This window comes from Anolis sagrei, chromosome 5 (genome assembly GCF_037176765.1).
Source record: "Anolis sagrei isolate rAnoSag1 chromosome 5, rAnoSag1.mat, whole genome shotgun sequence".
Classification (NCBI taxonomy): domain Eukaryota; kingdom Metazoa; phylum Chordata; class Lepidosauria; order Squamata; family Dactyloidae; genus Anolis; species Anolis sagrei.
This window is the reverse complement of record NC_090025.1, coordinates 112,886,044-112,955,117: the sequence shown is the minus strand read 5'-3', so window position 1 is coordinate 112,955,117 and position 69,074 is coordinate 112,886,044. Positions and strand designations below refer to the sequence as shown.

Genomic DNA, 69,074 nt, shown 5'->3' with positions numbered 1-69,074 from the left:
GTACTTCCACCCCATGCCTTTCATGTAATGTAAAAACCACATGGTCTAACATCAAAGAAAAAGTGCCAGACACCTGGTGACTATTATGATGTAGGAATTGCCCGTGGGTAACAAGTCAAGGTAACAAAAGTGGGAATGGTGAGATAGCTATCTCTAAACTTCGGTTGCTCCTATCTTTAGTATCTTTGACGATAAGCTATGAAATGGCATCAAGTAATTGAAATTGACCGTATGTGAACAATGAGTGCCCTTCATGAGAGCAAATTAGAGAATTTGGAGAAATAACAGGACTACATAATCTCCCATTTTAATGTACTTATTGTAAATACATACAACATTTGCCATATTATCAACTGCTGTTTCAATTTAAAATATTCTAAATACAACCATACGATTTCCGTGTCCTTAAGCTCACATATAGACCAATGCCAAATGGAATTAAGACTATATTTATATGAATTGCCATAATAAACACCTGCAGATGTATGGAAGTGCATTATGACAACAATGTGACGTCAAACTGCAGATACTAAGAGTGGAAATCACAGAGTCAGCAGTTTTCTGGTTGGACTAGAATAATAAAAAGAGGATAATAAGATAATCACATCAGAGCTATCACTTAAGTGCCCCTGTTTTTATTGGGTTATTGCTAAATGGATGGAGGTTGAGGCTCAAGCTCATCTCTTCTGAGCCAGAGGTTCCCAGGATTTGAAAGAGCTGGGTGTGGTTACAGGGTGGTAAAAGATAGATATTCTGAGCATCATCAGATGCAGTGTATTTTTTTCATGGCCTGCTGTAAGCTTTCCATAACATTCCATAAAGCCTGGGGAAATTGCTTATGTCTTGTTCTTAACCACATATCCAACTTCTCTCAGGGATGCTGGTTGATGAATTTGGTGCTAAAGGTAGAAACCTGGATTGGCTTCAGTTTTAATGGACAAAACCAAGGCTTATCCAATCCAGTACTGTATTCCCACAGTGACCAACCAGTTGCTTCTGGGAAGACCCTTAGAAGGACACATATGCCATATGCCATTCATTTTACCCAACAATTGAAACTCAGAATCATATTGTGTCTGATGGAGAAGGTCATCTATAGACATCACAACCAGTAGCCATTGGTAACAATATCCTCCATGAGTTCACCTACTCCTCTTTCAGAGCCATTCAACTCAGTGGCTATCACTACCTTGTATTGTGGTAGTAGATTACACACTTTGGACCTGGTCAGAAAGGCCCATGGATTTGTTATGCATCATGGCAAATCCATGGACTCCTGATGGGGGTGGGGTGGAGAACCTATCACTCCATGCTCATGTCATCCCATGGGGGTAAGGATTGCCACCTGGCTTCGCCCAGTTGCTGGTAAGGAAACAGGGGAAGGCTCCTATGTTGTCACAGCAGAGGCGTATGTTGCTTCCTCTTCTTTTTTAGCACTGAGTCTGCCAGGTAGTTCATGTGACAAAAATTTTCATCACTCTGAGACCTGCTGATTATAGCCACACTTGCTATCCCCAAATTCCCCAGAATGGCACAAGGCATTATGGTAATTTAAAGGATGTATAGTCTAAGCTGACTGGCACTACCCATTGTGCCAAAAAACACACATGTAAGACACATCCAGTCTGAATAAACAGGACAGCAAGATCACATTTCAATTCTGTTCTTTCTGTTTTTATTTTGGAGATCCATACATGTTTTGTTTTTTCCAGAATATCTTATTTCACCGTTGATAAGAGCAGAGGCTTTTTATACCAACTCTCTTGGTAGGTTTGTTTTTACCCAGGATAATATTGGAATGAATATTATGATAATATTGGAATGAACAGGAACAAAACCAGAGACTTTTCAATCAGTCAGGCTGTGCTCACTTTCCTGGGAGGAATCTATGATAGGCATTACCAATTGCTAAAGTACGTGATAGTTAGTGCCCATCCAGACAGGCCCAAAAACTGGGACCTGTCTCGGTTTTACCCGAGGCATCCAAATGACGCCTCTGGTAAATTAATGAAACACCTGGTGAGAATTAATTAAACACTTGGTAAGATCCAGATCTTATGGTAAGACTCGGGTTTTTCCAGATGTGGGCCCTGTGTGGATTGGATCCAGGGACTGCGTCACATGAATCCTGGGCCCAAGCTAAACAGCCATCTCCGTTTTTTGGGCTCCAGGAGCCCATTTGAGGAATTTCTTTTCTAAAAGTCATTGAATATGTCACTTAATTTGATTCTTGACTTTTTCATACTTCAAAACAGTATATCTTTTCAATCCATTTGACATGAGAAAAATCATAGGTGCTTTCTATGGCTGAATCCACAAAATACCCACATCTCAGTTCCAGTGTGCAGTATTCTGCCCTGGTTTGACCCTGTTGATGTTGCATTCATCTTTTTAAATTTGAACTCAGATTGGTCTTGAAAGCTACACGTTATCACATTGGCTGCCGGAATTACCACAAATCGTGATTAATTTGGTGGTGCTCAGTGTGGCGAGCCCATCACCCTAAGCGCCATATTGCCTGGCATCTCCCTTACCTGATCTCATAGGGGGAGTGTCCACCAACCAGCTTCCCCTGTTGATCCCTATGCAATGCAGGCAACCTCCTGTGCTGCCCTGGCAGCAACATACACCGGTTCCTCTCCATTTTCGCCATGGAGAGGAACCAGCATATGCCGCCAATTTTAGCCCACATGATGAGATCAATGGTTGCTCCACAGTGAAGTCACACTGGTACAAAAGGGGAATTCTACCATATTAACATGATCACTGTGTTGGATTATTTTTGGTCACATGACTGCAGCAACTACCGTTTTCCTTCCCACATGGATGCAGATATAAGGATATTTACATATTTACATAAACCACGAGCCTTTCTTGTTTTTCTATCATTCTCACCAACTGAATCCACTGCCATTGACCCTTGGCTAGACATGAATGCCTGCGACAATGAGCTTCACTTTACTCCAAATGATGAGTTTAGAAGTCTGACGTGATACAAGATGTCATTACTAGAACACAGAAATAAATTTCCTTTCGGTTTTAAAAATGCAGTGCACACATATAATCTCAGATCTTCGAATATTTGAATATGTAGTTATTTTGCAGGTCTGGATTCAGCCCACGTCAATCACCTGGGAATTGTGTCTTGTTGAAGGCATTGACACACATTTGCAAGAGAGATATCTTCAGGAACTGTAATTTCCAAGTTTCCTAGAGAAAATAAATGAATTAAATATGCCTTTTAATACCAATTTCATTGTGTCAATGTTGGCCTTTTTAGCAGATTCATAATATAAGTTCTGTGCAGGCTATCTCTGAAAAATATTCAGAATTATTGATAGAGAAGAGAAGGGGAGGAGGAATTGCTCCATATTCTGTATCAGAGGTCAATCCTTGATAGAACCAAGGGACCTTCTTTTACATAATCATTAAACGGACACACAATGGCTTTTTCTTTGCAGGTATTTATTTAGTAACACTATCAAAGTCAATATCTCAGTCTGGTCTAGGGAAGAAGAATGTCAAAACTTATGAACTTAAGTTGGAGTTGGGAGGGATATGTATGTACATTTAAGGCAGAAAAAAACGCGTGAGGATGAATCACTTTTGTTTGAAAGAATAAGCTTTTTAGGTTCAGGTGACAGACTTTCTGGGAAGACAGCTTATCTGTCATGTCATAACTTCTGAGTGGGCTGCTGATCCTGGTTTTGTTTGCTAAGACAGAGGCATCAACATTGTTGGGAATGAGAACTGTGCTATAGTCCGAGTTACAGGTTCAAGAATAATCCCTTCGGGACATTGTCAGGGAGGTTCAGTAGGATTTACGTCATCTATCCTTTGAGGCTCCAGTCAAAGGCACACATAGAATCTGTTATTGTGTAAGGCAAAGAAGGTGTTATTGTCTATTCCACATATGGAAACTTACCAGGCTAACTCTCTAACCTTATCTGAAGAAGGAATATGATAAGTTTGCCACGTTTTGAAAAGCAAAGCAAAATTTTACCAACTGAATTCTTCTACAGTCTGATGACTCTCCAGTTGCACAATCCTTTTGTATAAATCAATGGTTTCCAACCTGTGGTCCGTGGACCACCAGTGGTCTGCAGGAACTAAAATGTGGTCTGTGGCCTCGGCGTTACTACTACAGATAATAACAGAGCCCAACCAAAAAAAAAAATGTTTTAGGCCTCTTCCTGGGGTTATTTGAGGTGCTGATTCAGAAAATTGGATTGGATAGACCACATCAGCACTAGAGTATTAAATATGGTTTTCTGTAGGTGACTACTGGATGGGACATTAAATATGGTTTTCTGTAGGTGACTACTGGATGGGATATATTCTGTATCAGAAACTGGGGGTGATGTGGTCTATCCAATGCAATTTTCTGAATCAGCACCCCAAATAACCAAACTGAATCTAAAGTTGACCAAAATCTGATTGTAACCCTTTTGGCACTCATGTTGGAGAGTGGCCCCTGGTCAAGTGGTCCCTGATTCAAAAAAATAAAAGGTTGGGAATCACTGGTATAAATGTAAGTGCTACTAGATAATTTTCTTAGCCTTCATTATATTTAAATAACCACAGTATTGTTTTGCTGTCTTCCCTTCATGAGCTGCTTGACACATTCCATTGCCTCCCTCACCTGCCTTGCTCAGTGAGTTTGTCTTCCCCACCTGGGCTTCTATCACGTCTCCCCCATATTCCCAGTGATGCTACCTCTCTGAGAGCTGTTGGGACAGCTTCCATCACTTCTCCAATTGGAGATGGTTAAAAAAACTCTTGGACAGAAATTTTTGTTCTGAAAAGGAGCAAAAATCCAGAAAAAGAAAGACTTTTGGTAATCCTGGATTATAAAATAGAATATTCCACACTATTTGAGTGTAGAGTTAAGAAGTAAATGACAAAAAAACTGCATTGCCTGAGAGCTAAAATGAATATTTTGATGGTTGCAACTGTTTTCCTTGGCATCTGTAATCTAAGGCAGTTGCCTCACCTTGAAAATCTCTGGTAAATACAACCAATCATACTGCTGTTGAAACACCAGAATCCATGGTTTTAAGGGCTCCCAGAAACAGAAACTGCAAGTGACCATTCCTCCAGTTCCAGGTGACTCCCAAATGAACTCACCAAAGTTGCACAAGCACACACACCCAGGTACTATCCCATCCTTTGATCCAGGAGGGAACATAATCCCTTCACAATACCCTGGGAGTTTCAAGATGGTCTTAGGAAAAGCCATGGGGATGGGGGGTTCCCATACTATCACACCTTATCCCTGGGAACAGTCCCCAATTCCAATCTGGAATTCATCGAGGCTGTGCCAACACCCTTTCCACACATTGTTCAGCCAGTCAGAACCCATTGTCCCATTCCAGGTGGACAGGAATGGATCCCCATTAAAACACAACCCCTGCCCACATTCTGTTCCTCCAGTACCACTCCATCACTCCATGGTTGGACCAAGAAAACAGCCACAAGACTTCAAATTGAACAATGACCTTTTTTAAAAAAAATCCTGCCAAATTTGTGAGGCAATCAACAATAGATGGCACTTCTCTACCAACCAGCAAGTGGATTCTAGCTGGTTTGGTCCAATCATATGTGGCAAAGTCCTTTTGTTTGTAGTTACTTTTATGTCCCTCTTTTGAGCACAGACTCTGTTGACATTCACTTTGGCCAAGGTAAATAAACAACTGTTCCTTTTTCCTTCAACCCATCAGTGCCTTTGGAGCTTGTCACGCTGGGCCCCAAACCCATGGTTCTTGCGGAGCTGAAATTAGATAATAATACTAATGGAGGCAACCTAAGCATACTCAGGAGAAATTTCTGATGAACACTGTGGGACTAGCATTTTAGTAACTGGATTTAAGACTACACTGCACAGCCATATTTAATCTTCCCAAATGTATACATCTGGAGGATGCTCCCTTTTCTTTCTCCCTCTCTCTCTCTCTCTTCTCTGTCTGTTCATTGTTTCCCAGTATTCAGACTCAAGCTAGAGGAAAATAGCTACTCTTGTTCTCTCAAGCACTATCTGCAATGCTTGTTGTGCTGTGAGCATGATGGCTCCATTTTATACATTACTGAGTTTGATGGGCTGCAGCAGTTTTAAAGAGTGGGTTGGGGTGAGAGGGAGAAATGTTATAGTTCCATTTGGATAGAACTTTACAATTCCTCTCCCAAACTAGGATCTGAACCAATATTACACAGTTGCTATCAGAGTGGGTCCAGATGCTTGAAGGATTTTGTTTATCAGGTTCAAAATAACTTGTCTGCTTCTAGCATTCTTCCTCCTGACTTTGGGGAGGATGGAGGGTGTGCTATTTGCTTCTCTCTCTCAAGCAGTAAAGTTGTTTTGGACCATCCTTGGCCTTTTGCCTGACACAATAATTATCCCGCCCTCTATAGCCAAGTTCCTGGTTGTATATTTACAGTAGTTCATGGTTTGTTTATAGTCGGCAATAAAGGTAATTTATTGTGCCATTCGCATTTCCTCACTGATGGAACAAAAGCCAAGCAGAATCTTTTATTGGCATTCATTTACCAGCCTGGTCTCGCCTAAAGAAATTCAAATTGGGGGCAGTATACCCAGATTTGCTAGTCAGCTGAATAAGATGAAAATGTCCAGGTGCGTGCAGACAGTGTACTTCTAGCAATAATAACCAAAGCACACAGTAAAGATATTCTATATTTCCCTGCTTGAACAGAATTTTCCATGTAGAAAGAAAAAGTATGTAAGTAGAGGGAAAATATGGGATGGTTATAAAGAATCAGTCACTATTATCTTGTTGTTCATTTGTTCGCTTCCGACTCTTTGTGACCCCCATGGACCATCCCACGGCAGAGCTCCCTGTCGGCTGTCACCTCCCCCAACTCCTTCAGAGTCAAGCCAGTCACTATTATCTGGATACCACCAAATCACTCCATAAAATTCTGTGAAGGAGACAAAGTCTTGTCTGGATGCACTGCTGTTCACGACATTGGCATGAAGAAAAAATGTAAATTTATTTTAAAAATTAGTCTGTTGCATTTGGATTTGGATTTTGAGTCACATTTTCCCTTTCATGTATTTACCATTTGACTGCCAAAGTGACTTTCAAAACCAATTATCTGATTACATAATAATATCAATAAAATATTTCCCCTAAACACTTGTCTATCACCAGCGGCATCACTAGGGTTGATGTCAATGAGAGCAGTAACTTATGGTGTAATCCCTGCTGGTTGTTACTGGAGTCAAAAGTTATTTTTGCTTCAGTGTATAGTGGTGAGAGAGAAGTCAGAAAATGAAATTGAAAAGTAGATTTTTTTTGTAAATATGTGTTGTTTAAAATAAAAAGGGAGGTGTTGAGGGAGAGGAGGTGAAGCACGGAAATACGCTGTGTAAACATGTGAGGAACAGGCATGGAGCACATTTGAATACACACAAGGGAGACTGGATGAGAACAAGATAAAATCAAACTGTGAGAGAAAAACAGATATTCTTACAACAGTCAGTGAGTCAAGGGAGCTAAGATGGCCATTCATCATTAGCTGCTTTCTCTCCACTTTTTCCCAATAGTTTCACGATGGAAGTAAAAAAACAATTAAAGTCCCCTGTCCATTACAAGAACATACAATAGCAGTGGCACAAATAAGTCAAGTTATTCAATTAACAATGAAACAACAGCATTAAATCCCTGGAAGAAGCAAATTAAAGTTAGCTCTGCTGACAGCAAAAATATGTTGAAAGAACAGAGTTCTTGAAAGGTCTGAATAATACTTTGCCTACTCACACTAGACAATGTATTGTCGAAGGCTTTCATGGCCAGATTGTTGCGAGTTTTTTGGGCTGTATGGCCATGTTCTAGAAGCATTCTCTCTGATGTTTTGCCTTCATCTATGGCAGGCATCCTCAGAGACAAATTAAGGACCTCGTCAGATGGAGGTGCATAAGCTGGGGGCGAGCTGGGGAATCCATGGGGCAGTGAGGGAATCCGTGCATCAGAGGGGGAAATTGTATGGCAGCACATTGCTTCATCCCCTTACCTTCACATGTTTTCCAACTGCCCCTAGCTTCTTCCCGCACTGCCCCCAATTTAGTAAATGAGAACATGGATAGCCATGTGTGTTCTCAAGGCTGTCTCTGACAACGCTGTCAAGACGGAGCCAGCACGGAGCCCCGCTGAAAGTAGCCGTGTGTCATGTGATGGCCTCTGTCAGGGTCCGTCCTGGCTGCATCTTGGCAGCATCCTAAAATGGAGAAAAAGCCCCGTGTGATGAAGTTATAACTCTGCAAATGTATACATAACAAAAAAATAAAAACCAGCTAATCAGTGCTGGGGGGGAAAAAACACAAGTGTGAACAACCCAAGGGGAATAAATCCTAGATATGATTTTGACTACAGAACCATGTGGATTCTCTATACTTAAATAAGCTAACATGTGAGCGCAAGAGAAGACTATTATAGTACAGGGGGGAAATATCCCATGTGCAAGTATTTCACCTTCCATATTTTTTGACTTTTAACTGAAAGCTGTTGTGAAGACTTCATGAAGAACTGGGTAAGATCATCTATAATTTCGTTGAACCAGTGTTATGTAACAGTTATCATTTTGGACTAAGAGTGGGGGAGATGCAAGTTCAAAGTCTCACAGCCACGTAACTCACAAAGTAATCTTGGGATAGTGAACGATTAGCCTCATCTACGTGGTGTAGTAGTATAGGCGTTGGACCTATGTCTCTGGAGACCAGAGTTCAATTGCCCGCTCAGCCATGGAAACTCATTGAGTGACCTTGAGAGAATCACATGCTCTCAATCCCGTAAGTCTGAAATGACTTGAAGGCATACAACAACCTCACATTGAGGGCAGCATGAGGTGACTATGTAAAACATGTTGTGCTCTTGAGTGAAAAGGTGCTCTAGAAATTAAAAGAAATAGTTTTCTAAGGGTTATCCGTTTCACTCATCTGACTTTGGAATGTGGTACCTTCAGCGAAGGTGAATGACAATGAATGGACATTGTTGTAGTATAAATTTGATATTCAGAAGTAAAAGGCTAAGAGAAGTCAAGTCAGACGTGAGTTTTTCTGTGCTGGAAGTCTGTAGACATTCTGTTGCTTTCTTGGAATCTGAGACAGGACTGGTGGCCTTGTTCCAAGCAAGATGAATGGCCTGGGTAAAATTGTTAACGCCAACTTGTATAACAGCAGGTTGCTATGATGTTTAAAGTTTAATTCATTTATTCCTGCAACTTGCAAAGGTTCTCTAGGTGATCCCTTTATTTAGCTTCTTTTTCTGCTAGTCATTGTGGATGAGGGCCCATCCTTGACTCTGTGAAGCAAATTAAAAGTTGCTGTCCAGGGCTGGAATCCCCACTCAACCAGGAAACCCACTGGTCACTTTCTGCAAATCATACTCTTTCAACCTCAGAGGCAAGCCAATGGCAAGCCTCTGCTGAATAAATCTTGCCTAGAAAGTCATGTGATAGGGTCCCCATAGGTCTCACAACATTTAGAAACAATCCCTATAGCTCAGGCATGAGCAAACTAAGACGTGGGGGCTGGATGCGACCCCCTGGGTGCTTACTTCAGACCCTCCTCATTTTCTCTGTCCTCTTGGCAGGACATGGCAGCCTGCTGCATCCTTATGCCAAAAAGATGAGTAAGGCATGTAGTAGCTTAAAGCCCTTTTGAACACTCTCAGCCACCATGTGTCTCGACCACCTCCTGGCAAAAGGACGATGCGATCCTTATATGAGGGGGATGGCTCGAAGAAGGCACACAGAGGCTGAGTGCTCTCAACTACCGCCTGTCTTGCCCTCCTCCCAGCATAATGCCAAAAGGACAACCTGAGGATCGGGGGAGAGGATAGGGAGGGGGATGGGGGGGAGGATCGGGCAGTCGCTTCATGTACCATCTTCCTCCCGGCATAAGGATAGGGTGAGCAGCCCCATCCTTATGCTGGGAGGACAACCTGAGGATGACCTATGCCCTGCCCTGCCCCTTCCTGGCCCCACCCTCTCCCGGACCCTTCCCCTCGTGGGCCTGTCTCACCCAGAGTGTGCCCGGCCCCTCTCCCTCCTGGTCCGAACCTCCTGGCCAGCCCACAATACAGCCCCAAGAAAAAAAAGTTTGCCCATGCCTGTAAGGCTAATATTTAATTTTTGAACAGAAAAATGTTCAGCACATATGTGTGTTTGAATGAAAAGTTGTGAATAACTGTGCCTGGAATAGGTTTGGAGCTAGAATCCCCAGGGCCTGGGATACTTCTAAACTGGCGACACTGTTTAACCTCCTGCTTTAGGAATTTGCCTCCATTATGCTCTGCTAAAATGAAACTAATCTTACAAAACTAGAAGTCTCCAGTACTGTTTTAATGAAATCACACAAGTGCAACCTATGGATTATAGAAGAGGCAAATATTATTTTCTGCAGATGTCAAACCCCAATACAAGGATATTCCAAAGTAGTGTCCCAAAAGAATTATGCAATAATATCATACTGTAAATAGTTTCACACATATTGATGTTTTAAAAATATTTTATTTTGCATTCAATGTCTCCTTTTTAGTAAGAAAAAAAAATCCACTCTCAGATTACAAAACCAGATCATTTTTTTGCAGCTGGTCATACAGTTCATAGCAAAAAGTAAGTAGCAGATAAAAATAGTTCAACATTTAATATATTACAGACATTGTTTCATCTTCTTTTAAGGCTGTGGATTTGCTTTTAAAGCAAACCTCATTAAAACCTAAACACAGCGCTTTTTGTTACAAATTATATACAACACGCTATTTCAAAAGACGTTTTCCACCATAAATTTTCTTTTTTACATTTCATCAGGACAAGAAGTGCAACATATTACAATATGCAATAAAAACACGTATCACGAGAGGTTCTGTGAAACTTTTTTTTAAATGAAAAACTATACAATAAAAACTGTTTTAAACAGTCTATAAAGCTAAAAGGAAAGAGTAACTAAATGTCCTGCTTAAGGATTCCTGGGAATTGTAGTCCCTGAAAGTAACATTTCAAAACTTTAGTTTTAAATCAGAGGTGAGAAATATGTGGCCCTCTCTCATGTGGTTGAACTATACCTCCCAACATTCTTCACTATGGGCTAATCTAGCTGCTGGAAATTGCAATAATACATTGAGGGCCACACAATCTCCACAGATGGTGATCCATGTAAACCCCCACCTGTCCTCTCTTCAGTCCTTTCTGTTTAGTGGGTGAAAAATGGCAGAGACAAGGTCGCAAAAGATCAGATGGGACCACTTAGCATGGCTGCATTTCATCCGTCACACAACTGTGATTGCATGGGTGTTGAACACCCAAATTAACCCTATTTGGAGCTAGATGGTATGCATTGCCACAGAAGTTAAAAACAAACAAACAAACACAAAATATCCATCAGTTGTTTGGCAAGGAAGACAGAATGGAGAAGACTGGTTCATGCCTATCTACTCTTGGAATAGCTGACATTTGATTTTTAAAAACTAGTTTCCTGTTTATAGTCCCAGAAATGAGTGGCCCAACAAGGTTCAAGCTGGCAAATATGCAGAACCTTGCTCAGTGTTGTGCCTTTTGCTAGATAGGGGCACTAGCCTATGCACATGGAGTTCCTGTTATGGGCTAAGTACAAAAATGAGCTCTTGGTATTCACCTAGAATTTGTAAATCAGGCTACAAACATTGCTGTACAACTAGCTGAATATGGATCCAGGTTTGAAACAGACCTCTTCCTGACTTACCCTACTTCAGATAGAAGTTTAAGTCACATTTGTATGCTCACCCACTTGGAAAAATAGCTGTTAAGAGGGAAGGATTTATAGCCAAAGTAAGTGCAGCAATGTATAAGTCACAGATTTGCTAGTCATGTAGAAAGCATAACACGGGAAGGAGAAAAGGTCACAGTATACAAGTACAGTATCTCGCCCATCACCCACTCTTTAGACTCTATCAGCCCTCCCAATGTATTCAAGTGGAGGGAAAATTTCAAGAGGCAAACTGTGTGGAGATATGATCTACGTGTGGGGGTTGGTACTATGTTCACATGTATACCCTTTTTATGGAGCCTATATATCCACTTTCTTATAACTAACACACAATGGTATCTTTCTACCAACACAAACCCATGGAAAAGTCTGGGCACAAAACAGGATGTGTAATGAAACCCACACCTGTTACAGTGACACTGGCCTAAAGCCAATGTAATGTTAGCAGAGGGAACTGTGCACAAGAAGAATCCCGTCGGAGTTTCTCCTTTCACAAACGATAGTGTTCTTTTTAGAGTAATAGTAAACAGTCCGCCACTTTTTCAGAACTAGACAGCTATGTTTCTGGTTAAGTCTAAGCCTATGCCAAACTATGCTCTTACAAGTAGCTGCACATGAAGAAAGATCTGTGTTGGAGTCCCTTGTAGTGCATAGAACAAGGCTTCCCCTAGCAGCGTGTTACTTTTGCCATCAGTGGCTATCCATGTATTAGCTTTCAACCTCATAATTCCTGACCACTGGCCTTGCTGGCTGGGGCTGATGGGAACTGGGGCCCAATAGCCTCTACACAGATGAAAGAGAGGTGGATGAGGAGATAATGTGATCCATAACTAAGTGAAAAATGAGAGGGGAAGACTATAAAGTTTTACTTTTTTCTATCAGAACGATTCAACACCAATTAAATTCCACTGAAATGCAGTCAATTGTGTGTTGAACGAATCTGTCCCAAGAGTAAATAGAATGATTAAGTGAGGAAACAACATTTTCATGTCCACTATAAAATAAGCAACATTTCCACAAACAATCAAAGGAAGATAAGCATGATGTGGTTAAATCCCATTAAATCAATCGACTGAAATGAATGAGATTAAAAGTGCTTCATATCAGCTGTATTGTCATTCAAAGCTCTGGTTTGGGGAAGGACCGATCTAGTCAAATTGAAACACTGCTCATTTACTGTATGTATGCACTTTATTCCTCCTCTGTAAACAATGGGACTTAAAAGTGCTTAATACTGGCTGGAGCCCGATTTGTATTTTTCAAGCACATTATCTTCAGATCTTTACAGACGCTAAAATGTCTTAGATGACTTTCTTTTCTGCTCATGTGTTACAAATTGGGCACAATCTAGCCATAACTGATCCATTTGAAGTCCTATGGATTTCAACAGGAGTATGTCCCAGTGAAAGCAAAAGAATTGTGCAAACATCACTTTTCTATGTACACCCCCAAAGATTAAAATTTAGGACAATGCTCGCTCTACTGTACAGTCATACAATTTCCCAGTAATTTTAACTGACAATTAAAATATTATTGAACTATGACTATGGCACATATACAAAATAATGTCACATGCACCAACTTATGTTTTTCCGTTCTGAGTAGATGACATAACAATATGTTTCTCCCATTTCAGCTTCTTAACCCATTGTATCATCTAGGTTTTGTGTTATGAACTGCTTTGAATAAATCTATGAACACATATCAGTTTTCTCAGACTCTCACCTAGAATTTAATTTTTAAAATACGGGTTGAGTGTCCTTTTTCTGGAAATCCAAAAGGTCCAAAGATTGATTTTTTTTTTTGCTGCCCTCCACTTCTGACAGTTCATGAACTTCACCCAAAGGGAGATAAAGGGAATAGTCAGAGCCACTCGGTGCTAGCAAGAGCACACTTTTGGGAGAGGAAGATTTATCCCATCCATCTTTTGGATCATCTTTTGGATCATGAATCTTTGGGAACACCGATAATTCTGGTGATGATGAGGCGTTTAATCTTGTCTAAAGCCAAGTTTGCAACTACCAGATCTTACAACGGTTCTGGCTTTATAAATCCAGCCTGCAAACTGCCTTATTCTAGGAAAAAGGTTTTCTACAATGTATTTACTTTATGGCTCCTAGCAAGAAGACAAAAATTACAGAAACAACAGTGCTAAAAGAAATAAATCTATCCCCTGCTATTCTACTGTATTTTTGTTTAGAGATATATATACACGTGTCTGTGTGTGTTGTTATAAATCTGGCGCTACTAATCATGTAATAGATCCCTTATACGCAGATTTCACATTCATTGTCTATGTACCTGGCTTTTGAGTCCTCTAATGACAAACTCTGAGTAACAGTTGAATGGCAGACCAAAAGCAGCAAAGGAAATCAAGATTTGTAGCAGTATTGAACTGCAGTAAAAAGACTCATATGGCAAAGTGCTCAGCCCTGCTCTACTACCTACTCTGGCACAGTACTTAAGAGTCAAGACCCCATAAAGGCACCGGAGACAGCTTATGGCTCTTCACGTGAAGCTAATAGTTTAGACTTATGGCCTGTTTGACAAAACAATGAGCCACCACCAATCAGTTCTCTTCACTGTGCCCAAGAAGCTGTCCAATGTTTCCCCTCTCGGCTTCTTTGCTCTTTCTTTACATTTCCCCCTTTAGACGCTTGTCCTCAAAATCTCAGCTTCTTCTGCTAAAAGGCTGTGGTTGTCAAGTCTGTTTGCTTAGGTTTAGTTATCTGTGGTGCATTTGGAAGATTGTTTTCTTCATCGGCCAGTGAAATTGGGTTCACATAAGATTCCAGAGCTTTTGCTGGCTTTTCTTTTGCCATGTCTTCCCCTTTGTCCCTTCTACAGCATTTGCAACAGCAGCAGCAGTATCTCCCACAGGTGGAGCTGACAGAAGTCACCACGTTGTCCCAGGGCTGCAGAGAATGCATCCATTTGGGGAGGAACCCCCAGTTTTGGAGTCTATGAGGCAGCGACTGGGGCTTCTTCCTTTGCAGAACATTGATGATGACCACACAAACCAAGACAGTCAAAATGGGAACAGCAACGCCCACAAGGTACTGCCAACCAGCCATCGACAGGCCAAAGACAGCCAGTGGGATCAAGAAGAAGCAGAAGAGAAGGTAAAAAATGGCAAACCACCTGTACTTGGCCGTTACGTTCCCTAGACCCTTGGACATCCGAATTGGGATGCGCATGAATGGGATTGGATACCACAGCAGAATCCCAGAAATATTGAAAAAGAAGTGGCAGAGAGCGATCTGAAAGCAAAAAAGGGAAAAAAATCAGATCAACTGTCAAGCAATGTGTGCCTTTTGTACAACTGCATATTATTTTAGACTTGACTCATGCTTTCAGTTGATCTTTCCTTCAATGGATCCACTGTTATATTGTCCATCTATTATGAAACTCCAACCACCTGAGAATTCAACAGTTGTTTCTTATTACAGTTAACAGGAGCTGAGCAAGAGCAAATCTTCAGCTCAGTTCATTTTTCTTTCAAACCAAACTCACAACAATACACAAACCGAATCCGAATGGCATATCAGATAACATGGACATTTTCAGTAAAAAGTAGTGAATACACACACATCCCGTATATACTCGAGTAGAAGCTGACCCAAATATAAGCCGAAGCACCTAATTTTCCCACAAAAACCGGGAAAACGTATTGACTCCAGTATAAGCCGAGGGTGGGAAATGAGGCAGCTAGTGGTAAATTTCAAAACAAAAATAGATACTAATGAAATTACATTAATTGAGGTATCAGTACATTTACATAAAACTGTAATTTAAAATAAGACTCTCTAACTCTGATTAAACCATTATTCTAACCTTCTTCAATGTAAATGTGCTAACGTATCCTTCCAAAAATAATAGAGTAATATAATGTAAATGTAATAATAAATAGTTAAAAATAATAAATGTAATAAAAATAATAATAGAGTAAATGATGTAAATGTAATAATAATAATAATAATAATAATAATAATAATAATAATAATAATAGAGTAAAATAATAAAATAACTTTGACTTATAACTTTGACTCGAGGGGGGCTTTTTCAGCCCTAAAAAAAGGGCTGAAAAACTCAGCTTATACTCGAGTATATGCGGTTTTATCTACTTTAGCTATCTGAACCCTTCAATGCAATCAATTTGCTGTTTATTTCTCATCACACTGAGAGACAACCATGCTGAATAAAAACCATGGATTAAAGTGCCCTTCTTGTTTTCAGCATTTCTCTACTGAATGTGTAGTCCTGGATACAAAGGAAATCCATATTGAGTATGAACTTTCTCATTAATACTTTCGATTTACAAATAACAACAAAATAAAATCCAAAATGCTAACCTGCAAGGAATACTTGAGTCTACTTCCTGGACTAGCCAGGGCTGCAAGAATAGCCGTTGTGGTTGTACCAATGTTGGACCCAAGGGTTAAGGGGTATGCTCGTTCAATACTTATAACACCAATGCCTGAAAGGGGGAAAAGGAGGATGAATTACAGTGCTTAAAGTGCTTCTTATACATTATCTTGCACTAATACCACAAAACGAAGCAGCCCTGAAATTATAAAGCTAAGAGAGCTAATAAAGCTCATAGCTATAATTCATCAGCCCTGTAATGTTACAGAATATTCTACTGTATTATTATAAAGTACAGGCTATAACAGCCTTTAGCTACAAACTCTGATTATACATGCATATGCTATAAAGTAAATGGACAGCAGATCCTAATGGGTGGAACATAGACTAACTTTGTCAACTGCTGAGGCTCCAGGCAGTGGCTTCATTTGGATTGGTGTTGCCCAGTGTGATAACGGATTGTTTCCTCTCTTATCCAATATCAGACAATACCACAATATTGTAGCTAGAATATCAGATAAATTGGCAAAATCAATGACTATGCCATTGAATATAATGGGACTTCAGCATCCATAGATTTTAGTATCCATGGGGAAGGGGATCCTAGACTCAGATCCTAGCGGATTCTGAGACATTTTTGGTGTCACCGTCTCTGATGGTGTCAAGCGGTGTGATCTGAACCCCCAGCACCCTCTAGTGATATCTCTTGCCCAAATAGAGCTTTCTTACACATGTTTTTTAAAACATAAAATTAGTCAAGAACTGAAATTTCCCCTCTACCATTGAAAACCAACCAGCAACTGAAAGGCAGATCAATCTAGCCCCCCCCCCCCCCAACCTCATCCCGCAATCTCTAATTCAAAATACTTCTGTAGAAGACATACCAACAAGTGGAGTAATTGCGGAGGTAAACACAGAACTACTTTGAACAATGAAGGTCATGCCAGCACCCACTAGCATAGCCAGGTATCCTGTCAACCAAGAAAATGGAAAAGGGAAATCTGGTTGGGGGAAGAGAGAAGCATGAGATGCATTAGAGGTTCACAAAACATTTTAGTCTAAATAATGCATAGGGGTTTTCTTGTGTTGTTGAACATTTGCACAGTAAACAATAGTTAGAAAATTGGCAACACAAATCGTCAAACAACTGGGCACAGAATATGGGATAAGTCAATCTAATTTCAGAAAATGTGGGTACAGAGTTGCAGTGATCATTTTGTTTATCTATTCTTTACAATGAGATACTCTGCTTCCCCAGTGAGAAGGAAGAGGCAGATGTGGGATTGAGGAAAGAAATGGAAAGATATTTTGAGCAGAGAGGTCAGATTTTGCTACATGTTTTGAGGTCAGGGAATGGAAGGATAGGGCTGGACATGTATGTGAAAATTATTTGGGATGGAGCCACATGTCTTCACATTCTGAAGAGAGCTAAAATGGGTTTAACACTGGAAGCACCTGGCTCTGCTGTTGCACTTTTGGAGAGTAGCCATGCAACCTTCTGCTATTGCTCTCCTCGACGCTTTTGTCCTTGGAGTACACCTCCCCCTTGTACGAAGGCTTGTTTACTACTCTATTTCCCTATGAGTTCTCCCTTGCAAATAATCTGCTCCTTTTATCTCACCATGAGTTTTTAATCATTTTACTGTACATGCAGCCCACTAACTGTTATTGTGATTGTTCATTGCATTATGTTCTGTGTTCATTGCTTATTGTGTTCATCATGTTTTTGTATTTTACTGTGTTGTTGCTTGTGTTTCAGTTTTTATTTTATTGTATTTTACTGTATTGTAATTTTCTGTTTGGGCTTGGCTTCATATAAAACGCCTCGAGTCCCCATTGGGGGTGATAGTGGCGGGGTATAAATAAAGATTATTATTATTATTATTATCATCATCATCATCATCATCATCATCATCATCATTATTCCACACAGCTGAATAAAATCCCACATTTTCTGCTTTGAACTGGAATATATGGCAGTGTGGACTCAGATAACCCAGTTGAAAGTAGATATTGTGGGATTTTCTGCCTTGATATTCTGGGTTATATGACTGCGTGGAAGGGCCTAGGATTCAATAGGTGGGTTCTTCCCATCCAAATGTCTAGAAGTTAAGTTACTGATTCCATGGAAGGGTTGTCCTAACTATCTCCACTCGTGTCCCCATTCTCATGTGAAAAAGAACAACAGAAAACAACTTGTGTGCAATTCAGTAAGTGAATAGAGGGAAACAAATTTTAGGGCTCTGGCGCCATGTTTCTTTTCACTAATATACAACTTCAGTACAAAAAACACCTCAAAGGATGCCTCTTTTATCATATCCCATTGAAACACATTTCACTGGAGTTTTCACTGGAAAAGTACATTCTTGACTGTGCTCAATATATGTAAATATTCTATTTGTTATGTTTTAGAAAACATAAGAAATCCTTACCCGTATTTAGTGTTTTCTTGATAACACTTGCTACTTGTCCTTTAAGTACAGAATTCAGTAACTTGACTATTAGGATCAAGCAAGTGCACAGAACAAGCAAGGAAAAAGCAAGCAAGATGAGACCAATAGCAAGATCTGGGAGATCTGATCCTGCAAAAATGTGCTGACCTATAAAATAAGAAGAAATTAATACATTAGCTATTGAAGAAACTTTAATTGTTCTGAGGACTATTCAATCACACTCACATTAAGATAAATGCATCCTTCTTTCTCCATTTCCCTTGGCAGATTCTTGGAATTATAGCCCCAAATTATAGTTTCAGAACTATAACTTGGGAAACACATAATATACACTTTGAATTGTGCTAGATATACTGTGAAAGCTTTCAAAATCTTGATGTGCAGAATATTTTTTATTTATTTATTTCGTACATTTGTACCCCGTCCTTCTCACCCCAGGGGGGACTCAGGGCGGCGTCACAACAGGCACTCATTTTAGTGGTAATACAAACATAAAATACAATTAAAACAATTTATTTAAAAATACATTATATTAATAAACATATTTGTTTAAAATCACGCCAGTTTAAAATCAGTGTCTGGGTCAGTCCATTGTCCTTTATATCACATTAAATAATCCCAGTTGCTGCTTCTATTGCTCAAATGCTTGGTCCCATAACCAGATTTTAAGTTTTTTTTCTAAAAGACAGGGGGAGGGAGCTACTCTGATATCGCCGGGAAGGGAGTTCCACAGACTGAAATCCCTTATGATGCTAATTTATTGGTCATTTATGACCTACTGTAGTTCTTCTCCAACGTAACACAATACTCAGCTGGGCTCTCTTCTATGAGATTACAGATAGACTAGAGAAGCCAGAATGGCAAACAAAAGGTCATGTTGCATCCACACAGCATTCTGGGAATTTCATGGACAACTGTGCAGTCCAGGGAAATTTTTGCATAAGAAAGTCTCAGAGACTTCCTTGCCAAGATGATAGTATCTATAAATTTGCAAGTACAACTGCAGAGCCTCAACAAAATTCCATCCTTTGAAATTTATACTGGAATAGGCAAGCTATTAGAGCGTGCCTCAGATGTAGCACAATTCTTCCACTGCTGGGAAATCCCTGAGCAAAGATTATGGCAAGACACCAGCTCCATTTTTGGAGAAGCACACCCAGCTCCAGGAAGTCACCCCTGCAGCATTGTCATCTTATCCATAGCTAGGCGCCATTGCTCAAGTGTTTGGCACATGGTTAGCATTCTTACATTTCACAGGTGTGGGAAATGGTGGCAGCCTTAGACTGAAAAATCCCATAGTCTATCTGAGGCCCCTTTCACACAGCTGAATAAAATCCCACATTATCTGCTTTGAACTGGGTTATATGGCAGTGTGGACTCAGATATTCCAGTCCAAAGAAGATATTGTGGGTTATTCTGCCATGATATTCTGGATTATATGGCTGTGTGGAAGGGCCCTGAGACAGTTTTTATAGTCAAATTCAACTGCTTTTTCCAACTGCACTCATTGATGAATAAGTGGGATTTACATCCTTGATAGATTCTGTTAGCATTTGATTCAGTGGGTCTACAGCAGGCATGGGCAAGCTTCAGTTCTCCAGGTGTTTTGGACTTCAACTCCCACGACTCCCACAACAACCAGCAGGCTGTTAAGAATGGTGAGAGTTGAAGTCCAAAACACCTGAAGGGCTGAAGTTTGCCCATGCCTAGTCGACAGCAATTAGTACTAGCAACTGCACATGAGGGAAGTGTGACAGTATAACCTATATTTCACCCAGGATTTAGACAATAATATGAATTTATTGAAGCATGCAACTTTACATTTGGATTACTATGTATATGTAGGATTGCCTGTAAAATAATTTAGAAACTTTGCCATATGCACAATTCTTTACTCAGGCTGGTTATGGAGAGGATATAACTACCTTCTTGAAATATCTCCACAAGCTACCAATTCATCTCTGGACAGAATTCAAGGTACTAGTTATGACTGTGAAAGCCTTATACAAATACACAAAATCACATTATTTGTGGTTTTCTCTCATGAGTAAACCCCAGACTTGGAACATAATGATTACAAAATCCTCACAGAACTGAAACTGAAAGTTGTCCTTACATTTTTTAATATACTCTGAATCGGATACATTTTTAGTTGTCCATGTCAAGTTTCCATCTGCCCAGCAAAGGTCTGGAGATGTGCAATTTGCAGGCGATGAGACAGTAGAATTCACTGCAGTCTAGGCATTGACAAAGCAAACCAAGATAATCAATAACCTGTTCATTTATGACCTACTGTAGTTCTTCTCCAACGTAAAAGCCCTAGAACAAAGAATTCATCACAATAATGAAACTGATTGGACTGTCAACATTTGAGGCCTCTTTATGTTTCCCTCCTATTTCTATTATTTTAAACAATGTTCTGTTGCTGAAGCTAATCCTCCCCTTCCTCCAAGTGAATAAATTACATGAACCCAACTGAACACTCTAAATGATGTAAGTAGCAATGTGGTAATTTAGCATTATGGTAATACAAACAAGAGCTATGACAAAGTGGTGGACGTTCATAAGTAATACCAATTGAATTGAGGCCTTCTTCCCTTAATCACATCTACTAAAGGTCTCCAAGATATTTTTTTCAAGTCCTCTATATCAGATGTTCCCTCAGAACAGAGGGTTTTGAGGATGAGGAAATGTTTTCATATTCTGGAAGAAACAGTGGGGTTCTGCAGAGATACATCATTTGTACTTGGATAAAGAAACCCTATCACAGACTAGATTTTATTATTCTATGTTTAGTGCAAACAATGAAAACAATAAAAGGCTTTTGCTGGCAATTATTATGTATAGATGTAATCTTCAGGATGATATTCTAAATGCAACATTTACAATTTTCAACAGAAAAAAAACGCAACAATCCCTTCTCCTTTGGTTATTAGTTGTCAAAAAGAAACATAAAAGTGACTATGTGTTGTTGAAGGCTTTCATGGCTGGAATCACTTGCTTGCTGTAAGTTGCTATGAGTTTCACCCACATAGATGTGGGTGAAATGTCAGGAGATAATGTTTCTGGAACATGGTCATACAGTCCATAAAACTCACAGCAACCCATAAAAGTGACTGTTAAATGAAATTACAATTTTAACTGTTCTCACCATGCTAGTTTTGGTTTCGCACCAAATTTTCACGAGACTCTTATTTTTTGCTGCTTCATCTCCTGTAGCAATTCCATTTATCACAGATTTATCAAGCTATTAAAACAGACAAAAAAGAGAATTTGTATTATTTACTCAATAAGAATCCATCATTAAATTAATCCGTATAATCTGTGCTACTTTGCATCCCTGAAAAAACATCAAAAGGTGCCTCAAAATACGAATACAAAATTGAAATGTAAAATTGAGAGACTGGCAAAATTCAATACGAAAATCCTATCGAATCCCTTTTTTTGGTGAACTATCAATTACAGCTCTTTATTACAGTTTCTCCTATCTCTATGACATCTTGCCCTCTCACTCTGTAGTGCTTTCCCTATTTCAAGGTCATATTTACCCTATCTACCTTCGACCAGAGTTAAGTCTCAGTGCTGTATCTTTTCTCCCTCATAGGATTTTCTGAGCTGGGATTGGCTGGTACCAACTAGGCTTGCCTAGTTTCTCTTCACTGCAATTTACAACAAATTGACTGTTTTAAGGGGAGAAAGACAACTGTGTTTTTTGCTTGGTTTGCCTTTGTTGCATATTTTTAGCAACACAGATTGGTTCAACTTGCCCAGGAAAAATTCTTCCCCAAATCTTCCTGGAGATGAATGGGATTGAATCTAAGACCTTTAACGAAGTTCCTAAAGAACATAAATTATGAACGAGTCAGCAATGGAATCAATTATCTAGGACTGGTGGGCTCTTTTTTGAAGACAGTTTTCAGGAAGAGGCTGACAGGCAACTGTTGGGCATGTTGTAACTCTGAATCTTCTGCACTAAGATTGAGGTGGACTAATGACCTAGAAGCCCTCTTTCGCTCTCTGTCTTTAATACATTTTAAAACTGTATTTTTTGCTGAAATTATAATTATAATGCCAGATACATGGAATCTAAACCAATCTGCAATTGGTTAACAGATGTACAGCTTTGTAGGTTTACACATTTAGGTTTAAATCCAACTGTTAGTTCTAATTAGAACAGATCCATCAAATGTACAATCTACATTTATAGATTGTATTCATATTAATTCAGTGGTTTATTCCCATTGCCACTAATAATTGAGTGGTAGCTTGTATTTTCCATTGTCAGAATAAAATACTCCAGGCTTTAGTCCAGTAGTTCTCAACCTGTGGGTCCCCCAGGTGTTTTGGCCTACAACTCCCAGAAATCCCAGCCAGTTTACCAGAACCACTGCTTTAGTCCAACCTTTATAGCCTACCTGGATGATAAGTTTGGTAAAAGGATCAGTGATGACTTTGAGTAGGTCAGGAGCATTTTCTCCACTTTTAAGATGAAATGAATCTACAATGACGTTTGTAAGGTGATAAAGATAGCCTGAGGCAACTTCAATGGGCAACAACACGAACACTGAAAGCCAGTTGAAGAAATCATGGACTGTCGCTCCAGCAAAGGCCCTGCAGAAAAAGCAAAGCAGAGCAGATGAGTAAATTCACAATCAAAGTGGAGAAAATACAGAAATGGGATACATCAAAATGGTTTCAGGAGGAAGGATCCATGCCTTGATGCATTTCACATTGGCAAACTCTTTCTCAGGGTATATTACAGTCCATTACAGAAAGGCAGTTTCCCCCACTATTCAGATTTCTTATTGCCTCAAGTGGTGAAAGGTTCTGAGGCAACACTACTCATTATTCTTGGCTCTCCACTGAGGAAAGAGTGCTCTCTAGGGATTTTGTAATACCTGCTGCAACATCTGTATATGTATACAAACAGAACATAAACAGAGGCAAACAAAAGACATTCCTGATGAAGAGATTCTGAAATAAGCTCCTCATCTTGAGGCATTTCCAGCTAGTTTGCAGCTTGCTCTGTGTTCTTCTGTTCCATCCAAACAACAACAGGAAAGATTGCCCAGGTAGGCAGAAAGTCAATCACTCACAGACTTTCCTGCCATCATAAGATATTGGCTGTTTTGTTTTCAAGTCAGTTACGACTTATGATGAGCCTATCTCAAGGTTTTCAGGCAATTTTTTTTTTTGAAAAATGTTGTTGAGATCCCTAGGGGGAATCTGGGGCACCTCCAAACAAGGTGGAAATGTTTTCCACACACCCCTAGAGTTCATTTTAGAACATTTTGGGATGAAATATTTTTTCTTTTGTTATCTAGTCATGGTTTTGTATATCTTTGGCTGCTGTGTGCTTTTCACAATAGTATATACCTAAACAACACAGAACTAAAGTCAATCAATCTGGATCCATTTAAATTTCATTCTTTTGTATACAGTCATGTTTTTGTGTATCCTTGGCTGCTGTGTGCCTTTCACAATAGTACGCTTATAGCTACAGCAAAGGTAAAACGGCATTAAGAAGCAAAATGTATGACAGCTGTCAAGCAATTACACTATGTAGCACAGTTTTTGTTCCTGGGATGTAAATGTCATTTCCTAATTGGTTCTATAATAAAAATAGAAAATGTTTATTACACTGCAAAACCTTTGTTTTTGCGGTACATCCTGCGGCACATTTTGCTATAGTTTTTCCATGAATATCTCAGAGTCTCAAATAATTCAACATAGTTTGCAGCAGCCGTAAAGCAAAGTTTCTGAAGTATAACAACAACAATTAAACGGGAAATAACACTTTCAAACTAGGAACAGATTTTTTTTTCCAAATCTTGTTACATAGTGTTTTTCATTATGATTAAGCCCAACATTCTTCAGCTTTCTGCTAATCAAAATGAGAAGAGCTGGGATTTCACTTTTTAATCTCACCATTATTTTATTCTCATTTCATATGTGACAGATATTATATTATTGAAGGAAGTAAAAAATCATGGTTTAAGACCTATGGAATCTCAACTGGAAAAACACCAATGTACAAATAAATCTATATATGCTATCTATAACAAAATTCATTTATAACTGAAGGTTTTGGCATTGGACCTCATAAAATGCAAGGGCTTCTAAAAGGCTTGTTACTATCCAATCTTATATCAATTGTCATGTTTTTCTTCCTTGGTCTATTGTCCTGTTCTTCTAATTTATATTTAACACTGGCTCTCCTTTTTCATTTTTGCAGTTCATCCTGTGAAAGTACATCTGTTTTGCAAAATTGTGGCTTAAAATTAAAGCAGTTGTACCTTCTAAATTCATTCCTATCTCCAGCTTGCATGAGTGCTACAATGGTGTTTGTGACCGATGTACCAATATTGGCTCCCATTATGATCGGAATACCATGCCGAACGCTCAATACTGCAAAATAAGAAAGTAAGAGGGATTGAAAAATTGAAAGAACTGGAAGTGTTGGCACTTACATTACAATGAACCAATCAGAATCTGGTATCATGCCATTTAGGATCTGGACTCAGAACAGAAAGCTTAACTAGTTTAGTCTACAAAAAAGAATTAATCAGTATGATTTGTTAGCTTCCCATTGCAATATAGAGTCTTTCTTTGTTTCACTATTCTTCTGCTACTTCTCATACATTCAGCAGAAGCAGTTTGTGAGAAAAGACAACACAACACTTTGTGAAAAGAAGCATGATCAGGATATGCCTCAAAGATGATTTAAACCACAGTAATTTGTCCTAATTGTGAAAGTGTCGTGTCTATATTGAAAGTTTTCTATGTCAGTATGCAAACGCATCTTCCGTTCACATCTACTAACTTGAGATACATATATATTTCCTACAACTTTCACGGTTGATTTCAACCTGGCCAGCATTCTTCTAAAAACTGTCATTTTTATGCCTTTTTAAAAAATCTACATTTTAATGTAATACAAAGAACATATAGACCTTACTAATATTGTACACTTTTTATGCTTATAAGCAAACTTTGTAGTCAGATGTATTTCTATTAAGAGTTTCTTCCTAATTAGATGCACAGAAGGGCAAAATACAACCATGAAGGCCTTTCTATGTCAATGCAACACAATGATAAGAAAAGCCACGCCGGGCAGATTTCCTCATTTTATTCCCAATATTATATATTCCATATTATGAGACTCGTGTTCAGTGATACATCTATTATCTGTTTTTAACTCCTTCCTCATATTTGTGCATGCAACTTTGAATGTAATCTGTATAAAAACCCAAATCCTTTGCACATTTGCCAGTTAACTTACATGAAGAGGACACCATGCTGACGATGATAGATGACGAGGTGCTAGAGCTCTGCACCATGACTGTCACCAGAACACCAATCACTACGCCGGCAACAGGATTTGACAACACAGACCCGTCTTTGAAAATATCCCCTGCTGCTTTACCTGGGGGGGAAAAAGCCAATTATATATATATATATATATATATATATATATTCTTTATTTCTAGCCTGCCCTCTCTCCCTAGAGGGATTCAGGGCATCTTAACACTATGTGACATGATTTTTGTTCCTGGGTTATAAATGTCATTTCCTAATGGTTCTATCATAAAAACATTTTAGGTTCCATGGACATCCTGCAGCACATTTTGCTATAGTTTTCAATGAATATTTTGTAAAGTCTCAACAAATTCAACAGTTTGTGGCAGTTTGGAGAGATTCAACAGAATTTATTGTCTAAGGCTTTCAGGGCCGGAATCACTGGGTTTTGTAGGTTTTTTCGGGCTATATGGCCATGCTCTAGAGGCATTCTCTCCTGATGTTTTGCTTGCATCTATGGCAAGCATCCTCAGAGGTAGTGAGGACCTCACTACCTCTGAGGATTTTTGCCATAGATCCAGGCGAAATGTCAGGAGAGAATGCCTCTTCAAAACAATTATCAACATATCACAATTTACAGGGTAATTCTAAGAATCTGTGCATGTCAAAGATAATATAAATGTGTAATGTAGGCAACACCTTAAAGCATTTTCCCTCAATTATGTGATAAGTTGGCACATACTTTTTTCTAACTAAAACTGTTGGAACTTCACTCTGGAGTCTGCATGTAAAAGTTTACTTTTAACAAATGTATGGGTACAAATTACTCAGACTAGTCCATCCTGTCATTCTCCATGAGTCAGTGAGCTGGAAGTCACGCACAGAGAGATAATAAGCAGCCTCAAACATGAGCAGTTAATTCTGCTGACTCTATATCCACCCAATCTGCCCAATGCTCACGTGACATGTTTGGCCATGTGGTTCTGCCTATACTTAAGCAACTAAGGCTGATTCACAATCCCAGAAGCACCTTTACCCTTCAGTTTGCGCACTTTAACAAATTTTGACATATAGGTCTCAGCAAAAGGATAAATTAAAGTAAGGACAAAATGAAACAATGTATTCTTCTAAAATACAAACCATCAAGAGAAAAAGGATATAATATACTTAGAACGTAGATAGGTAAAACTGATATGGATCACAAACAGATTAATTCTGTCATCCTCAATAGGTACATCAGGAAACATGCAAGGACATAGTGGTGATTCATTGATAGAAGCACACTCCTTAATGAATGAGCAAATTAATTTATCCGGTAGTATGCCATGGCACATCATTTGGCAATTATTGGTCTTCCTACAGCATTTTGGAATCTCTATGGTTAATAAAGGTCTTCCAAAAGAAGATGAACTATTGCATTCACTTTTATTTGTAGGACACTGACTGCAATTTGTTAAGTGGCTGTTATGCACCCAGGAATCCAATAAATTGCTTCTCATCAGATGAGCAATTGGGCAGCTGGCATCCAGGAAGAAAACAGCCCCGAATGGAGCAGGATGTTGAATAGACTGGGTCTGGATTTGACAAGTCATTCTGTTCCCTCTGTGTCCTTTCTTATTTAGATGCATCCTTGGGGTCATGAAATGTCAAACTAAGTATTTTTAAGCCAGAATGAAGAAGGGGAGCCAGAAAGACACAGTTCCACCATGTCTCGTGGGTCATCAGTTGGGAGCCCCTCCATCCACGAACAATATGAAATATATAATACCCATATTGTGCTATGCTAATAATATAATATATTGTATGTACATATAATATTGATCATCATATTATAATACAATATACTAATATAATAATTACTGTATATATTATATATTACATGTAATATTACTAATAATATTGCAGTATAATGCTATAGTATAATATAGTAATATATAATACTAACATTGTGCTATGCTAATAAGCCACCCTGAGTCCCCTTCAGAGTGAGAAGGGCAGGATATAAATGTCATAAAGAAATAAATAAGCTGCTGTGGAATCTTTTTTACTAAAGGGCAGGGAATAAATGCTTTCAGTCAAATAAATCAAACAAGAATACAAATAAATGCTTGGAAATACAATCAGAATTAGGAATCGCCATGTAACTAAATTGGACCTAAATACCCTAAAGCCATCAGATTTGGTTTCATATTGGAGGCTAAGCAAGGCAAGCCCTAGTTAATTCTTGGATGTGTTACAGCCAATGAATGCCAGGTACTGTAGGCTATATTTCAGAGAAAGGAACTGGCAAATCCACCAGTGAATATCCCTTGTCAAAAAACCCCCATGAAATTAACCATAACTCAACAGGCAATCTGTAACTAAACTCACTTGGCTGCTACATTTATGCCACTATTTAATCTCCAGCCAAAGTAAGTCTTGCACCATCACCTATACTTGCAAATTAGAAGTTTTTTACATTTAAAATACCTGGAGATGAGGTAATAAAGCCAATCATTTTACAGCTCTTCACCTCTTGTTAATATTCCTTCATTACCAAGTTAAAGAATAACAGCATTGCCTTCTCTTTGAACAAAACAGTTGGGTTTAAAAAGTCTTTAGTTGCTTTAATGAGTAAACGGGTACAATACTTGCACAGATGGGGCAATAACTTTTCTAGTGAAGATGTATTATTCCAATGTGTATGTACCTTCAAGGCACCTGTTTAACGTATGGCAACCCCAAAGCTTTCATAGAGTTTTCTTTTTTACATAGGTACCTGAACTAGGGGACGGGTAGGAGCAGTGCTTCCTCAGACCAGCCCCAGATTCTTAGGAAATGTTTACATGCTCTGCCGTTGAACTGGGGCAGAAACGTTTGCTGGACAGTTATTCTTTCATGGTTTATGACTTGTTGCTGCAGAGCTCCAGAGAGCTCTTGCCATTTCTGCGTGCCATTGCTGACATCAGCAAAGGGGTTTGTGTGGCCTTGAGAAAGAAAGGGAGACTGCCATGGTATCAAAGAACAGTAAGTTCCTTCCTCTTTTCCTTGTGCCACAGGATACAGGAAAAAGGATATGGTGGTGCGAACCCATGTGGACAGTTATCTACACCAAACCAAAAAGTGCGGGGCTGCTCTGGAGTTTCAGGGAAGTTTCAGAGCATTCTCTAATTTCTGCTAATACAGGGTAAAATCAATATTACCCCACATTATGGGGCAGAATCCCTGGACAACAGGCAAGCCCCTAGACCAGGTATATTCGGAGGCCATTTCTCTATTTCCTTCCTCTGAAATACAACCTACAGTGCCTAGTATCCCTAGATAGTCTCCCATCCAAGTGCTCCCAAGACTCTTCCTGCTTAGTTTCCAAGATCACATCGGATGTGGTACCTTTTCCCCAAATCCTCAAAGAGGAGCAGTTAGTTATCTTAGTAAAGACTAAGGATTTCCCTTCCCCCAGGTCTCCTGAATGACAGTTGGGAATGAATCTTTTTCTTCTCTCTTCTGTCTTTCTACTCCCATTCTGATTGGTTTTTAAAATGGATACTTTTCTACTGCAAGCTTTTTGACTCTGCCTTCTGCCTTCTTACACGTTAGTATGGAGAATATGTGCTGTATGCTTTGAGATCTCTCTCTGCTTGCGTGTCAGGAGACAGGCCCGTAGCCAGGATTTCGTTTGGGGGGGGGGGGGGGGGGCTGAATTTTTTCAGGGGGGGTTCGGGCGGGGGGCTGAGTCTGAGTGAAAGAGGGTCTACCCTAGCAAACCTTTTGTATCATTACCCCAATACCCCCATGCATATGGGATATATTGAGTATGGTGATCAGATCATGATATGAATAAACAACAGTTTAAATAATGCACCAGTAAGGCCTTTTCGCGAACCACCATGAGAATTTCGGGGGGGGGGGGGCTGAAGCCCCTTAAGCCCCCCCCCCCCCCCCCCGGGCTACATGCCTGTCAGGAGAGATGTAGTAATTGGGTTTTCCCCCCTCTCTTGAAATCTTGGAAGGGATGCGTGGGTGTTAGATAACTATGGAGAAATCCAGTGCTTTATTATTGTAAATAAACCTTTTGTGATTTTTTAAAGATTGGACTCTGCATCTTTGCCTGTCGAAGCTCATAATTTTTATAGCCACAACCAACGGCACTTCACGCTCTGCTCACTAATGAGCTGACACTCAGCTTTTGTATTCTGTTTATGTTTTTGGATACTCTTGTTATATTTTAAGGTAGTTTTCCCTAACAGTAGTGTCATATCCTACATCATATCCTACATGCCCCTGGTGGCGCAGAGGATTAAACCACTGAGCTGCTAAACTTGCTGACCGAAAAGTTGATGGTTCGAATCTGAGAAGCGGGATGATCTCCTGCTGTTAGGCCCAGCTTCTGCCTACCTAGCAGTTCGAAAACATGCAAATGTGTTTAGATCAATAGGTGCCGCTTAGGCGGGAAGGGAACAGTGCTTCATGCCGACCAGATGACCTAGGAGGTGCTGTCTATGGACAACACTGGCTCTTCAGCTTAGAAATGGAGATGAGCACCACCCTCAAGAGTCGGACACAATTAGACTTAATGTTAAGGGGAAACTTTTACCTTTACTTTATCATATCCTACATAGAAGGGGGTTGGACTAGATGACCCATATAATCTCTTCCAACTCTATGATTCTATCAGTTTTGTATATGACAAACTAGAGACAAAGTAAGGGCTTCTAGCTACTAGTTATGATAGCTATATATTTACCATCAATATTACCTCTGTATATTACCAGTTTCAGGGGAACAAAACAGGAAGGTGCTGTTGCACTCATGTCCTGTTTGCAGGCTTCTCTTTGTATAATTAACCTTATGAAGATAAAAGTTCTCCTGGAGATGTGGTGTTTAAGTACTATTTACAAAATTAAATAAAGACATTTTACCAGGATGTTTAAAAAAAATGTGTCCTACCTCCTACTAACTGGAACGCTGAGCTGAGAACATCCAAGGAGCAAACAAAAAAGTACAGCAAGCCAAGCAAAAGTATAAACTTTCCAATGCTTTTAAAGACACAGAGTATTTTGCCTTTCCCATCCAGTTCTGAAAAACAGAAAACAGATGTTGATGTATGAAACAGTAACAGATCTATAGACTCATATTCAACAGTGTATATATACTAGCCGTCTTCTGCCACGTGTTGCTGTGGCCCAGTCTGTGTATATGTGTTTTGTGTGTGTATATATGTATGTATATATTTGAGTATATGCATGTTTGCGTATATATATGTAGTTTTGTGCATGCGTTGTAATGTATTATTTTATTTTTTGGCTTTTAAAGTTTTTTTTCTGCTGTGTTTTTCAGAGTTTTTGTAAGTGATGGTCACTTGTTAGCCTGATAGGTGCATTGCGTCCAAATGTGGTGTCAATTCGTCCAGTGATTTTTGAGTTATGTTTTTTGAGCATGAGATATAGATAGATAGATAGATAGATAGATAGATAGATAGATAGATAGATAGATATTTTCTGTTGGTGGAATTGAAACCATTGTGCATTTTATCAATGGATTCATAGAATCAATGTTGTAATTATGCAATTGTGTTAAAAATAAAAACATTAAGGAACAGCAGTAGTGTGGGAAGAAAGATTTACAAGTGTGTGCAGAAGTATGAGAATTGATGAATTACCACAATTGCACTAGTAAACAGAAATGTGATTCAGAACGTGCTTAATGTGACAAGTATAGGCTATCAGTGTATAGGCTGTATTGGAAATGCAGGTATGTGTGATAAAGTCCTACATCTCCTATTGACTCTGCTGGTGGAGGGAGCTTGGGAGAACTGAGAGCTTTACTGATCGTTCTCATTAATCTTAATCAGCATACCGAGGATGAATCATGCTAGGAAACCATACGTTACCCTCTCCCAATTAACTGATCATAGAAAATGGGAAACTAGAAATATTGTTCAATAGATTTAATTATGATAGAACCTTACCTGACCATTTGACTCCAGTATCCTGGAGCACTGGCATACTCCATGGGTCATCTTCTTCCTCCATTTCTCCTGTCAAGGCAATGGTGGAGTATGTAGGCAAAAATTCCAGCTGATTCCTTAAAGAAATTTCCTCACCTAATGGGACAAGTAAGCAAACCAATACCATTGTTATCATCAGTTTTTAAGTATATAACTGGCAATGTTCTGAAAATGTTTTTATCAAGTATATAAAAGAAGAAATTTTAAATCATCTTTGTTCTCACTTTCTGGATCCTTTACACCTTTCTCAGACATGACCTGGTTTTGTTTAGAAGAAGGTTCTTCGATATATTTATTCGTGTCCGTGTTCTCTAGTTCAGGCCACGGAGCCATGTCCTACAAGAGGGGAAGAAGAAGAAGGGAAGGTTTATCAGAGCATATCTTTCAAAAACTGTCCAAGGGTTCAATATATAAAATTAGGAGCCCCCGGTAGCACAATGGGTTAAACCCTTGTGCCGGCATGACTGCTGACCGAAAGGTCGGCGGTTCAAATCCGGGGAGCTGGGTGCGCTCTCATCTGTCAACTCCAGCTTCCCATACAGGGACATGAGAGAAGCCTTCCACAGGATGGTAAAAACATCCAGGCATCCTCTGGGCAACATCCTTACAGATGGCCAATTCTTTCACCCCAGAAGCAACTTGTAGTTTCTCAAGTCATTCCTGACACTCGGTAGGTAGGTAGGTAGGTAGGTAGGTACATTCTTAATATGAATCTTTATGGGAGAATGCATTCAGAAGGAGAAAATAAATTGATGATTTATAAGGAAAATACCACTCACTTACCAGAAGCATCTTTTATCTTTATTTTTTAAATAGTTTTCCCCTTGGATCAGAGATCAAAAAAAGAAAAAAAAGAAAAAGAAAAGAAAAGGTTCTTTCATTGGTTCAAATTAAGAAAAAGAAAATATGCTTCTGGCAAATGTGTGCTATTTTGCTTACTGTGTAAAGTTGTACATGTTTCAAAATCATACTACATTATGGACATTATTGCTCAAATATTTATTCAAATTGATCAACATTTTGAATAAAATGGGCTGGCTTTAGCATAGCAGGTTAAACAGCAGTTGTAGTCAATCTCGTCAGTCGAAAGTCTGCCGGTTCAAAGCTAGGTCAGGGTGAGCTCCTGGCCTTAGGCCCACTTTCACCCACCTAGTGGTTTGTAAGCAAAAATATGATTGGATAAATAGGTACTGCTCATAAAAAAGCGGGGGAGGTATTCTGAAGCACCCAGAAAGAATGCCAGCAATTCAATCCAAAGGAGGAAGTTAGAAACTAACTCCTTGACAGGGAGATGAAGCAACAGCACCCCCACCTCCATGGTTGGAATCGAGCACAACACCTTCCAAGATGCCGGAAAGATGGGGAAAGCCAATATATATACCTCTTATCTATGTATAATTGTCTATTTAGTTGTGTATAAAACGGCACTGAATGTTTGCTGCCTATGTATGTTCTGTGATGTGCCCTGAGTCCCCTTCAGGGTGAGAAGGGTGGAAAAAAATACTGTAAACAAACAAACAAACAAACAAACAAACATCTGCCTACTTTTGATCACACAAATACTAGCTCGTCTTTATCTTTTCTTCTTTATCCTTTCATTACTTTTGAAGCAAAATGATGCTGATATTGATGCTGCTTTTGTTTTCAATGTCTATACAACGTGAATAAATTATAGATTGTAAGACTTATCAAATACTGTAAGATTAGAGGAACATTTTGTGTACAGGGGTAACATTGATAATTGCCTGCTGTTTATTCAGCTGCCCACTCATGTATGTTGTTTCTAATAAGCTCTATTAGGAGTTTTTATTTTTCTTGGTACTTAATATTCCATTATTATATGAATAAGAACTGTTTTTGTAGGGAAATGATCTAACATCATCTTACTGTCCTATTGAATGTGTAAGTAACAAGATGTATTTGGTTGGCAACTCATAGAACCAGAATGTTAGATCAGCCAAGGCTTATTTTGACAGCTTTTATAACTGCTGGTTCAATTAATCATGTTGACAGTATTTGTGTGATCCATGTTTATTATTATTCCCAAGTACACTGATTTAAAAAGCAAATCAAAGGCAAGTTTAGTTTCCCTATTTAGAATGCTAGCCTGAAAGATTGTGATTCCTATCAGGCATATAACACTGGTCAACACTGGCCATATAAAGGAACTAATATTAGTGCCCTTAAAATTAAAAGTGCTCAGAATGTCTTCATAGTAAGGTCTATCCCGGGCATGTGGCCCCTTGGGCTCTTTCCTCTGGCCCTCGTCTGCCTCAGCCTTTCACTTAGCATGCAGATACAGTGGCCCACTGCATCCCCAGGATGAGAGGAGGACTGAGGCAGAGATACATGCCTGCCGATAGCTCTCCAGAGAGTTGCCAGCAGCAGCCTGTTTCCTCCTCCTCCTCTTCGAAGTCTAAGAACATGGTGGACCACTATGTCCCCAGTTGAGAGGAGAGCCAGGGGAGGACAGGCCACTGATGAGAGCTCTCAGTAGTGGCCTGTCTTTTCAGCCTTGCAAGTGAGAGGGCTGCTGGTTTCCCAGGCTAAGAGAAGGGCTTCCCTTCAGGTGCCAACCACCCTACACTCACTGCACCCCGACTGCGCCAACTGCCCTCAGCCTCCCCCACCTCACCAATGCCTGGCCTGCAATGCAGCCCCCTCACCCAAAAAAGTTTGTACATGCCTGGTCTATCCAAACTATAGCCCCCATATACCAATATCCAATTAATAGTACCATATCAGCTCCTAGAGCCAAACAATTAAGATCTTCTGCTTTTCCATGCCCCAGTAATATTCCCCACCAGTTTTCCTAATTTGAGGCAGTATTATGCTGCTCAACTGCTCAACTGTTATCTACATATGAGCAAAAATGGCTAAACCTACAAATCAGTATTTTCCTTTCTTATATGTTTCTGATGTTACCACATTATAACCACCAAATCTTACACATTTTAGAAGACTTGGATCTGGCAAGCTCCAAATCAGAAGAAAATAATGGCTTCTCCATTCATTTCTTTGAGATCCCAAGCATGAGGAATACTGGGGAATGATCCTTGTATAAGAGCTTGGTTCCTATTTCCAGTAACAAATTTTGCACATATTCACTCACTTTCTTTTCATTGTTCAGGGATGTATGCTCTGACTTGTAAATGAGAATACACATTAATTACTAAGCCAAAGTTAAGCACATTTCTTTCCCAATGGTCAATTGACTGGTTGCCCTGACACGACAAATAAATAAATAAATAAATAAATAAATTCCCAATGGTCTCAGTAGGATAAGGAACTATGCTTCGTAAGTCTTTTTCAATTATATTGATGGACTATGTGTAACTTTCTCCAAAAATACCTATTTGGAACACAAGGAATGGCCTTTCATAGCTTTAGGTGACTCACTGGCTCAATGACAGTGGCCGCGGTTAGCTTTCCCAAGGTTTTATTCTTGTATAAAAGATCCTATCTCTGCTCTGCTGGTGTAACACAAAGAAGCATATAAACTCCTCACTAGTACATTACTAGAAAGCATTGTTTGTAGCTATGCATCCATGACAGCCCCAATGAAAGGAGAAGCTGTACTTGAAGTAAGTACAGTAAAGTAACCTGATTCACAAAATTCAAAATTACAGGGAAGAAGGCAAAGTAAAATTGAAAGGAAACTGGAAATGGCTTGCCAGAACCTGAAATACATTCAACCTATTAATTCAGCAAGTTGCTAGAATGTTGCCTTTTAGGTATTAAAGGAGACAATCATGTACAAAAATTCATTGCTTACCAATTCTTTCAGAAATACCCCAAATCACAATCAGTTTATTAGTATCCTGACATATTATAGAATCTCTCTAGATATGTATATATGTGTGAATCAATACCTGGGCAGATATCTGGGGATGGAATTGGGATGAATAAGAGCCAACAAGCTGAAGCCTGTTCCAGGAAAACTAAAAGCACAATGGATATGGAAATCTGCTAATGTCAACAGAATCTTAGCTGTAATTCTGAATTGGGTAACATTTCTCTTAAAGCATAAAATACACAGTCTGAGAATGCTTAGATAGAAATACAAGCATGAGTTGCCAAGAGTTTCTGACTAATTATCTGTGTCTGTCTGTAGGTAAATATATTATTAGTGATTAGATCTAATAAAGTATGACTGTGCTTGACATATGGTTATCGTAAATTTGGGGGAGGAAAGAATTTAAAAAAATATTTAATAGAGAGCTGGTTAGTGTCGATAGTTGAGTAACTACAGTTCTATCTAAAGCAGTGGTTCTTAACCTGTGGGTCCCCAGATGTTTTGGCCTTCAACTCCTAGAAATCCTAACAACTGGTAAACTGGCTGGGATTTTTGAGAGTTGTAGGCCAAAACACCTGGGGACCCACAGGTTGAGAATCACTGATCTGAAGAAAGCTGATCAAGCTACATTGACATCCTATTCAGTTCTAGGATCAATAGAAAGCAATGGGTTTGGCCTTTATATCCCTAAATGGTTTGAAGCCCTGTCATCTAAGGGACTACCAAGTCTTGTATGCATATTAACGAAAGGGCTGTCTCACTGTGATCCTGAAGTTTTGGCTATAGGTGTCTGGGAAAATTCTCAAGACGCATTTATTGTGGTCTACATTACTTATAAAAATGCTATTTAAAACTGTATATTCATGTGTTCTATCCTTTTTTGGTGCATGACATTTCAAAGCCTGTCCTTAAGTAACCTGAGGAGGTTTTTTTTCAAGCCCACATAATAAGTGAATGACATGTCAATTTTCCATGCTTAGAAAAAACAGAGGAATATCCACTCATGCTAAATTAATGACTAACCTTACACTTACACTTGCTGACCAACATTTGTGAATTAGTAATCTTCAAACTGGAGTAATGTTAACACGATTTTCATTAGGATGTGCCTGAGAAGCATGCAACTGACCTGAAATTTGCTGCCACAAAGCATCTAGGACTTGCCAGGGCATATATATTAACCTAGTTCCAAATTATCTGATGCAAGGAACTATCAATTATTTTTATTACAGTGATTGGCACTATATTCATGGCCACTGGTTATTTTTGTTTGTTTGTTTCCTGGAAACACACTCAGGAACAGCAGCTAATGGCTCAGGGATCAGCATCAATCCAGGGATCGGCACCAGTCCAGGGATCATCACTACTGTAATTCTTCTTGATATCCTTGGTTATCTATTCATTTCTGGACTTAGTTTAAAATTTTAAATCCTATAATCTTGGGTCATAGATACTTTGAAGGTTGTTGCATCCCATATACTTGGATAAACTTCAAAACAATAACTTCCATGACAATTCCCAGATAATATGATGGCATTAAAATCTAAGTCTTCTGTGGTCAAGTCTAACTTTGGACGTCATCACATGGGCTTTCTTACCCATAGTAAGACGCTTCAAGCTCAGGTCGCCCCAGATGACACACAGCTACTTCCAGCAGGGCTCTGTCCATGAACTATGCTGGAAGCATCCTACAATGAAGCCCCAAGAACACAGGAGGATTCCCAAGTACTCATTCGATAGAACAGGAAAAGCATGGGGGGAAGCTGAGCAATGATGGGGAAGAGGGCAATGTGGGTGATGCAGGGCAATGGGTTCCCACGCTGCCCACCAGATTTGCCCCGCTGCCCACAGATGCCCCACTTTCTCCCAGATTCAGGACCTCACTGTGATGAGGTCCTTTATCCATAGTACCATTCCTCTCTGAGCGAAACAAAGGTGCTGTTCTAGCTCGGGTAAAGGACAAGATGGCACTCCCGTTCCATACAAAGAAACAGATCATATTGATATCTGTATCTTAAATGAACACTGGTGGATGTGGGTTTGCATCTTCTGTTATACCTGAGAGCAGTAGAGCAGCTTGGGAGAATAGATTAGTCCATATGGCACACACAGCTCTATTCTCCAAACTCTCACTACTCTATAACCTCTCTATTGCTGAGAAATGTTGCACTGGATCTAATAAGAGGTCCAATCCCATCTCTAATTGGAATCCCTGTCTAATGAGAAACAATTCCCAATTTATTTATTTTTTGCTCAAGCATGCAGCTTACATTGCCTCTGTGGGCAGAGATATTAAATCAACGATACTCAAAAGGGAGGCCATTTTATATGGAAGTACCACCTGTTTCGGAGGTTTATTATGTGGGCTTGGGGGAAAAAAAACTCTTTCAGCCACATCTTCTACATGGTACAATTAGTGATTTACCTCAAAATGCAAGCCTTGTGAAATGGCCTAACCATTTATTACCTGACTAAATGTGTTCCATGAAGTTTAAAGCGGTCTATGATCTATTTCCCTTGTCCATTTTATTCTTACAACAACATAAAATAGATTGTATGAGACCATGGTGGACAAAATGTGGTCCTCCGAAGGTTTATTGACCAATTCCCAGCATTCTTCATACTTAATTATGCTGATTTGGCTGCTGTATAACAAAAATAGGAGGGCAGCAGTTAACTCACTCCTGCAATAAGCTGAGATATAAGAACTATGTTTGTTCATTTACAGAATCATAATTAAGCAGGGATTTAAGCAAGGGACCCCAGATTTCAATGCCAGTCTGCTATCTAGTTGCTTAAAATAAAAACAACACAGTACTTGGGAAATTACAAGTGACAGAATATCCAAGATGCAAAGATATAACTTTGACTTAGGAAAATGCACGTGATCTGATACCTCCAAACTCACATTAAAAACAATGACTGCGGAAGTTAGAATGATTCAACAAATTGCTCCAGGGCTAGATAACTTTGTACTAAGTGACAGCATAATTCAGCGCCGTCAGTGTTGTAATAACAGATTAAAAGACTCAGATTGAAATAGAGAATTTCTCATCATTAATTAGCAGTTCACAGCATCTTCCCAGTGGCTCACTCATCCCAGCACTCTTAATGTCACTGGTGTGTTGTTAATATTTCACATGATGGGACAAGTAAAGCACTCATGTGAGCTTAAAATTGCTAAGACAAGTTTTTCTTGCTTTAGTTTGTGGCTGGGAGAGGTTGTAAAGCATTTAAATTTAGTCCTATAGTTCTGCTATGAGAGTTGGGAAACATAATACCCACATAATACCCAAAAGTTAAATATTCATCTTGAGTTCTCTAAGTATGTCACCAAATAAGATGTGATATTCAAAAGGTCACTTTCAGCCACAGCTAAGAGTCCAGTCAAAAACAGTGTGTTAGCTGCTTTTTCCACTTTTCCTATGTAACTAAACAAAGAGAATTCTGACTTTAAAAAATATGGTACCTTCAAAACTAGGTAAGGAATCCTGAACAAGAAAACACTTTGAGCAAGAAGGCACTCAAATGTAACAGGAAAAAACCATTATGAAAATCTCAGTGAAATTCTGCCTACTGATAACTTCAGGTAACAACGTTTGATTTTATCTCAGTACATCAAAACAAATTATATGCAGAAATTGCATTTCAATTTTGCTCAACAAAAGATGCAGTTAGAGATATTTTCTGGATCTATGTTTCCTAGTGATAAAGAGGAAGAAGGAGAAGAAGAAGAAATTTCAGAAAGGAAAGAATGTGAAAAAAAATTAAACCAAGCATATAAACAGCACGTTTTCCTTACTTTCAGTAATCAGAACTTGCCCTCAATTTTACTATGTTTGGTCCTTAGGTATAAAATAAGAATGTGTCCAAACATTTGTATACATATCATTTTGTATTCACAATACTCCAATTTGTGATCAAATCAGGGGTGAAATCAAAACAGGATTTTACCATACACTTTCCAGATTTCTCCTGGCTGTTATATGTCAGGTAAACTGCTGGGGAAGTACCTAGCAGGCAAATATTCATGAAAGCATAAAAAGCATACAAAGTTTGAGCAGAGCTTTCCTTTTACTCACCTATTCCTTCCCCTCCAGACAATGAAGACTTCAAAGAAGTATCCTGCTGGGAGCTACAATTTATAAAGAGAGCAGGTACTGGCCAAAGTCTCCTGTCTCACTGGTTCACATTCCTATTTATCTCAGCCTCTCAAGGCACTGCCTACCTGCAGCTTAATAATCTGATTTTTTTTCCAAGATGATGTAGAGATTTAAAAAGACAACTCAGACTATTCCACATTTAATCTGAGAAAGATTCCCATCAAAAATACTTTAGTATCTACATATTAATATTATTGGGCTTGTGATATTCAAAAGTACTAAATTACTAGCTACTTTAACTTGTCATTCTTTTTTCTCAATTTAAAATAAACTAACAATAATACTATAAAGCAGTGGTTCTCAACCTTCCTAATGCCACAACCCCTTAATACAGTTCCTCATATTGTGGTGACCCCCAACCATAAAATTATTTTTGTTGCTACTGTAATTTTCTACTATTATGAATCGTAATGTAAATATCCAATATGCAGGATGTATTTTCATTCACTGGACCAAATTTGGCACAAATACCCAAAACGCCCAAATTTGAATACCGGTGGGGTTGGTGGGACATTGATTTTGTCATTTAGGAGTTGTAGTTTCTGCGATTTATAGTTAACCTACAATCAAAGATCATTCTGAACTCCACCAATGATGGAATTGAACCAATCTTGGCACACAGAACTCCCATGACCAACAGGAAATACTGGAGGGGATTGGTGGGCATTGACCTTGAGTTTTGGAGTTGTAGTTCACCTACACCTAGAGAGCAGTGTGGACTAAAAAAAAGATGGATCTAGACCAAACTTGGCACAGATACTCAGTAGGCCCAAATGTGAACACTGATGGAGTTTGCGGGAAATAGACCTTGACATTTGGAAGTTGTATTTGGTGAGATTTATAGTTCACCCACAATCAAAGAGTATTCTGAACCCCACCAATAGAATTGAGCCAAACTTCCCACACAGAACCCTCATGACCAATAGAAAATACTGTGTTTTCTGGTGCTCTTTGGTGACTCCTCTAAAAGTCCCTCGCAACCGCCCCCCCCCAGAGGACCTGATCCCCAGGTTGAGAAACACTGCTATAAAGAGTTTTGAGAATACTCTTGTCCTGACTGAATAACATTTTGTTCATGCTAGCTTATCTCCCTAAAATATCTTCCTTTTAGGCTGATCTCCTTAAAAAGGGATAGGACCAGATTTAAAATAAAGCTAATACACCAAGGCTAATAATCAAAACTTGGGAAGGACTCATTCAGAACAAACAGGATTATTATTTATTTGTTATTTGTTTTTTTTAAAACAAAAAAACACATTATTTTTCAGTCACTGTTGCTGCACCACAAATCACCTTAGATAAGATTTTAAAAATTTATATTCACTATTGGCAGTTGCATCCTGAAAAAGCAAAAAAGCAAAAAAACAAACAAAAACAAAACCCTCTAATGACAACTATAGGCAAAGAAAATCCATAATATGTTTAATATATGAAAAAATATCAAATTCTTCGTATTTTAGCATAGTATTGGCTGAAGCAGCCCAATTCAAATGTTCTGACATCAGAGAATATATGCCTTACTTTTGAAGTATAGCTCTATGCAGGAACATTGCCCTCAGATACCATCTGATACTTCCTGTCAAGCTCCATAAACATGTTCTCTTATCACTTTTAAATCTACTAGTCTTGCAAATGTTGAACACACCTAGAATCTTCATATGCATCATGACTACATTGCTGTCACCTTAGCACAAGCTAATGGGTATCAGGGATCTCTGGACTGAGTATATTTATGTATGTGCATGAGTGACTTTGGCCACCAGGTTGAAAATCAGGGCTCAATAAACATTTGGAAGGAAGTTGCCCAACTCAATCTCAATGCCTGGTACTAAAATCACAATACATTTGTTACTGATAAAATGCAATTCTTTCTTTATCTGCTAAGATTCTTGTGATCTAGAGCAGTGGTTCTGCACTTGTGGTCCGTGGACCACCAGTGGTCCCCAAGAACTAAAATTTGGTCCACAGCCTCACAGTTACTACAAGAGTGACAGGTCTCACAAAACCCTCTTATAGTGCTGAGGCTGATTAAATATGGTTTTCTGTGTGCGAGCAAATGGTGACTACTGTTTGGTATATGTTTTGTATTAGAAACTAGATCTGATGTGGTCTATCCAATACAATTTTCTGAATCAGCACCCCAAATAACCAAACGAATCTAAAGTTGACCAAAAACTGACTTTTAACCCTTTTGGTACTAATGTTGGAGAGTGGTCTCTGGTCAAAGTGGTCCCTGATCAAATAAAAAAGGTAAGGAACCACTAATCTAGAGTGTAATCTCTTGTAGAGTGAGATTCAGCAGTACACATTGGACAGTGCCTATGCTATCACTCATCGTCAGTAAATACTCATTTCAATGTTGTGATTATAGCACCAATGAATAACTTGCAAATGAATGTACCCACATAGGTGTTTGAACCAATTAGCCAGAGGAGCTTCCAAACTCCCTTATTTATTTTTGCTCATGCATTTAAAATAGTCCCTTTTGAATATCAAAAGATCCCAGCTTCATCATCCTATTAATACATACTACAACTCTGAAAAGTAGGTGGTACTGTTATCTCCATAACATTGATGTAGGAGGTTGAGAGTGAGATACAGTGGTTTTCCTAATGAGTCAGATGTTGGCTGAAAGAAGATTTGAGCTATAGATGTCTTGGTGAGTAGGTAATAAATCAGATGCAACTGCCATTGAATTTTAAAAGAAATAAATTCATATTAAGCTATCTTTATTATTACATGGCTTTAAAATGTGATAAACATTACTAATTTTTATTTCTGTCTGATTTCTATTATTTTTTTACTTTATCTGAATCTTTTGTTCACTTTTAAAGTTTGTTCACTTTTTTTGAACGTTTGGTAGAAAAGTGTTTGTTTTGGTTGAGTTTGGTTGGTTGAAAAGGTTCTTCTAAAGTGTGTGTTGCAACACACTGATGTGGCGGCTGCAGTGTGGGTGTGTTGTGTGAACATAAAAAGAAACCTGATGTGAATATATTTTATTGTTTTTTAACTGGGAATGTTTTAACACTGCTTATATTTAATCCTTTTTTAATGTTTACATGTTTGTATATTTTAAACTATATGCTAATGTTTTTCTATTAAGCCGCTTTGAGTCTCCTTTGGGAGAGATAAAGCAGGATAGAAATACATTTAATAATAGTAATAGAAATTAATTTATTAATAAGCAATAAATCATTTTAACAATATCAATTAGAGGTTTTCATGATTTACGTTGTGTCCCCATGTATTTTGTTATTACAATTATGAGTTATGCATCTGTATTTCTTAAGAGGGGTTGGTTTAACCTCTGGCTTGGTAGTCAAACTGAATTACTGTGTCACAAAATGATGCATGTCTAAAAACGACATCACTAACATGAAATGTTTGGAAAGTTCTGGTTTGGCAGGTCATAATGGCATATCCCATAAAATTGTTCAAAATACCTCTTTCTTATAAGCCAGAACAATTTCAAAAATACCTTACCACGAAAGAACCCGAATCTGTGGTGCACTAGTCATTATACATATTTTGTTTGATTGTTGTATGTCTAGCTATATGCCAAGGTGAGATCCCAATATTTATAACCGCTTTTGGTTAGAACAACCTATTGGGATCCAATTGCCAAATTGTCTTATTTTCTTTCTGGAGAGAATCTACACAAAGGCCCTTTCCACAAAGATGCATAAATTCCACATTGAACTGGATTATATGGAAGTATCGACTCAGATAATCCAGTTCAAAGCAGATACTGTGGATTATCTGTCTTGATACTCTGGGTTATATTGCTGTGTGGAAAGGCCCTTAGTCTGCTGCATTGCCAAATTCATTATAAAAGCCGCCCCGAATTCCTTTTGGGAGATGGTGGCAGGATATAAATAAAGCTATTATTATTATTATTATTATTATTATTATTATTATTATTATCTCGCAAAATGGGGTCCCTTGTCATGGCAATCAACTCTTCTAAATTCTCCAACTGATTCATTTACACTTGTCACTCGACTCCCCCTTCCATCTTGTAATTTGACCCCATTTTACCAAACGTATTATTTGATCAAGTTGTATTGTGTTTTAATTTATTTTAGCTAACTATTAGAGGAGTTTTCAGATAGTGATGAGTATTTATTTGTCTGTGTATTCTTTGTTTTTTGTCTTTTATTGTTGATATGGTCAGTGGACTAATCAATAAACAGATCTGTCTATCTATAAGCCAGGAAGTAACATTTCAACCACAGATGTCACAATAGCAAAAAACTTTTCAAAACAGCTAGCCATAAATAAATTTTTAAAATATAATAGTTGGCATATTCCATTCTCTAAACAAAGAAAACAAAATTGGGTTGTGAAAAATGTTTTCTGCATCTTTGACAGAACTTGGAAGAAATAATAGTGATAATGCATGTATTAATAAGAAAGAAATTGAGAAAAAATTGACAATGATAATGGGGTTTTAAATACCAAAATCTCTGAATGTTCCAGTCCTGTTAAATACAATGGCGTAGCACAATGGTTCTTAACCTGTTGGCTGAGGACCACCAGTGGGCCGCGAGGATGAAAATCTGGTACGCAAGCCGCCTTCCTCTTTATTTATTTATTTTTATTTCTGCTCCTTTTGCACCGCCTGCCACTCCTTCCCTGTCACTGACCAGTCCCACCCCTTTGGATAGACCACATCAGCTCTAGATTATTAAATATGGTTTTCTGTGGGCAAGCAGATAGCGACTACTGAATGGCATATGTTCTGTATCAGAAACTCGAGCTGATGTGGTCTATCCAATGCAATTTTCTGAATCAGCACCCCAGATAACCAAACCAAATCTAATGTTGACCAAAAACTGATGCGTAACTCTTTTGGTACTAATGATGGAGAGTGGTCCCTTATCAAAGTGGTCCCTGGTGAAGTGGTCCCTGGTCAACATGGTACCTGGTCAAGTGGTCCCTGGTCTAATGGTTCTTGGTGAAGTGGTCCCTCGTCAAAGTGGTCCCTGATAAAGTGGTCCCTGGTCAAAATGGTCCATGGTCAAAGTGGCCCATGGGCAAGTGGCCCCTGGTCAAGTGATCTCTGGTCAAATTCCCCCTGGTCAAGTGGCCTCTGGTCAAAGTGGTCCCTGGTCAAAGTGGTCCCTGTTCATGTGGTCCCTTGGTCATTTGGTCCCTGGTCAAGTGGTCCCCGGTCAAAATGGTCCATGGTCAAAGTGGTCCCCAGTCAAAGTGGTCCCTGGTCAAAGTGGTCCCTGTTCATGTGGTCCCTTGGTCATTTGGTCCCTGGTCAAGTGGTCCCCGGTCAAAATGGTCCATGGTCAAAGTGGTGCCTGGTCAAGTGGTCCCTGGTCAAAAAAAGGTTGGGAACCACTGGCATAGCAAAACATTGTCCCTTATATAAAATAGTAAAGCCAAAGATTGCTTTTGGGGGGGAACTCTTTAAACTGTTGCTGTTTGAATCCATGGATTGAGGGGCTAACGGTAAATTCTTCCATTCACTACAAATTGCTCTTGTATACATTTAAATTAATTGTGCAGAAGAGGGAGTGCTGAATGTTATGGGAGTTAGGGCCCTTCCACACAGCCATACAACCCAGAATATCAAGGCAGAAAAGCACAATATCTGCAATGAACTGGGTTATCTGAATCCACAGAAAATGTGGGATTTTATTCAAAGCAGAAAATGTGGGATTTTATTCAGTTGTGTGGAAGGGACCCTAGAAAATGCTCAAAATCCCTGCTTCTGCCCAGGAATCCTGATTTTTATTCCACTTGGTCCCCTTCCCCAGCCGGGGCCTAAGGCCTAGGCAGACATGGCAGCCTCCGTTTCTATGGCAACCGGGATTCTGCTGCATAGGAAGGCAATGAGGGAAGGGAAAGGATTAAAGGGCAGTTTCGGAACAACCTCTTCTGGGATATGAGTCATGGGCCTGCCAGAAATAAGCTCAGCCTGACTTGCAATTGCCTTACGTTTCATTAAGGTCCCTCTGCATTCCCAGCATAATGCACAGAAGGGAACAGTCAGTTACATAGAAGCAGAATCCCAGCAAACAAGTGTGCAAAGTAATGGATCAGGCTGCCTGGGAAAGCAAAACACCCATCTCTAAACAATGGGTTGCTTGAGAGTCATCAAAAGCCAAGGATACGAGATCTCACCTCACTTTCTCTCCCTGTGGGAATTGGATTTTGGAAAATGTGGTGTGTTGTGGAAACGACGGTTGGAGATAAGGTTTCAGTTGAGATACCTTTTCCGCTGTGATAACTCTTTCGGGAGTGAATTTCCCTTCCTATGGGTATATTTCTCTCCTTCCTATTGTCTCACCCCCGTTCTTAATTGTGAGTCAGATGTTTGCAACTCAGGGACTGCCTATATGTATTTTATAATAATGTGTTCTAATATATGTATCTTATTTTATGTGTTTATGGTGTTTAGCTGTGTTATGCCCCATCTTGTGCCTTGAGGAGAGGCAGGTAACACATAATAATAATAATAATAATAATAATAATAATAATAATTATTATTATTATTATTATTGACACAAAAGCACAGTATGTCACAGCTAAACGAGATCTACATGGTGGATTATTATTATTATTATTATTATTATTATTGACACTAAAGCACAGTATGTCACAGCAAATGAGATCTATATGCTGGATTTCGTATCACAAATTCCCAAGTCGAACACTTCCCAAGCGTCTAGGACTGTGTGATGTATTTTCAAATGATGCACGCAGATCCAAGTAAGGTGGCCTTTTGCAGTTGACATATCGTGATTTTGTCGATGTTTATTGTTTCCAAATGCCGGCTGAGATCTTTTGGCACAGCACCCAGTATGCCAATGACCACTGGGACCACCTGTACTGGTTTATGCCAGAGCCTTTGCAGTTCAATTTTGAGGTCTTGATAGCGACTGAGTTTTTCCTGTTGTTTTTCCTCAATGCAACTGTCACCTGGTATGGCGACATCAATAATCCAGACTTTTTTCTTTTCCACAATCGTGATATCTGGTGTATTGTGTTCCAAAACTTTGTCAGTCTGGATTTGAAAGTCCCACAGTATTTTTGCATGTTCATTTTCCACGACCTTTGCAGGTTTATGATCCCACCAATTCTTTGCTGCTGGCAGGTGGTACTTGTGACATAAGTTCCAGTGAATCATCTGGGCCGCAGAGTACTTTCTTTGTTTGTAGTCCGCCTGTGCGATTTTCTTGCAACAGCTGAGGATATGATCCATGGTTTCATCAGAGTCCTTGCACAGTCTGCATTTTGGGTCATCTACTGATTTTTCAATCCTGGCCTTAATTGCATTGGTTCTGATGGCTTGCTCCTGGGCTGCAAGAATCAGGTCTTCTGTCTCCTTCTTCAGGGTTCCATTCATGAGCCATAGCCAGGTCTTCTCCTTGTCAACTTTTCCTTCAATCTTCTCAAGGAACTGCCCATGTAAGGCTTTGTTGTGCCTGCTGTCAGCTCTGGTTTGGAGTGCAGTTTTCTTGTACTGACTCTTTGTCTGCTGTGCTTTGAGAAGTTTCCGATTATTGACTTCAATTAAAGCAAGTTCTTGGCTTTCCTTGACATATTTTGCCAGGACGTGTTTTTCTTCTTTGACTGCTTGTTTGACTTGTAAAAGTCCTCTGCCCCCAGACTTTCTAGGCAGATAGAGCCAGTCAACATCACTGCAAGGATGTAATGAATTATGAATGGTCAATATTATTATTATTATTATTATTATTATTATTATTATTATTATTATTATTAGAAACACAACAAGATGAGTCCACAGCAGACAAGACCACTCTGCTGGCTGTTGTATTGGATCACACGTCGGACACTTCCCAAGTGTCTAGGACTGTGTGATGTATCGGCGAATAATGCATGCAGATCCCAGTAAGGTGGCCATCCGCAGCTGGCAGACGGTAATTTTGTCAGCGCCAATTGTGTTTAAGTGCAGGCCAAGGTCTTTAGGCACTGCACCCTGTGTGCCGATCACCACTGGAACCACCTTCACTGGCTTGTGCCAGAGTCTTTGCAGTTCAATCTTTAAATCCTCATATTGTGTCAGCTTTTCCAGTTGTTTCTCTTCAATCCTGCTGTCACCTGGGTTTGCAACATCGACTATTATTATTATCATTATTATTATTATTATGAGTTGTACCTCTGTTAACAAAGCCTGTGGAAAATAAGCTTCTTTATACAGTCTTTTCTTCACGTCATCGGTCCCACCTTTTTTTCTTGGCATCTGTCTAGCTGGAAGGTTTTTAGCAGCATTAGCACTGGAAAGATGAGGCCTGGCAAAACACAGATTTTCAGAATCAGGGTTTCAGCAGCATGTTTGCAGTATAAAAAAATGCAATAAAGCTTGAGCCAGGACAAAATAGGATTCTTTCTAGTTAACATTATTGTAGCTTTGGCCCCTTCCACACAGCTGTATAAAATTCACATTGAAATGAATTATATGGCAGTGTGGACTCAAATAACCCAAAGCAGATATTGTGGGTTTTCTCCTGCTATGAACCACCTAGGACTTTAAGATCGTCCGGGGAGGCCCTACTCGCTGTCCCCGCACCATCACAATCGCGGTTGGTGGGGACAAGAGACAGCGCCTTCTCTGTGGTGGCCCCTCAGCTATGGAATTCCCTCTCAAGTGAAATCAGATCCGCTTCTTCCCTCCTGACCTTCCAGAAAAAGGTGAAATCCTGGCTGTGGGATCAGGCCTTTGCGTACTAGACCAACGTGATGGTAGAGCTATGGTTTAATGGACTCTGGTGGACTTGAATGGACTGTGTGTAGGATGACGATTTAATTCTGGCGATTGTTCTAATGTTTTACGGTTTTTATGATGTTTTTATAATGTTTTATACTGTTTTTACCCAAGATATATATTTATACTTTTGCTGTCAGCCGCCCTGAGTCCCTCTGCGGAGGTCGAGATAGGACGGGATATAAATGTCCGAAATAAATAATAAAGAAATCATCTGCCTTGATATTCTGGGTTATATGGCTGTATGGAAGGGCCCTCAGGTCCCTTTTACACTGCCATATAAAATCCAGATGATGTGCTTTAAACAGGATTGTATGGAAATGACAGCCACTTCTACACTGCTGTATAAAATCCAGATTATCTATTTTAAACTGGATTGTATGGCAATTCCTTATTATTATTATTATTATTATTATTATTATTATTATTATTCCCTTTTCTGGAGTATGGCTGAAATATTTTCTGCAGAGTCCACTATAAGCACTGCCCATTGTTGCTAGCGGATTCATGTAAATATCTAGGTGGCATACAGAATTTTTAGGACCCCAACATTAAGCAAAGGGGGTCCCATTTGGGGTCCGAATCTACAGTTAAAGAAACAGAGGCCTAGATGAAGCCAGATACTCCGCAGCTGCCTCCAGCATTCCTTAGGCCCCTTCTACACTTCCATATAATCTAAATTTTCAAAGCAGATGATGCAGATTATCCAGTTTGAACTGGATTATGAATCCACATTGCTATATAATACAATTCAAATCAGATAATCTGGATTTTATATGGCAGTGTAGAAGCGGCCTTAATGGGCATGCATGCATGAGCATCGGAAAAGAGAAGAAGGGGAAAGCAGACAATCCACTGCGCAGAATTTTAAAGAACTATAGATCTATACATTTGTCTTTTCAAACCGAATTCATAAGGAAAATGGAGTCAGGTGGAAGAAAAGACACTATTGTGTGCAATTATTATTATTATTATGTCCCTATCACTGGGCACCATATCTACCCAACTACCAATTTGCCCTCCCCTATGATACTCCCAGCCCTAGATAAGTAAAACTCATCAATAGATGGGTAAATCCATCAATTGCTCCCTACCTTCATACACAAGGTCTTCTTTTCCATTTCCATGCCAGCATGCCAACAGTAAAAGGATGTCAAAAAAAGCCAATGGGATTTTGGCCTGCATCGATAGGAGCATAGTGTCTAGATCTAGGGAAGTCATGCTACCCCTCTATTCTGTTTTGGTTAGACCACATCTGGAATATTGTGTCCAATTCTGAGCACCACAATTCAAGAGAGATATTGACAAGCTGGAATGTGTCCAGAGGAGAGCGACTAAAATGATAAAAGGTCTGGAGAACAAGCCCTATGAGGAGCGGCTTAAGGAGCTGGGCATGTTTAGCCTGAAGAAGAAAAGGCTGAGAGGGGATATGATAGCCATGTATAAATATGTGAGAGAAAGCCACAGGGAGGAGGGAGCAAGCTTGTTTTCTGCTTCCCTGGAGACTAGGACGCGGAACAATGGCTTCAAACTACAAGAAAGGAGATTCCATCTGAACATGAGGAAGAACTTCCTGACTGTGAGAGCCATTCAGCAGTGGAACTCTCTGCCCCGGAGTGTGGTGGAGGCTCCTTCTTTGGAAGCTTTTAAACAGAGGCTGGATGGCCATCTGTCGGGGGTGATTTGAATGCAATATTCCTGCTTCTTGGCAGGGGGTTGGACTGGATGGCCCATGAGGTCTCTTCCAACTCTTTGATTCTATGGTTCAAGGGTGTGTTTCTCCTCCTCTTCCTCCTCCCACTCAATTTTCCCAAAGTGGATGTTTTTATATGTATCTTTGTCACCTTTTTAAATGCCAGGATTGTATAATTGTGCTAAACTTGTACTAAAAATCACAAGTAAATGAACTGCAAGGTATGCTGGGCTGGGAATAGTGCAAGTAGGTGGGGTCACAAACTGATGATGTGAACTTGTGCAGTTTAACCCATTGCATGGTGGCACAATGGGTTAAACCCTTGTGCTGGATGAACTGCTGATCTAAAGACATGAAGGTAGGTGGTTCGAATCCACAAGATGAGGTGAGCTACCATCTGTCAGCCCCAGCTTCCCAAGAAGGGACATGAGAGAAGCCTCCCACAAGGATGGTAACAAAATCAAACATCCGGGCGTCCCCCGGGCAATATCCTTGCAGACAGCCAATTATCTCACACCAGAAGCAACTTGCAGTATATTATTAATTTGCTTCTAACATGATAAAAAAACTACAGCAAAGAAAAAACTGCAGTGACTTGGTGTATATGGTGTTATAATAGCGGGTTGGTGTGATAAAATGTGTAGATAAAAAGTTTGCTGAATGTTCCTTTTCTTTCTTTTTGCAGTGCAGAGACCTATCCATATTCATTCCATGTGATTTCTGCTTCTGGTACAAAAGGCCCAGGAATATATGTACTTCATCATTTGAGCTATATTTATTTATTTACAGTATTTATATCCTGCCCTTCTCACCCCGCAGGGGACTCAGGGTGGATCACAATGCACACATACATGGCAAACATTCAATACCATAGACACACAACATATAGAGACAGAGACAGAGACACAGAGGCTATTTAACTTTCTAGCTTCATTTTTTAAATTCCGGCCACCAGGGGAGCTGTCGCTTCACCATCCACTTGTGACACCAATGGAGTACTTCCTCATTCTTTTGCATGCTGCTGGAGGATAAATTAGTTCAATTAGCCTCCCTGCATAAGTGGTACCTAAATTTCCTACTTGACAGATGCAACTGGCTTTCGGGCTGCAAAGGTTGACAGCAAGCTAGACAAATGGCCGGAAGCTCATGCCGACCCGGGCTGGCTTCAACTCATCACCTCTCAGTCAGTAGTGATTTGAATGCAGCTGACACCCAAGCAGCTGCACCACAACCCAGTCCCGCATTACCAGTACTGCTTTAGGGAAAGTCGGACACAGATGCATTCGCGAAAGTCAGACACACATAAATGACACAGATGAGGCAACTGGAGAGAACAAAACTCTATCTTCTCTTTTTCTAGCTGAGTTAACTGAGCAAATTATATTTTTGTACTTTGAATTTGGTTTGCAGCAACTGAGCTAAAATGAGGACAGAGACGGAGTAGAGAGAAACCAGGATATTGTAAAAGTTCACAATTCCAAGTTGTAAAGTACACAATTCCAAGTCACATGTAATCATCAGTTTCTTGAACAGTAGCAGGGATTCAAAATTGGAGTTTAGATTTGTTTGCCACTTTTTTCAAAGACTTCTAAATGGTCCTGGATTTGCTTTCCTCTTTCCCCTTTGTCTTCAGCTTACTTCAATGACAGAAAATTGCATTCAAATAGTTTGCACTCAATTAACACAGAAGGAAGAAAAGCAACAGAATCTTACCCTTCCCAGAAGACATAGGCCCCTTCTACACTGCCATATAATCCAGATTACAAAAGCGGATAATCCACATTATCTGTTTTGAACTGGATTATAATCCAGTTCAAAGCAGATCATTTGGATTTTTATAGCAGTGTAGAAGGAGACTCAGATCGCTTCCACGCTGCTCTTTATCCCAAGATGTGATCTCTGATTATCTGTTTATCCCAGATTATCTGATTGTGTAGAATCTTAAAATCCAGTTCAATGCAGATAATCTAGTATCAGATCCTGGGATCAGATCTTGGGATATAGGACAGTGTAGAAGGGGCCTCAGGCAAAAGCAAACAACCTCTTGCATGTTCTTCCTCAAGAATACTGCTTTCATTTTGACTATTCTGACATCTTGCTTGACCATCTGTGAAATCGTGGATGGTATGGTGAATGTCAAGAGCAGAGCACCTTTTCCTGTGTTTTCCCACCACTTCTTCAATTCATTTTCTTTTGAGAAGAAGATCAGAAAAATAGCCCAAAATATTTTATATAATAGTGTTAGGATCCTGAACTCTGCTGTTAAAAATAAATGCTAAGTAAACCAACGTAAAGGGGAAGAACGCTATGTGTGAATATTTACATGCTCTAGGAAATGCTTTCTCCAGAGAACCTCTCTCCCTGGAGAGCCCATGTAGGAAAGTCGATTTGGTTCCTTGCTGGAGTGTTTAATCTTTTTGCCTCCCAGTCATTATACCTGTATTTTTTATAAATAAATGTCAGTATTATCAAATGTCACAGGTCTCCCTCTAATAACAGTATTTCAAAAGGAAATCAAATATAATCGGGATATAAGCACTGTGCACCATTGGGATTTCTCACTTTGAGAAATAGAGTGGGCATAATAATGTGGATAAAAGCTTAAAGAATTTAACAAAAATTGCGTTCAATAATATTTAGTCAAAATTGGCAACAAGGAGCATTATGAATTAGTCCATTTCTCTGTGGCTTTTGATGTTGGCCCAGTAGAATTCCATTCTGATGGCAATGGTGTCTTCTCTTTTCTTAAACATTCAAGATGAGCATGAAAACTCAGACTCATTCTGAATTGAATCCTGGTTGTCCTCATGATGTTTTAATGTTTCTGATTAATATGGTGGGTTATCCTAGGTTAAACCAATTTCTCCCCTCTACAGGAAAAATCAACAGAATAAATTAAGAAGAAAAAGTTGGTTGGACATTGATCCATAGTCATTTTATACAAGTGTAATGATTCTACTATATGTATCACAGTTGTGTGCCTTCACAGTTGTGTTTCTGATTTATAGTGACCCTGGGGTGACCGGATTACAAGGGTATCTAGAGCTGAGAGTATGTGACTTTCCCCAAGTCAGCCAGTTGTTTCAAGGACTGCACTGGGAATCAAAACTTGGTCTCCAAAGTCATAGTCCAATGCTCAGATCTTGGCCGTAAACACTAAAAACAGTGAACAAGAACTGGTGTTGAAGAAGTGGAAGAAGTGAATCAATCGTTACACGGATGAGAGGGGAAAGTAAAAAATAATTAGAAAGCAAAAGGTTATGATAAATCACACTTTCTTAGCCTCAACAGAAGGCAACTGTAAACCCCCTCTGAAAAAATTGCCAAGAAAATTCTCAGATAGGGTTGTCATAAGTTGAAAATAACATGAAGGCACGCAACTACTACAAAAGGCAGGTATGAATATTGTTTGTGATTTAGAACTCCTTCTCATACCCAAGATGGACTCAGCGAGGAGAAAACATTTATATAATTGTTCAAAACTTGCACAGTGCTTTATTACTAAATACTAGGTTATTATTTTGAAGCTTTTAAACATAACAGATAGGCTATTATTACAAGGCATTTACTCATTTCTGTCTTTTTGCTGCATAAGGCATTTCAGAATGAATTAGTAGGGTGTCTCAAATAGAGAAAATGTCTCAAAGCAAAAGAAAAAGGGAAAAGAAATGGGTAAATCATCTCTTATCAGGGCTGGTAGAGGAGGAGGGAGGAACCTTGAGCTCTGTCCCCCTTACATACTTATCTATATAGATATAAAAGTCTGGAACAAGGTCCTATCTGCTCCCTGGAGTAATCTTACATGCTCCAATTCCATGAAGAGTTTTCCGACAGAAAGATTTTCCTCAACGTTAGCATAATAGAATTATCAGGACAATCTGAAAGTACTTCCGTTCTTTCTTTTTTCATGTGCAGAGAAAACATTTAATGGTGTAAGTTAAATACTCGTTACTTCAAGGTACAGGCAGCCCCTGTGTTACAAACATCCAACTTACAAATGACTCATAGATCAGAATGAGGGTGAGGCAATAGAAATTGAGAGGTATCTACTCCTCGGAAGGGAAATTCATCCCTGAATGAGTTATCACGAGGAAAATGTGTTTCTACTAAGGCTTCCTCACCAATCCTTGTTTCCAAAAGAAGCCTTTTTTTTTTCAAAATCGTACCTGTCATAGGAACAGAAAGTGAGGTGAAATCTTCTGAATGGGGGCATATTTGTTTACTTGACAAAAAAGAGAAAAGTGTGGTGAAATAAATAAGCTTTTGCTTCCCTCCTAAAACTCATAAGATGGAGAAGAGCACCTCTTTAGGAGGATGTTCCTTAATGTGGGTATACCCAACAAGGAAGACATTCCCTGTTTCCATCTGATGTGTATCCAAAAGTAACAGAGCACGGGGATGAGCCTCAGGTGTTGGACCTAGTCCACAGGTGGGTTCATGTAAGAAGAGGTGGTCTTCCAGACAACTTACTGTGGATAGTCATAGAAATTTTAGTCAATAAATTCGGCCCCAAAACTCTGTACGCTTATTAACAGTCCAGTATAAGATATAGGCAACCAGACTGATTGATAACTGGCAAATAGAGGGAGAAAACATGGAGGCAGTGACAGACTTTGCATTTCTAGGAGCAAAAATTACTGCAGGTGCAAACTGCAGCCAGGAAATCAGAAGACGTTTACTTCTTCGGAGGAGAGCAATGACCAATCTTGATAAAATAGTAAAGAGTAGAGACATCACACTGGCAACGAATATCCGCATAGTTAAAGCAATGGTAAGATCATCTGGGGAGGCTCTGCTCTCGGTCCCGCCTTCGTCACAAGCACGGTTGGCGGGGACGAGAGACAGGACCTTCTCAGTGGTGGCCCCTTGGCTATGGAATGCCCTCCCTAAGGACATCAGATCGGCCCCCTCCCTTTTAACATTTCGGAAGAGAGTTAAAACTTGGCTCTTTGAGCAGGCATTTGCAAATACAGGGTAACAGACATAGGAAAATGTAATGGTTGACAATGTGACTGGACTATGTTTTTAATGAGGAGACTCTAATGATACATGTTTTTATTGATTATATTGATTTTATTGATTCTGTTATGGTTTTATTATTCAATTGTTGTATTATATTGAAATTGTATTTTATGGTCTTGGTACCAACTGTAAACCGTCCCGAGTCACCTGCGGGCTGAGAGGGACGGTATATAAATATAGTAAGTAAATAAATAAATAAATAATATTCCCCATAGTAACCTATGGATGCAAGAGCTGGACCATAAGGAAGGCTGGGTGAAGGAAGATATACTCTTTTGAACTGTGGTGTTGGAGGAAAATTCTGAGAGTGCCTTGGACTGCAAGAAGATCAAACCAGTTCATACTCCAGGAAATAGAACCCGACTGCGCTCTGTAGGGAAGGATATTAGAGACAAAGACGAAGTACTTTGGTCACATAATGAGAAGACAGGAAAGCTTGGAGAAGATAATGACGCTGGGGAAAATGGAAGGAAAAAGACCAAGGGCAAGATGGGTGGATGGTATCCTTGAAGTGATTAGCCTGACTCTGAAGCTCTGGCATGGGCTGGTCCATGAGGTCACAAAGAGATGGAAGCGAATAAACAACAACACTAAGTCCTGTACCTTCTCTTATCAAAAGTAATGATCCCTTTACCTGAGTAGAGTTACAAAAGGCAAAAGTTTAGTCCATCCCGAGAAAACCTAAAGAAGCCCTGAAATTTCACAGCAACTCAACCTAATGAAACATCAAACTTTTCTACTCTTTTGTCCACAGTGCAACTTTTTTAATGCCTAGGAGAGAAAATGGCAGTGGCCAATTTTAAATGGCCCCAAGACAGCATTGATGTTGGGTCATATTAAATAATATGGGTCATATTAAAATCCATAATTTTGGAAACAAAAACCTGCCCTCAATTTACACATGAGGTCAACGTATTCATGAGTATCTACAAAAGTCTTGAAACTGTTTCTTCAAATTTCTGCAGTGCATTGATTTATACTGAATCCACAGTACTGTGGGATGTTCCTAAAACTTTCCCTGTTTTCTTAATGAAAAGCACTATTATTATTGTGTTTGTTGTGTTTATTTATACCCCGCTTTTTCTCTCCACAAGGAGAGTCAAAGCACTACTTCCCAAATGGCACTGCCAATGCGTGCAAAGAGCCAGGATGGATATCTTTTCACAGATCTTTATTATTTTTCTTGTTATCAAGATGCAATAAAACGTAAGATATCTTCACCTCCAAGCATCAAAAACAGAGATTGCTTAACTTTGATCCTCCATTCAGTTTTCCTGTTACTAAAGTAGATGGAGTTTTGGGCATTAGTTCTTCAATAGAAAATTTGTTTACAGAGAAAGGCCATGGAAAGAAAATGGATAGATTTCTACATCCCCCCCCCCCCCCAAAAAAAAGAAGACAAATTGAACATGTTTCAACAAACATTTTATTCAAAATAAGAAATATAACATATGAAATGAATCACGAAGGCCAAGAAAACACTGTGTAAGTAAAAAAAAAAACACACATTTTGAAAGTGTTGAAGATTTCTTACAAAATGCATCCTGGCATGATTTTTTTATTTCATAAGCCAGCAATTTTCTTATGATTTCCTTTTCTGTATCCAAACTTACACATCAATGCTTTTTAACAGATTGATGGTAGCTGGTGAAGCAGGCTTCTGTTGTTTGCTTTTTCTCTGTTTTCATCTATGCTGAGAAAGGGATTCTTGAGGCAGTTGCTGTAAACCTTTCCTTTTGTAGACAGGCACACATGTAGACAGCTACAATAAAATCCTGCTCTGGACTTTATTGAATAGAGATGGTGAACTGGCATAATAGCAGGAGTGTCACTTTTGCTTATGGTACCTATCACACAATGTTTATTTATTATTTATTTACTGTATTTATACTCCATCCTTCTCAACCCTGTAGGGGACTCATGGCGGCTTACATATATTGGCAACAATTAGATGCCAAAAACACATATAATAAAACATAAGCATTAAAACAGTCAATTAAAACACATAAAACCTTAAAACCAATTATTTAAAATCACGCAATCCAATATAGTGGCCCACAGCCATTCCATTATGTTGTTGCACTATTTCAACTTTCCTTATTGTGGTGATAAGATTACTCCAGGGGTCCTCAAACTAAGGCCCGGGGCCCGGATATGGCCCTACAAGGTCATTTACCCGACCCTCATTCAAGGTCAACCTAAGTCTGAAACAACTTGAAAGCACACAACAACAACGACAATCCTATCTCATCAGCCAAAAACAGACCCACACTTCCCATTGAAATACTTTTGAATAAGTTTATATTTGTTAAAATTGTTCTTCATTTTAATTGTTTTTAAGTGTTTTTTTCACTACAAATAAGATATGTTCAGTGTCCATAGCAATTCATTCATGCTTTTTTCAAATTATAATCCGGCCCTCCAACAGTTTGAGGGACTGTGACCTGGCCCTCTGTTTAAGAAGTTTGAGGACCCCTGGATTACTCAATTGAATGCTTGGTTTAACATCCATGTTTTTAGACCCTTCCTAAAAGACAGAAGGGAGGGGGCTAATCTAATTTCAGTTGGGAGGGAGTTCCATAGCCGAGGGGCCACCACTGAGAAGGCCCTATCTTTTGTTCCCACCAAAACAAGGAGGGGGTGTAATCCCATCCAGCACAGGCTGTAACCCTATGCCCTGTTCGGCCTTACGACTGACCAGGAGGATCTCTGTCTTGTCTGGATTAAATATCTATTTGTTTGCCTTCATCCAGATGGTCACAGCTGCCAAGCATTGGTTCAGGACTTGAACAGCCTCTTTCGCAGTAGGTGGAAAGGAGTGATAGAGTTGAACATCATCTGCATACACATGCATTGAACTCCAAAGCTTATCTGTTGTTATTACTCATCTGCTACCTCCCCATGATGAAACCACAGTGCCAGGCCATACTTTGTACAATGAGGTCCCCCAGTTTCTGATGCAACATTTGCTACATTCTGCAGCAAAAGTTTTTTTTTTTTAAAAAAAACTAAGCAAGCACTTCGTAATTAAAATAAAAATGGGGGGGGTAGTGGTATGGTATTAAATACTAAGCTAATAAATGGGGAAAATATATTTATCAAGGTATTCTTTTCACTTATTTTAATGACTAGAAAGGTAAGACCAAATCCTGCGATTTTCAAACATTTTAGATTTATTTTATTCTTTTTTTCTTTGTTTTTTCTGTTTTGGCATTTGAGTTTAAATCCAGTTTGCTTTAGCATGCTAGAAAAACAAATTCTTGTGACTTCCACATTCGAAAAGATAGCTATAAAGACCTGAGTGTGTGGTTTCTAAGAACCCAGTAACCTGTTCAAAAGTTGGTCTCCAGCCTTATTCCTGAACAAAGTTATGCACATGTAAGCCCTGATGTGGACAAAAATGTCTTGCTATGTAACCTCATGTAGATTGCTGCATGAAGTCAAGCTATGTTTTCCTTCTGAAATGAATGGTTATTTGATGAAATAGTAATTTGTGAATAAAATTGTGCATCCACTCAGTTTGAATGACCATAGTCTCACTAACCTAAATACGGATTAATTTTTAGCATCATAAGAGGAGGGAAATTATTGTTCATCACATTTAGGGATCCAAATAATGTTTTTTTTTAATAAACAAATATGTAATTGCTGACTCCCACTGAAATGAATTGGGAGGTTTTTAGCCTGAAGGCAACAAGTGTCATATGCAATCTAAGATCATATATCTCTTATTCCAGATATGTAATGAACCATCTACACCAGTGATGGCAAACCTATGGCACACTTGCCAGAAGGAGCACACAGCACCCTCTCTCCTGGCATACGTGCCATCACCCACACACCGCTTGCTTGCCCATCCCTTTGCTGACTTGCTTCCCCATCCTCGCTTACCCCCTGAGTGCACTCCTTCTCTAAAAGGTTCTCCATCATTGACATACACAATATGAAGACTGTTACTTTTTTATTGCCTATAAAGCTGTCCTTGAGCCTCAAACCTGAAATAATTATGTTGCTATTTCTGGGTACTTTAAATGATCTTTCAAAAAGAAAATCTGGATTGTTTCTAAATATGGAAAATTATTGGACTTCTTATCAAGTTTTTCTCCGATACCATCTTCAAGGTTATCCATATATCACAGGCATAGTCCACATTATATTGCTTCACCACATATACTGCATTTTTTAAATTTGAGGAATATAAATTCACCCTTAAGGAGAGCATGGTTCTCTTCATGTTTACTCAGAACAAAGTCCCACCAAGTTCAATGCAACTTATTCTTAGATATGCATGTGCAGAATTGTAATCTCAGAGCTTTTTCAAAAACTCCATAAATGCACAGCAGAACGTTTTAACCACCTGATTGGAAACAGGCTTGCGGATCGCTATCAATTTCTGCTTGCCCAATACTGGAAGCCCCCCATATCCATTTTTGCGTGCCTCCCTAAAACGGGCATGCTGCTGAATGGGTGTTTTTGTTCTGCATCCGAAAAAAGTGGCTCTTTTCATCCCATTGGTGGCAATGGGGAACTTAAGAGGCTCCCCTTTCCCCTGGGAGCCTTTCCTTTCTTCCCTTCAAGGGAGCATGGGCTCCAGCAACAGGGTTAAGGAAGCACCCTTCCTGGGAGCCTTTCCTTTCTTCCTTTCAAGAGAGTCTGGGCTTCATCAATGAGGTTAAGGAAGCACCCTATCTAGTCCATTATGGGGGGGGGGGGGGGGACAACTTCCCAAAGACATCCTTCATTAAGACCAGGATTATAAAAAGCATCAGAGTTAAGATACCACTCTTTCTGCACCCTTTCCCTTCTGTTTGTAGAGGAGACTGTGTTTAATGCTTCTTAAAGCTGTTTGCTCTAGAGGAGAGGTACTGCAGGCATGTGTGCTTTCCCTCCCAGCACCAGCAGCACACAGCTTTCCAAAGCATTTTAAAGAGGCCCAGGGAAGGAAAAGCAAATACTTGGGGCTCAGTGGAGCTATTCTTCCTGGACTACCTTTAAAATCCGATCTTTTCTCTACTGCTTGCAATCTCCTTTCTGTTTGGGGTTTTGCTCACTTAAAGCTGTTTCTACTTTTTACTTTGGTGCAGTCTGATCAGCTGGATCAGATCTGGTTTGGTCTGATCTCCGTTCGTAATAGATACTGTCATCACCACCACTTACCTAGGCTGATCAGTGCTCATGCCCATGCCATCAGTGTGTCCACTTCTAACCAGCCACAGAACTCTGTCTGAACTGCTAACCATCACAATTGCGATGCCAAGATGGGGCACTGATGCAACCGAGAGGAAAGAGGAGATATCAACTATCTCCTTCTTTCTGGCATCCCATTCTAATATCATCAGGAGTGACCACAGCACTTGTAAGCAGTTCCGTGGCAGGCTGGGAGCTGCGGCAGCGAGGATATGGAAGAGGTGACGGCCCAGTGGGGCCCATAAAGTACCAGACTATCTTGTTACTTAAGGAGCATAAAATGATTATAATTTGATTTCTCATAAAACTATGCTTTTATGTAGTAAATGTACAGTTAATTCATATAATAATTACAAATAGAATTAACATTTATTTTTAAAAAAAATTGTTAAGGCCCTGAACTTTAAAAAAAAACCCACATGAACTGTGTGAAAGCACTCTAGATTTTTCCAGTTTCTGAAGAGTAGGCAAACAAAAATAGAAGAAACCATAAATATCATCAACAAAAAGATAATTATTTTGTCTTTACTAGAATTTTAGCAGACATAAAACACTCACTCCCATGAAAAGAACTGGGGGGGGGGGGGGGGGGGAGAGAAACCAAGGCCAGGATTACCAATTATGTAATAGTCTGCATAGTCTTACATAATCATCATCTTCTTAAATACTGTAGTTTTTAGGAATAATTGAGGGAGAGTGAATATATGAACACATTATCCTAAACATTTTATCATTCTAAATTAAAATATTATATCATTCATTTTTTCAGTGTTTGCATTGAAAAATGAGCTTACATAAAAAGTCCACCCCACCACCTTTTAGGCCTTAAATCTCTAGAAGTCAGAAAAGTTCTAGCAACCTGTTTAGTTCTTCATAACATTGGAAGATTCCCCAGATTTCCGTCCTGAAGGTAAGAAGCATTTCTTCACAGTTATTGCAAATGCAGTACTGAATACTCCTCTGTTGAGTCAACCCACAAGCTCAGTCAAGCTGCCTCCAAGGCTGAATCCACACCTGCAAAATAATTCATCCTTAATTCTGGTACTGTTGTAGCACGCAATGTTCTTCTGTTTTCAAAGTGAAAGCGCTTCTTTTAATCTTTAATGTAATTTGGGGGGGACGACTTTTTATTTATTATTTTTGCAACATGTTGAATTTAGATTGAGTGGAATTGAGGAATAGGGTGCTTGGGGAGCATGACAGGTTGGCTTGTGGTTACCAGGAAGTGTAGTGTTGCCATTTTAAAACATTTTGGTGTGTGATGGGCAAGCGGGTGGTGCGGACAGATTCGCCCCACTGCCACATGATTTGCCCCACTGCCCTAGAAGTCCCCCCACTGTCCCCACATCAAGGACCTCAATGTGATGAGGTCCTAAGTAGGAGTGTGTTGGAGCTTGGCTATGCACCCCTTTAATTCCAATTAAATTCTTGCTTATCCTCTTTTGTGAACGTCAGTGGGAACCAAAGACATGTAACCTGACTGGATCTCTCTCTCTGATATAAGAAAGCCTTCATCTTCCTCATATTTTTATAATTAAATTTGTGGGGGAATTAGAAGATTTTGTGACTACAGTTTGGGAGTAACTCTACCAAAATTGGCCACTTCATCATAGCACCCTTACTTAAGAGTAAACTGCCCTAAGTCCAACGAGGGTAGGGGTGAAAAGAATGGATGCCAATAGCCACTAAACAGAGTGCAAATTTTGGGTGGTAGTAATTTCAGACTTGGAAATGCAGGATGTGAGTGGGAGGGAAAATAAAAGGAGCCCATTCCCTATCCAAGGCATTCGGTAAGAGCAAGGATTGACCCAGGATGTTGTCTATTGTCATCACACTGCTGCAGCATAGGCTAGCCAGAAGGATGTTGCATGAGTATGCGTGATGCTTGAGAAGGACAGAGGGATAGAGGTTGGATGGGGGGGGGGGGCTGCTGTTGGAGGTTTTTGGATTGGATTGACCATGGTGCAATTCCTTTATCTCTGCACTACATTCAGTACCATTCTCTGCTGCTGTGGTTGCAATCTAAGGTCAAGCCTAAAACTGTCCAATGCAATAACTAAAAAAATAAATCCAAACCCTCCCAGCAGCGGATGAGGGCGGGGGGGGGAGGGGGAGAGATGGGTCAGTCATTTGCCAGGGTTGGGAATGCTAATACTAGTAGATGCCTTCTCCTGTCCCTGTCCACTGTCTTCGGCCATGCAGAATTGAGGTGGTGCAAGTGGAGTCTGTTGGAGAGGAGTGACAAACAAGTGAGGGAGAGGGTGGTGAAGAGGTTAGCTTCTGACTTGGTTTTGTCCAGGTGTGTGCATTCGATATCCCAAAATTACTACAAAGTCAAAGGGGTGGGTACTCCTATAGTGATGTTCCTAGCGGGTCTGGATTTAATCATATTCTCTAAAGTCCAGATCCATTGAGGACAATGATGCAGAAGAAGCAATACGGGTTTGGGGTAGCTGCTCCTACCACAACAGCTCTCTCCTCTCCCCATTCCTTCCCTCTGTTCTGTTCCTTCTGTCCATCCCTGAGTCCATCCCATACACCACCTACCCTTTATTCCACATGCATCAGTTATGCCATGACATTTAAAGTTATCGTGGTCTCTCAATTGCTCAGGTGAGAAGAGGAGAAAGGGATGAGATGGGGGAGCCACCCAACGGAATTGCAAGGATGGGTGAAAATTGACAGAAGAACAAATAAGTATGATGGTTGATATGGATATGTATACCTGGAAGGAAAGAAAGCACAGCCAAAGCTGTTATCTGATCAAAAATAATCTGATATACCAAACATGTGGACATGCCAGAAACCAATGAGACTTCAGGGTGGGGAAACTGTGCAGCTCTCAAGACCAATTTGTTTAAATTAAAATGGGTGGTGTAACCATAAGAATGGCCCTACTCTGGGGTAGAATACTGCACACTGGAGCTGGGATACAGCATGGATTTGACCTGAGTTAATTGCTCTGAGCTCTAAGAAGCACTGTTCTGCCAGCCATCAAGAGGGTTTGTGGTAGTGTTTCCATTACTATTTCCATCACAATTTTTGCCTCTAAAAACTAATACAGAGAAGTGAAAAATCTGCAGGTCTCTTTGCTGATTCTTTCTGATTAATCCTTCTGAATAAATTTCAACCATTTGTTTTCTTGACTGAGAAGATCTCATATCTAATGCTTCCTTTCTTGGAAGCAGGCATGTAGCCGGGGGGGGGGGGGGGGGCTTGAGGGGCTTCAGCCCCCCCCCAATTCTTATGGTGGTTCACGAAAAGGCCTTACTGGTGCATTATTTAAACTGTTATATTTATTCATATCATGATCTGATCACCATACTCAATATATCTCATATGCATGGGGGTATTGGGGTAACGATACAAAAGGTTTGCTAGGCTAGACTCTCTTTTACTAAGACTCATCCCCCCCCCGAAACTCAGCCCCCCAGAACCCCCCCTGAAAAAAATTCATACCCCTCCCCCCCTGAAACGAAATCCTGGCTACGGGCCTGCTTGGAAGGAAAAAGCACCCACACTGGGCATCTGAAGAAGATGTCCGTGAATAGCTATGATTGTCTGGGATAAAGCCAGGAAAAACTACCCATGATTTGGCCCCAACCTTGGCCTAAAATCACGTTCCTGTACCTTACTACTGTACTATTCAAAGTCATAATGAGCCTGTTATAATTGCTCTTATCCTATAGGCCTGGGCGGTTTCGTTTCGTTAATTCGTAATTCGTTAATAATTCGTTAATTTTTCCAATTACAAAACGATAACGAACCATTCTGGAGCAATTATTTAAAAAACGAATTTTTAAACACGTTTTGTAAATGCTTCGTATTTTGTTATTGTATTCGTTTCGTTATTGTTCTGAGGTCGTTTCGTTATTATTTCCGCATGTCTGGGCCAGTTTTATGGTTTAATTAGTGAAAAAAAATTATAATATCACACCAACAGTCAAGAACAGAGGGAGAGGGAAGCTTCAGAAGTTTTTGGAGGTTTTTTAGCGTATTTCGCGGTCGCATCCGCCATTAACGAATCGATTTGTTATTGTTTCGGAAATCGATTCGTTAATTTTTTACCATTTACGAAATTTCGTAAATATCGAACTTTTTAAAAGGAAAATTTTGTAATTATTTTAAATATCGAAACAAAAAAAAACCCCAAATACAAATCGATTTTAGAAACAAATTTTTGCGTTGTTACCCAGGCCTATTATCCTATATGACCTATGCACCTTATTGACTATCCTTACTTTCTAAATTGTTTGCACACCAGTCCGCCCTCCCACAACAAGACTTGAAGCATATTTTTGGTTGTTGTTTATGACGCTTGTTTTATTACTGTTAGAATGTTTTCTATGTTGTTTTTATACTGTTATATATTTTTACATGTTATGTTTTTAACTCTGTGGTTGGACTTGGCCCCATGGAAGCCTCCCCGAGTCCCTTCGGGGAGATGGAAGCGGGGTATAAAAATAAAGTTATTATTATTACTATTTGAAACACAACAAGATGTGTCCACAGCAGACAAGATCACTCTGCTGGCTGTTGTATTGGATCACACGTCGAACACTTCCCAAGTGTCTAGGACTGTGTGATGTATCGGCGAATAATGGGTGCAGATCCCAGTAAGGTGGCCTTTTGCAGCTGGCCGATGGTAATTTTGTCAGCGTTGATTGTGTTTAAGTGCAGGCCAAGGTCTTTAGGCACTGCACCCAGTGTGCCAATCACCACTAGAGCCACCTTGACTGGCTTATTATTATTATTATTATTATTATTATTATTATTATTTTCTTAAAATTGTGACAGTTATAATAAAATAAAAACAAAAAAAACCTTTCACACTTGAAGGAATGCTAGAAACATTAGTTATGATGATGAACTTTATAGGTCAATGCCAGTAGTCTGAGCTAACCCAAAAGACACTACAACAAACCCACAAAAATGCAAGTAGAAGTGATTCCTTTTAGATTTGTTTGCTAAAGTAGTCTAAACACACAGTTTTTTTAAACCAATAACTGTAGACCAAACATTTTCTACTCTTTGTATGTTGTAGAAAAACTTTAAAAATGGAAAATATAACACAAGACAGGTATAATACATTATGGACTAACACACTGTTCTGCAAATGTCTGAGACTCACCAACCTGATCACATGCCAAAAATCAATATGTGTGCCCTTCAAAAAAGAAAACATAAAACTGATATCAGTCTGGCAGTTAAAAGAGAGAGAGAGAGACCAACAGAGAGAGAGATTAAGGCTGGATCTACACTGCCATATAATCTAATTTCTGATTCCAGATTATTTGCTTTGAACTGAGTTATATGGCACTGTGGACTCATATAATCCAGTTCAAAGCAGATAATCTAACCCTAACTCTATATGGCAGTGTAGATCCAGCCAGAGGGGGTGGTGGTGGTGGTGGTATTTATCAGCTCCTTGATTTGGCAGTTCGTATACGTTAACTGATATGGGGGATCAGCACCCAGTGCTCCAGGGATCCGCACCATATTTACAGCTATTGACTACAATTATTCTTTATCTCCTGAAACTTACAACAGACTGGCAGCCAATAGCTCATAAACCAGAACGTCCATGGATCACCACTTTGAGAAGCACTAACATAATATACAAACAATCGTCATGTCTCATGTCAATTTTTAAAAAATAAATCAATGGCCCACCATTTTCAATCTTAACAAATGTAGGCTCTAGTAACCTACTGGGAACAGTTGGCAACTCCAGCAGTATTTGGCTCAGATACACAGTCAAGCAAAAGTAGTCCAACAGGCAAAGGAGTGCCATGAAGACATCCAAGTGCTTAGAAGTAAGCATGGACTGGCAGAGTTACAAGCCACAATGAAATGCTTCCTCAAGGCAAGACAGTTTGAGGAAAAACCAGTCCAGCTTATTGTGATGCTCAGGCTGCCAAAAAGTGCAAATTACGCTATGCAACAAATTATTTGTTCCTGGGTTATAAATGTCATTTCCTAATTGGTTCTATCATAAACACATGGGGAAAGTTTATTAAACTGCAAAATCTTTGTTTTTGTGGGACATTCTGTAGCACATTTTGCCATAGTTTTTCAATGAAGATCTCATCAAGTCTCAACCAATTTAGCACAGTTTCTGGCAAGCACAAAAAGGAAGTTACTGGAGTATAACAACTATTTTCAAAGTAAGTATCACACAATTAAACAGGAAATAACACTTTCAAACTAGGAACAGATTTTTTTTCAAATTTTGTTACATTGTGTTATACTTTGCTTAGGCGATCTTCATTGTCCAAGTATGATGGCCTTCCACTTGCGGTGTCTTGGCAGTGGGTACGTAAGTGACTGTGGAGTCCCAGTCAGGATGGCTTGATGCACCTTCCTCTTGGCATGTTTCTCCCTTTCGCCCTCCATTCGTGCCTCTTCAAATTCCACAGCACTGCTGGTCACAGCTGACCTCCAACTAGAGTGTTAAAGGGCCAGCGCTTCCCAGTTTTCAGTGTCTATGCCACAGTTTTTAAGGTTAGCTTTAAGCCGATCTTTAAATCTCGTTTCCTATTCACCAACATCCCGTTTTCCATTATTGAGTTGGGAGTAGAGTAGCTGCTTTGAGAGACAGTGATCAGGCATTTGGACAACGTGGCCAGTCCAGCAGAGTTGATGGCTTCAGTACTGTTGGTCTTGTGTTATAATAATAATATTGTGTAATAATAATAATAATAATAATAATAATAATAATAATAATAATTTTATTCTTATATCCCGCCCTCTACTCCCTGAAGGGACTCGGGGTGGCTTACATGGGGACCAAGCCCAATATAAACAAAGGTTACAAAGTCACACAATTAAAAACATATAACTGTCAACTATATTAAAAACAGTAAAACCAATAGAATATAAAACGGGGGTCCTCAAACTTTTTAAACAGAGAGCCAGGTCACAGTCCCTCAAACTGTTGGAGAGCCAGATTATAATTTGAAGAAAAAAAACATGAATTCCTATGCACACTGCACATATCTTATTTGTAGTGCAAAAAACACTTTACAACAATAAATAATTAAAATGAAGAACAATTTAAACAAATATAAACTTATTAGTATTTCAATGGGAAGTGTGGGCCTGCTTTTGCCTGATGAGCTAGGGTTGTTGTTGTTGTGTGCTTTCAAGTCGTTTCAGACTTAGGTTGACCCTGAGCAAGGGCCGGGTAAATGACCTTGGAGAGCCGTATCCGGCCCCCGGGCCTTAGTTTGAGGACCCCTGATATAAAACATCATAAAACGAACCACACAACAAACAACCAATAGCCGAAAAAGTGGGCATGTGCAGATTTGAGACAAGTTGGGCAAGACAAGGACTTGTGCAAACTATGATTGGATCTCAGGAATAAAGGTAATGTAACCCGATATTTTCCCGAATGTGGTTTTAGCTTAAAATAGAAAGTAAACAAATGGTAGTGTGCAATGTTTTCTCTTGTCTTGCTTGTGTTTTGATGACATATTTACAATTATTTTATACAAGAATCAGGAAGGAAGGTAGAGGGTGTTTTCCCACCACATGCCTGTTATGGTCATTGGTCTTAAAGCAGAGCTTGGAAAGGTTACTTTTTGAATTATTGCTCCCTGAATCCCCTATCTTTACTTTACATTTCCAATAGAAATTAGGTATAACCGACAAGCAATTTTCCACTACACATTTAGAATGTGAGGAATATTATTCCTTGCAAAATATACTGTACAAAATTTAAAAATTACTGGTATAAATGAAATACTATGTTTCCCCTATTTTTAAAAAAACCTATTAAATGTATATGGCAGGAGCTGGATTAAGTACTGAATTAAAAAAAACCATTCAATTTATGCTGTTTTTGCCAACCGCAAGCTTGGTTAGCAGCCTGGTAAACTATAGAAGAAGGAATAAGAATTTAAAATAATTTAAACAAATTGATAAAATGCAGCAACTGATAAATTATTAGGTAAATGGCATTTGCTTTACAACTGTGTTCTGTATGAGTAGAATTGCTCACTAAGCTTCCTTTGTAACCACTACAAGATACTGCTGTCACAAAAAGTACAAGTTTAATTCCTCCGCTTTATAAGGAGATCACTGGTGAAATCCACATAATCACCAGTGATGTTACAAAGCAGAAGAATTAAACCTGTACTTTTGTGAAAACAATGTCTCGTAGTGACTAGACATGAAACTTCATGAATGATTCTAGTCATACAGCACACAATTGCAAAGCAAATCCCACTCACTAAATAACGCTATGTAACAAAATTTGAAATAATGTCTGTTTCTGGTTTAAAGTATCATTTCCTGTTTAGTTTTTGTGGCCGCCATTTCTAAACTTTCAGTGTGCCATTTTTAACCTTTTTTGGAAATCGCAACCTTCTTCAAGCCTCCACTAGTTATTTGTTATGCATATAATTCAGATTGCTTACTTCATGTATGCATTGGTATGCAGTTTTCCTTAACTTTATGTTGCAGGAGAGACTGTAGACTAGCTGCCTTCAGATCTCAGACTCCAATTTAGAATGTACATTAGACTTTCAGACTGTACAGACTCTATTAGACTCTTGGAACAGAGAGATGCTTTAGACCAGGGTTCCTCCAAGGTCATTTACCCG

General features: G+C 39.4%; 1 protein-coding gene across 1 annotated transcript; it reads right to left on the bottom strand.

Annotated features, from left to right (window-relative positions):
- Positions 1 to 13,842: 13,842 nt before the first annotated feature.
- Positions 13,843 to 39,828, bottom strand: SLC34A2 (solute carrier family 34 member 2). The gene is made up of 13 exons (XM_060776146.2): positions 39,740 to 39,828; positions 32,086 to 32,197; positions 31,823 to 31,957; positions 30,802 to 30,930; positions 25,859 to 26,002; positions 24,873 to 24,984; positions 22,992 to 23,187; positions 21,728 to 21,823; positions 20,693 to 20,813; positions 18,556 to 18,723; positions 17,008 to 17,124; positions 16,111 to 16,235; positions 13,843 to 15,018 (listed from the first exon to the last, which is right to left on the bottom strand). The coding sequence occupies exons 2-13, from the start codon at positions 32,192 to 32,194 to the stop codon at positions 14,443 to 14,445; spliced, it is 2,028 nt and encodes a 675-aa protein (XP_060632129.2). The 5' UTR covers positions 32,195 to 32,197; positions 39,740 to 39,828; the 3' UTR covers positions 13,843 to 14,442.
- Between the last annotated feature and the right edge of the window lie 29,246 nt (positions 39,829 to 69,074).

Bases quoted from the DNA above. Each gene is read 5' to 3' on its own strand.
- SLC34A2 (XM_060776146.2), bottom strand. From the start codon at position 32,194: ATGGCTCCGTGGCCTGAACTAGAGAACACGGACACGAATAAATATATC. The intron at 23,188-24,872 runs GTACAACTGCTT...CTTTTTCTGCAG, and splicing joins GATAGGAATGAATTTAGAAG to GGCCTTTGCTGGAGCGACAG. The intron at 20,814-21,727 runs GTGAGAACAGTT...GTCAATGCCTAG, and splicing joins GCGAAACCAAAACTAGCATG to ACTGCAGTGAATTCTACTGT.